Source organism: Tiliqua scincoides, chromosome 10, assembly GCF_035046505.1.
Source record: "Tiliqua scincoides isolate rTilSci1 chromosome 10, rTilSci1.hap2, whole genome shotgun sequence".
NCBI lineage: Eukaryota > Metazoa > Chordata > Lepidosauria > Squamata > Scincidae > Tiliqua > Tiliqua scincoides.
Genome location: NC_089830.1, coordinates 21,616,791 through 21,687,596, shown reverse-complemented (window position 1 = coordinate 21,687,596; position 70,806 = coordinate 21,616,791). Strand labels below are relative to the sequence as shown.

The following is a 70,806-nucleotide window of genomic DNA, read 5'->3' as shown; positions in this document are numbered from 1 at the left end:
TTGTGATTTCAGTGCACTTCAGGACACTGCCAGGAGGAGGAAGCAGCAGATGCTTGAACCATATATGTTCATATAGAGAGTAACTATATAAATGATGTTGTGGGTGTCCAGAAAGGAAGCCCGATCCTGTGCTGAATCTGGCATCCAAAACAGTACGGGTGGGCCAAACCACGGCTCACGAACCACCAGCAGTTCTTTGTCATATAATGTTTGGCTTGCTGAAATATATTGGCTGAGCTCCTTTTTGCATCACAATTAATATAAAAGCTAAATTAAAAATATTCAAGCTTTATAATGATTTATTGGATAGAAAATGAGAGTCCACTGGTTTAAAACATACGTTCATTGTTAATGATGAGTAAATTTATTTAAGAAATGCTTCTTAAAATATTGCTTCTCTCAAACATCTCCCCTATGGCTCTCAGACACCTAAAGTTTATTGCATGTGGCTCTCATGTTAAGAAAGTTTGACCACCCCTGCAATATAGGAGATTCCATGCAGGACAGATTGATTGATGGGAGCCACCTAGATGAGAATCCCAGGTAAGGCAAGATTTGAGGGGTTGGGCAAAGTAACCTGATAGGGTCCCCCCAGGAGCTCTTGATCAAGATGGTGTGCCACCACCAACTGGATCAACAAATCCACACATCCTCAAAGCTTCTTTTCATGCATGGCTGGGCTAGATGAATTCTGAATATTTGTTGATACTTACGCCTTGATCACCATAATAGGGCTGAAAGAAAAGAAAGTAGGGGTTAAGTATCCCCTCCAAATACTCACCCCTCTATCAGTTCAGCACAGACCTCCAAGATTAAAAAGAAGCAAAACCTTATCCCACAACAAAACTATTGAACTGTATGACGTGACCAGTTCACACCTCCATCCACAAATCCATACGACACTAATGGTCTCAGAAAGGCTCTTTCCTACTCAATGGCAACCACCGACTCCCACACGGGCTCCAAACCAGCAACTTGGGTAACTGGGCCAGCCCAAGACTTTCTGATGCCTGAGGTGGCATGCCAAAGATGCCCGCCCTTGCCAGATGATGTGCCATTCTCTGCTCCTCCCACTCTGAAGAAATATTTTTTCTTTATCCAGCACGAAATTAATCTGTGAAACTCCTTGTCACAGGATGTGTCGATGGCACCTGGTCTAGATTCCTTTACAATTGGATTGGGATTGGACAGATTTCTAGACAAAAAGTTCATCACAGGCTACAAGCCATGGTTTTAGACCCTCCTGGTTTTAGATGCCTGATCTTGTCTGATCTCGGAAGCTAAGCAGGGTCAGGCCTGGTTAGTACTTGGATGGGAGACCGCTTGGGAATGCCAGGTGCTGTTGGCTTATGCCATAGGCTTTCGAGACTGAAGGTTGCCAACCGCTTTGGTTTTAGAAGTAGTCTACCTCGGAATGCCAGGTGCAAGGGTATGGCTACAGGATGCAGGGACTTCTAATAAGAAGTATTTTAATGGCATGCTAGACTTGATGGATGTTTGCTGATACTTACTCTTTTGCCATACCAGGGGTACCGCTGCAATAAAGAAATAACAGTTCAGAATGCCCCTCAAATATACCTTCCTGATTTAAACAAAAAATCCCACCAATTATAGCTCCCATAGCAAAAACGTTTTTCTCTGTATCCATCCCATTTATGCAGATGGGGAAGACAACTGATAACAAGAATCAGTGATGGTACAGTCTTATCCTCTCCCTGCAGGCCCGCCAGCAGGGGCAGGGGAGGTTGGAGCAACCTCCCATGTGCTGGCAGACCCACAGAGACCCATCAGAGTAGGTAGTCCTGTGAGGACGGGTGGAGGAAGGCAGGATGGGGGTTGAATGGGGTGGGGTGGGCAGAATGGGGTTGTGATGGTGGTAGGGAGGAGAATGGATCAAACCCGGGAGGGGGGCTGGATCGGTGGCAGTGCACACCAAATCCTGGGCCTTCTTGCCCAAATCCCAAATCCTTTCGTCCTGGGCCTTATCTGCCTTTTTGGGTCAGCATGGACTTGCACCAGCTATTGAGCTGGTACAGGTCTCAGTTGACCCATAGTGGTTTGCTGGGGCTTACCCCAGGGCAAGGGGAAAAATGCCCCCTTACCTCAAGGAGACATCCAGCAGCCAAAAATCCCCTGCGGGATACAGTGGTAGCATCACTGCATGGGAATTTAGGTAGAAGTGGGCTATGAGGATCTCAAAACAACGTTGCCCTTTCTCAGTTGTTGCCCCCTCTGCCCAGAACATCTTTCTTGATCACCTTGATAGTGCCACCCATCTTAACTCCTTTGAATTCCTTCCCATCATGCACCTCTTCCATAAATCACATAACAACCATTTAATGACGAAATGTATGGGTTATGTTGCGCTTGTCAATACTTACCCCTCTGTACCCTCCATAAGTGTTCTGGAAAGAAAAGAAGTAGAAAAGAAGCATGGATTAAGAGATTCCCCAAATTCCTCTCCCATTTAAAAAATCCCATGTCATGCACTATAAAGCTGCCCTCATCCTATCCATTATCCAAAGTTGGGATCATGTGCTACACTAGAACTAGCATGAATAGAGACTTAAGGAGGAGGGGAAGGAATGTGGACTTTTACATCTAAACCAGGACTATAGTTCCCAAACTATGTATCATGGTACTCTCAAAAGGGGTGCTGTGGGATGCCCCTGGTGACCTCTTTTCCCATTCCCCTGGGTGCCACCATGTTGGCTCTTGCAAAATCTCACAAGATCCAAGATGGCAGCACCCAAATCTTATGAGATTTGGGTGTCACTTTCATGGATTTCATGAGACTTTGCAAGACTCAAGATGGCAGTGCCTGGCTGAGCCAAGAAGAAGAGGCTGCAGGGTAAGTTTGGAAACAACTGGTCTAGGAGGAAGAAGAAAAAGACAACAACCCAATCTGTGGGAGAGACAAAACTGATCAGCGAACCATCTATCGCCAAACACGGAGCAGGTACTTACTCCATTGTCATTGAAGCTGCCGGATCCTGCATTGTTGCCACTGAAGCTGCCAACATTCTAGAAAGAAGGGAAGAGAGCATCATTTAGGGGGATGACATTAGTGCTTAATCTGTTTCAGAGGATATAAGTTGCAGTCGCTGGGTCAGGGACTGGACTGTACCCCAGAGAAGAACCTGGATGGGGAAACCAATGTAGATAGGACACTAACCATGAGCAATCTAGGCAAGAGCTAGGGAAGTGGATAAAAAAATTCAGGGTATGGAGTGGGAATGTCATTGGTGATCCTTGGAATGGCTCCTGTGCCTTCCACAGCTGCCTGCAGGCAGAGTTTCAACAGGTGCAGTCTCACCCTTTCAAACCCTCAATCAACCTCAAGTTGGTCCCATGAAAGAAGTAAACTGGGGAATGTTCCAAGCTCACTGGGGACCTGAAATGAGTTCCAGATCTCAGATGTGTGTCAAATCTGACCTGTCTTCAGGCATCACACAACTGGGGAGCCTCCATGGTTTTGCAGCATCTAAAGAACGCCGGTAAAGCCACGCGCCTCAAACATACTCTTTGGCCTGCCCATCATGGTTAGAGCACTGGTCTGAATTGCTGAACACTTTCCTGAATAGAGAGCCTTGCCATGATTTGGGAGGCTGGATCACCAGATGTTTGTGAGGACGATTGCTGTAAACTACAGAATGGGTCAGCATCAGCTGTGGGTCTTAGCAACAAATTCCCAGTTGTTATGAAAAAATGCAGACTCCCTATAGTTTCAGAATGTCTGCAGACAATTTTATTTATTGTATTACTTTTTAAAAAAAAATTATTCTACCCTTCCTTGAAGGAGTTCAGGGTGGTGTACAGGTCCCTCCTTTTGTCATCACAACAACCCTTTGAGCTATGTGAGGCTGAGAGACAGTGACTGGCCCCAGGTCACCCAGGAAGCTTTGTTGTGGCTGCGTGGGAATTTGAACCTGGCTCTTCCAGGTCTAAGTCCAACTCCTGAATCACTACACTACTGGTTCCCAAAGATCCAGCAAAATATTTGAGTGGGTGGGGAGGGAGGCAGAGAGGAGGGCAGCAATGGTGCCACAGCATTCACAGTGTTGCCATTGCCAGGGGGCTTATTTGTTACCTTGGGGGCAGAACTGGCCTCCTACAGGGTCCTGGAGGCTTGCAGCCACCTCTGATGTCCTCCCAGGCTTCTGTAAACAATCCTTATCTCTGATCAGCAGCCACTTCTGTTTTTGCTGGAAAACCAGAAATGCCCTGCAGGAAATGCCCTGCTTCTGGTTCCCCTGGTGGGTCACGACCCACTAGTTTGGGAACCACCGCACTACACCATCCTGGCTCTCAACTTTTAGTTTTCATTAACACTTCTCAGCCCACGGACTCTTTCTTGGGTGCCTCCTGGGCCACCCCTTCCCAACATGCGGTGAGTCAGGGTCTTCCTTACCCTTGGAGCAGCTTTGGCACCCTGCCAGGAGATCAGGCAGACAACGAGGACCACAGCGAGAAGCTGGGCCTTCATCTTGGAGTAGCTTCTTTCCTCTTTTTTCTGTCTCAGGTTGTGTTTAGAAAAGATGGCAAGGCAGGTGGCTGTATTTATGTTGGGTGCTTTCTGGGTGGTGCCAGACTCTTTGGGCCAAGCCCAGTGACTCAGACTTTACCAAATCCTTGTTTCCCACGACAAAGGGTCCCCACCCTCTTCATTTTTCCTGGTGCATTATTTTTCTGACCCCATGCTAATTTATTTTTCTACATGTCCCTGTATTTGTTTTGCAGGGATTTCTTCTGCTTAAGTTCACGGACTGGTATGTCAGGCACAGTGATGTATTTCCTATTCCTCATTAGGAATGCTTAATTTCCCATTCTTTTTACCTTTCAGGAGGTCCATTTCCCATAAACGTACATGCCCCTGATAGACTTGTGGCACATTCTGTTTAATTGGAACGGGGAGAAGCAAACAAACTGGGCAGTTTGATCAAGCGATATCAGTTCCACCAAAGAGAAACATCACGCGCTGGAGGCTTGAATTGAGAATTTGAACTGGCGTAACCAAATGTTTGTGGACAGACCTGAGAACAATTCAGGGAAACAAATATGGAGGTGTAATGGGAGCCTGGCGGTTTTCGTACTGTGTGTTGAGCAGTCCTGGGGTTTTTTGGAAGCTTATGGAGGACACCCTTTGTTGGAGAAATCAGAGTGCCCTGAGATGACCCTGAAATGGGTATACAGGTGACTTTCTGTATCCGTGGGTTCAGTATCCATGAATTTCAATGCCTGCTGGTTCTGAATCCATGGGGTGGGCCACCTGCTGCCTCTGTTCAGATTCAAAGGCCCATCTGAGGGCCAAAAACCATAACTTCTGGTTTTCAACTGAAAACCAAATGGCCCTCTGAAGGAGGGCAGGAGGTCTGGTCTAGAGGGTTGAGCCTCCATCTGCCTGAAGATAACATCCGAAGGTCGCCGGTTCGAGGCCACCGGCACCATGAATGGCGAGACCTTGAAGCAGCTGACAAGCCGAGCTGAGTTATTCCACCTGCTCTTTGGAAGGAGCTGCTTGTCAGCCTGTGTTGGAGGAGGCCAGAAAGTAGATAACAGACCACAAAAGTTCCATCTGAAATGTTGTGTGATTCTTGAAAGATAGAACCTTTCTTTAATTGTAAAAATCCCTACAGGGATTTAAACAGCCTGCCTTGAATTAAAGTCTGAAGAGAAATCTGACGACCAAGAAAGGCAGTATATAAATACCTGTATAATAATAATAATAATAATAATAATAATAATTATTATTATTATTATTATTATTATTATTATTATTGTCTCAAAAGCGCCTCTGGACTCCACCGGAGCACAATCAGGTTTAGATGACTTAAAGGGGCCTGAAACCAGAAGATTCCAACGTCAGCCAATTTCAGTATTTGTGGGGGGTCCGGGAACAGAACACCTGCTGATAATGAGGGTTGCCCTGTATTCCTATGCAATAGGCCACTAGCTTCCTTATAGATTCATAATATCCAAATAGCCTCTGTGTAACCACTAGCTTATTACAAGGTGGAAAAAGGCACAGCTGTTAGCAGAAGATGTTTTTATTTAGATATGTGCCGTGGCCTGACCTTTTCCGTTTGGCAAACCGTTATGTATCTTGCTAATGAAGTTGCACCAGGCTCTATCAGTCTTTTCTTTTGTCTGTCATGTCTCCACTAAAGTTGAGTGTTGGGAGAGTTAGGACAGACAAAAGATAATATTTCTTCACCCAGCGTGTAATTAGTCTGTGGAACTCCTTGCCACAGGAAGTAGTAACAGCATCTTGCCTAGATGCCTTTAAGAGGGGATTGGACAAGTTTCTGGAGGAAAAGTTCATCACAGGTTAAAAGCCATGGTAGGTATGTGCAAGGTAGAGGCAGGCTGCCCCTGATTGCCAGATGCAGGGGAGGGCACCAGGATGCAGATTGTATCTGTTGTCTAGTGTGTTCCCTGAAGCATTGGTGGGCCACTGTGAGACACAGGAAGCTGGACTAGATGGGCCTTTGACCTGATCCAGCGGGGCTCTTCTTATGTTAATCAGGCAGAAATGATGTATTGAGGGGTGCTTATATTGCAATAACAAGTTTTGGGGACATGGTTTAGGGGAAATCATATGATTTTGAGGAAATGGAAAGTTAAAGACATGCCTTCTGTGCATGTCAAGGTTTTGGGAAAAACAAGTGCACTACTCACATTTAATTTTATATCACAGGTGAATTACTAAATAAGGTGGTGGTGGGCTAGGCTTATTTTATGAATATGTAATAGATATGTGCACAACTGATATTGTGCACCTTTGTAAGTGCGCACCCCAAAACAGCTGGCCTGAGTCAGATATGTTGGCCTGTGCACTAAGCAATTACTCTTAATAGCAAAGATAAGAAGCTGTCTCTAAAGTGGAAGCTGCTTGTGTCTTCAGTGTGCGATTTCTCCAGGTAGAACCCCAGGAGAGCAGCTGGTTCCCCAACACCTTACATGGGACTTGAATTTTTATGGCACACAACTGAACTCCAGTCCAGTCTGAGCAACAGCTCCAGGCAGGGCTGAGAATGGCCTATGTGGGAAACCTTGGAGAGAATGCTCACCATCTTGAAAGCTCGCCTTGCATGGTCTCCATCTTCTGAAGGTAGCGGCCATGCTTCTGGTCCATCTTGCAGCTTTGGAAAAAGAGAGACTGTGAGGAAGAAGGCCAAAGAGCATCCCAAGGCTGGTAAGGGAAGGGGAGACGGGAAGAATTGGCACTTCTGTGGGTGAAAACACGGAGCCTTGTTGGGACACGAAGAAAAGTCCTTGCCAAAAAGGAGGGCCCTTGAAGAAAAGGATGCAGTTGAATTTGCAAGCAGACTGGCCCACTCCCAGAGGTCAAGCAATATCTAAATCCTAGTTCTCTGGATCTGAAGGCTTTTGACTGAATCTTTTGAGGCACCACATCCTGCAAGTCAGAGCAGGTACTGGATGCCATAGGATAGAGGCCCTACAGAAGCAAGCAAGGCTGTCCCAGGTCATCTTCTCAGTGTGTTGTATTAGGCTCCTTAGGGGGTAGCCAAAAGCAGGTTCCATGACTGCATGACTGACTAGCATGTCAGCTGGGTCCTGCCTTCCCTGTTTGGCAAGGGGAAAAAAAAAACATTGTTTCCCTGAGTGCCAGTCTTGAAACCACAGAAGCCCACTGCTCTTCCCCATGTTCTACATCTAAGAACATAAGAACAGCCCCACTGGAACAAGCCATAGGCCCATCTAGTCCAGCTTCCTGTATCTCACAGCGGCCCACCAAATGCCCCAGGGAGCACACCAGACAACAAGAGACCTCATCCTGGTGCCCTCCCTTGCATCTACTGGGGCAGAGACCACTGAGCCTCAGTAAGTTAAAATCAATGCCTTTTTTGGAAAACAGGAAGCTTCCGGCAATGGGTACATCAGCTCCATGCTATCAACATTGTCCCAGCAGATGCTTTCACGGGTTTTAGACTGGGATCTATCATAGCCCTACCTGGAGATGCAGAAAATTGACATTTGAGACTATCGAGCATGTGCTCCTTGCATAGTGCATTGATCATGTGCATTGTTCATGTGCATTGTTTATGCGCATAGTTCTCCTGAGCTATGTTGCTTGTTCATGATCCTCTCTTGCCTGATACAAAAGAGGAGATATTGAAAGGCTAAATCTGCTGATGTGCTTTCCCTGCTTTTTAGGGGAACTTGAGTCCAAGGCTAAAGAAGAAGGGCAAGGAGCAGAGGGCAAGGAGCACAAGTAAACGAAAGGATCAGAGGTAAAGATTAAAGGAAGACCTGTTTTGTACGTGGTTTAATTGACAGGTATATTTCTTGACTTCTGTGGGCGAGGAATTGCAAACACAGGAGCAATCAGTCTCCACCTTGATCAAATATTTGGAGCAGATTAAGCGGATAATCCGAGTTTCAATTCTTTTTCTATCTGGTCATTTCCTGGTTTGGCTCCATTTCACTCAGCAGAGAGCAGAGAATTTTGCCTGGTGCCCCAGAAATCTATCAAAGCAAGCACCTGTGAGCATCGCTGGGGGTCTTTTCACTGCATTGCTGAACACGTATTGCCAAAAAAGACCAAAAGAAAACAAAATAAAAGCAAAACGTGACAATAAAGGCCCTTTCTTTGTGAGGAGGAGTGTGTAATAATGATAATAATAATAACTAGGTATTTATATACCGCCTTTCTGGTCATTGGATTACTCCTCTGACTTTATTCAAGGCGGTTTACATAGGCAGGAGTTTCTAAATCCCTCAAGGGGATTTTTACAATCATAGAGGTTCTCTCTTTCAAGAACCAACAACATTTCAGAATGGATCTTCCGAGTTTGGTCTCACTTCTGGTCTCCAGTTCTCTCACGCAGGCTGACAAGCAGCTCCATCTCTCACATGGAGGGCAGCCAAGACACTTCTTGCTCACACCAAGAGCAGGTGGAATCACTCAGCTGGGCTTGTCAGCTGCTTCAAGGTCTCGCCATTCTCAGCCGTTCAGGGAGCTGCCGGTGTCCTCAAACTGGCGACCTTCTGATGTTATCTTCGGGCTAACGGAGGTTCTACCCTCTAGACCAGACCTCCTGCCCTACATATATATACATGTACACATGTGTGTTGATGACAGAGTGTGTGTGCCTGTATGATATTCCCATGGCCGGCCCTATGAAGAGGCAAGGTGAACCTCTTGCTTCAGGCAAGAGGTTATTACGGCAGCTAAATCTGTTGCCGCATTAATGACCACAGCATCTCACCCAAGGTTCTTTCCTGTCCCCAGTCAGGTGCTCCTTCTCTCCTTGGGAATCGGTGACACAGTCCCACCTCTGTTGCTGAGCCCCGGAGCAGGAGATTGCAATTTTGCTTCACCTACCCCAAGGGCCCAATCCTATCCAGCATTCCAGCGCTGATGCAGCCTTGCCAACAGGGCATGCACAGCATCCTGCAGTGTGGAGGGGCAGTCATGGAGGCCTCCTCAAGGTAAGGTGATGCTTGTTCCCTTGCCTCAGAGCTGTTCTGCAGCTGCATCAGCACTGGGAAGTTGGGTCGGATTGGGCACCCAAGCCAGCTGATTGGCAGCAGTGTGGGACAGCAATCTCTCACTTCTTGCTTTTGAAATGTATTGCCATAGGCTTCCAGGGAGTCCTGGTCCAGCTTTTGGTGTGCAGTTCGTCACATGTCATATTCCATGTGGTCACAATCTACATACTGGATCAGACACAGTAGCATTGCTGAGGGCATGCAGGCCGCACTGGGTGACATGCATGGGGGGTGTCACCCAGGGACTTACCCTGGGCAGCGATCCACGGCGGGGATAAAGGAGGAATGGGGGGGCGAGCTGAAGCAGGGGGAGCCAAGCCCCAGGGAACCCTCAGGGGAATGCCCTGGGAAGACGAGGAGCCAGCCAGAGAGGGTAAGGCTCCTGGGTCATCACTACAACCAGCCTACTCACTCATTGGGCGGGGCCGGGGCCTCCTCAGAGACATGGCAGCCCAGGGGCAGCTACCGCTTTTAAAAGGAAGGGCGGGGCCCACAGAAAGAGGACTGGAAACCTCAGGAGATCTCAGACCCCGGGTGGGGCCAGGAAGAAGTGGGGCTAGAAGGGCTGCCCAAGAGGATAAGAGGGGAGGAGGCAGCCAAAGAGGGAGGAGGCATCTTCCTGAGCTCCAGGAGGAAGGAGCTAGGAACGGCAAAAGAAGGGAGGAAGGCCGTGCCTCTGAGAGCCGGGAGGCAGCCTGAGACCTGCCGAGGCCAGGGACTATGGCTCAGTGATGGGAGAGTTTCCCCAGGGCCTTGGGAGAACCCCAACAGCGGAGGACCCCAGGAGCACCTCAAGACTGACTCCACTTACCTGGGGGAGCGAGGAGAGGAAGACACAATCCCGACGCTGCTCATTCCAAGGAGACTGCCCTGGCGCATGAACCTTCCTGCAGGGAGTCCAGCGTATCCGGCACTATTCCTGGTGAGGATTACCGGAGAGGGGATCCGTGGGGTAATTGACCCCCCCTTTGTGGGGAGTGGTATGGACTATAACTAAAAACTGTATGGGGGATGTATGGGGGATGCCCCCGGGTTCCTGTGAGCACATTCCTCAGATGAATGTGAAAAACACGACCAAATTAAAAAAGGTCAACAAACCCCTTTTCATGGCTCCCTGTTCTTCGTGCCGGCCAGGGAGAAACTGAGCGGGCCTGGACTGTACAGCAGACACAGCACCCCTTGACTCCGCCCCCAAGATGGACATCACAGGGGGTGATACCACTACTGGCCAAAATTTGTAAAAGATCTCCAGCAGCTCATGGATCTCGGACACTCTTTCTCTCGATACCGAGCTAAACAAGCGCATTGGTAAAGCAGCTACCACATTTTCCAGACTCACAAAGAGAGTCTGGTCCAACAAGAAGCTGACGGAACATACCAAGATTCAGGTCTACAGAGCTTGCGTCCTGTGTACACTTCTGTACTGCAGTGAGTCATGGACTCTTCGCTCACAACAGGAGAGGAAACTGAACACTTTCCACATGCGCTGCCTCCGACGCATCCTTGGCATCACCTGGCAGGACAAAGTTCCAAACAACACAGTCCTGGAATGAGCTGGAATCCCTAGTATGTATGCACTGCTGAAACAGAGACGCCTGCATTGGCTTGGTTATGTTGTGAGAATGGATGATGGCTGGATCCCAAAGGATCTCCTCTATGGAGAACTCATGCAAGGAAAGCGCCCTACAGGTAGACCACAGCTGTGATATAAGGACATCTGCAAGAGGGATCTGAAGGCCTTAGGAGTGGACCTCAACAGGTGGGAAACCCTGGCCTCTGAGCGGCCCGCTTGGATGCAAGCTGTGCAGCATGGCCTTTCCCAGTTTGAAGAGAAGCTTGGCCAACAGACTGAGGCAAAGAGGCAAAGAAGGAAGGCCCATAGCCAGAGAGACAGACCAGGGACAGACTGCACTTGCTCCCGGTGTGGAAGGGACTGTCACTCCCGAATTGGCCTTTTCAGCCACACTAGACGCTGTCCCAGAACCACTTTTCAGAGCGCGATACCATAGTCTTTCGAGACTGAAGGTTGCCAACATGATAGTCCTGAATAATACAGTCTTGTTACATATCATTTGAAGCACAATTTCATGTGGAATGCAATGGAACAAAGTATGTTGAAATAGCTCTATTCTATCAAAAGTTATAGCCAAAAAACAAGTGGGGGCAGGGCAATGATGCATCACCATGGCCACTGCCTGGGGCATTGCCCCTCCCACTGCATGAGAGGAGGTCCACTGGATGAAGCAAACCCTAGTGACACCACTGATCCATCATCAAATGTACATGGATCATTTTTTTTGGGAGGGGAGGGAGAATAGTAGGGGATATGTTAGCATTTTATGGTTGCCCTCTTCCCTGAGCAGATGGAAGTTTGGGGGGCAGCCTTTCCTAGCCACTGTTTCCCATACATTTCAAGACTAATGGGTCATTTGAAGCACTTTCATAATCACTGTTTATTTTGAACAGGGGGAAGAAGATAAGCATGTCAACAAACAGTGGCCACTTATAAAACAGTATCAGTTTTCTCAAAGATAAACACTGCATACTGTTTAAAGAGGGAATTTGAGTTGGTGTAACCAAACACTTACAGCCTTTTCCTTTTCATAAGCTGTTCCTTGAGAGCCAGGATGGTGCAGTGGTTTGGGAGCTGGACTTAGACCTGGAAGGTGGAGGTTCAGATCCCCACTCATCCATGAAGCTTCCTGGATGCCCTTGGGCCAGTCACAGTCTCTCTCAGCCTCACGTACTCCACAGAGTTGTTGTGAGGACAAAAGCAGGAGAGGTACAATGTATGGCACCTTGCAGGAAGGGCGTTATACAAGTGTGAAAGAATGAAAAAAATAGATTTATGTGATGAATAAGCTCCTCTAGCTCCTTTCCTCTCCCCCCCATCTACTGTACTTCCTTTACTGAAAGCCTCAGCATAAAGTTCAACAGGAAAGAGAAGTCCTGGAGAAACTTTGACAACAATGTCATAGCTGAAGACCACATGGCCCAAGCAGACAGGTAGTTTGTGGATCGCTTGTCTTCATCATCTGAGGCCACCAATAACCCCCCAGATTGCCCCTGTGCTGGGAATGGCATGTGCCAGCTGACCAGGACTGCATGACAGAAAGCTTTGGGCTTCCTTGAAGGCTTATCAAAAACTCCTCAATAAGAAAGTTACGAGTGACTAAAAATCTGTCACATATAAATGTTGCTTGCCTTTCATTGCACCGTGATGGGAGTGTGTTGAGTCATGTCCTCTTCGTCCCATCAGGGCAGCAATGAGGCCAAGGCCCCCTTGAACAGAGGTTCCAATCCTATGCATGCTTTCCTGGGAGCAAACCCATTGAACTCAATGGGACTTCGTTCTGAGTAGACATACCTAGCATTGGGCTGTGAATGTACAGCCTGAAATGTGTAGTGAGATTTTTGTAGGGATGATCTGAAATTTATTTTGCCTGCATTTTTGCTTGTTGGGGAGGGCAGTAACCAAATTTCAAGGAAAACCCTGCATGGGACAACAAGTTTTGGATGGGGTCTAAAAGTTGGAGACACTTCCACCTGCTGTGTTCCTTTGTCCCCTCATCACCTACGCAATGTGCAATGCTGTTTTGATTCTGCCTTTCAAATATATATATTTTTTAATTTCCTTGCTAACATTATTCTCCAATGGGTATAGCCATTTGAGGGGAGGAATTTAAAATTTCTTTTTAATTTCCCCTTGGAATAAGACATCTTGGGAATACCAACATGGCTTCTGCAATTTCTTTGGGGCTTCAAGAGCTTCAGAGGCCATACCCCCACCACCAAAGCAAATTGCCCCCCTCAAAGAAAATTAATGTAGCCACTGTCCCTTGCACCCACTGAAATTTCTGAGTAGTCTTCAAAGGCAGCCCCTTGTACACGATATGGCAGTAGCCTAACCTGGAGATTACTAGGGCACAGACCACAACTGTGGTCAGCATCTCTTTGCTAGGTGTTGGACTGCCTTCTGGGGCAAGGCTTCAGAGAACTTTAGGAAGTACAGCTCTTCCATTTGAGTGATGACAAAAATAGTGCACTGAAAGGATCTCTTTGATGCAACTATTTAAGGCACTTTTGTCCTGTCCTGCTTATCTCCCACTGAATGTAGTAGCTCAAATTTCCTTGTTCAATGGAACTATTTTGCTGCCCTCTGATGGTGAGAATGTGAAAAACTCAGCTTGATTCATTGCAGGATCTGTTGAAATTGACACATGTCCTTGTACCCAACTTTATGTTTGATTATGATTGGCTATTAATGGAGGACTGATGGGACAAGAGAGTTCTCAGCTGGGAGGTGGACGTTTGCCTTACTTGCAACTCTTGGCCAGCGTGCAGGCTGTTTAAATTGCTTAGAGATACAAATGGGGTGGCACCATTCCGAAAGGTCTTGCAAAATGTCTAACGTCTCCACCTAGTTAGTACAGGACGACACAACAAAGACAACAACCGTGTTGATAAGTCAAGTCTGTATATTTGCAACGAAGTATCAAGTATCCATCTTTATAGAGATTTGCAGCACTGAAAGGTTAATCAAAACTGGAATCATTCAAGAGGCAAATGAATTATGGAAAGGCATTGAACGGCAGGGTAGAGGGCACCTGGGCAGCTACTGTGATGGCTTTCTGACTGTCTAATACTGTAAAAGAAGAATAGGAACATCAGTAAGAATTCAAACACAGGGGAAAGACCTTAGAGTTATTCTAAGAGTGACTACGTGTGGGGATCCTGGTGCCCGGTGGGGTGAGGGCATAGGGCGTCCCTCAAGGATCCCTGGGCCAGAAGGCCCAGCTGCCAGTCTCTCTCTAAGGTGTCCAGCAGTCTTGGTCGGGCTGGCCTCAGACTGCCATGGGGGGGGTTGACAGCACCCTGGTCCCCCGCTCAGGTTTGAGGCAGGCTTCTTGGGTCACTAGTAGGAAGGCTGCAGCTCCAGCCTCCTACCTCCCTTCAGCCTGCTCTCTCCAGACTGACTGTCATCACAGGCTGACCCAGGGCTCCTCCTCCTAACCCCGCCTCCTCCTAGCTTGGCAGGTCTAAAAGGGCCAGTGTCAGGCCCCAGGCTTGGGTTCTGGAAAGGGGTTTCCTGGTGCCCCTGAGATGATCAATCCCCCTGAAAGACCCTCCTCCGTCGGTGGCTTGCACCCCCTGCCAGGCCCCCCTTTTCCCACCCCTTTGGGTATCTGGGGCTGGCTGATGTCGCCCACTGATGTCATCAGGCGGGGAAACATGGGTTCGCCAGGCAGTCCGGCAGGCTGTCCTCCGCCGCCGGCCACCTGGTTGTCACTGTGGGGACGTGCCTCCGCCGTGGTTGGTTTGGGAGGGGTGGTGGCCCGCCTGCCCGCTGGCCCGAGCAGAGGGTCTCCCGTGTCCCATCTGCCAGGCAAGCCAGGCACAGGCTTGCCCGATCCTACCTCTTCCTGGGTGGTGGAACCAGTGCTGCAGAGGGTGGGACAGGATCCCCACTCATCCCAGGAGGAAAGGGGGATCTGTGACTGGGGGCTGCTCCCCTCTAGAGGTAAGTCAGGGGCCCTGGGGGAGGTCGCTCCCTGACACTACTACCAAAAAAAGGCAAGAGGTAGAACTTTTGATTTTTAGAAGGTTCAGGGTCAATCCCACTATCTCTAGGTACAGCAGAGTACACCTCCTACCTGGGGCGGGGGGCTAAAACCCTGGAGAGCCACCATCGTTCTGTATAAAATACTGACTTAGATAGACCAGTGGTCTGATTCCGTATCTCCGTCTACGCAGAAGCAGTAGGGCTAGCTACAGGCATCTTTGGATACATGCCCAGGACCCCAAGATGCCCAGGACAGGTCTAATGCTCCTTAAAAAGACCTCTGTGCCAAGAGACTTGTGGGGGCTGGTGGTGATTGGAGAGTCACCCTCTTGGGGTTAACCCTATCGGAGGAGGGCAGTCTGTCAAAGGCCCTCTGGAGCTAGCTCTGGCCATACCACTGATCTATCTCACCAACTGAGAAGTCCAGAGAATAAATTTGGTTTATTTCCCAGCATTTTTATCCCACCCTTCCTTCTAAGAAGCTCAAGACAGTGGACATGGCTCCTTCATTCTCCTTACAATGGCCCTGCAAAGTAAGATAGGCTGAGATAAAGTGGCTGGTGAGTTTCGTGACTGACTGGGGATTGAATAATACTCACGTAGACATTGGGACCATCGTAACTTACTCTGTAAGGCAACAACAAAAAGGAACTGTATCGTTTCTGCACCGATATGGCTGTGTGTGGACCTATATCTGTCATTTCTAAGCTGCATTGCAGACTTATGGGAGAAATGGCCAAGTATGCATTCAGAAGTCCTTGAGACAATCCTATAATGATATCTACCCACTCTCTGTGGTCAATGAGCTTGAGGGGTGAGGGAAGAGGTCTTCTTGTCCCCAAAGCTGTCCCGTAGCTTTCAGATCCAAGAAATAGTTTTAGAGTGTTTCTCAGAGGGCTTTCAGATACTTAAATCAGAAAGTGTGCTCCATAATCTATTGACAGATCCACTGAGTTGGTCAATAAACAAGATGACACAATTTGCAGATATCTGATACTTACCCCTTTGGCATCGAAGCCATTGTAGCCAAGTAGCTCTGCCACCATTCTAGGAATACAAACAAAAAACCAGAGAGGATATATTAGGAATTTGTGGGTCACTGAGAAGCAAGAGTTTTCAGGGACAAAAGTATAAAGGATCAGTTTTCTTGGAGACACCCCTGGATATTTTCACCCCTGTAGAAATAGATATACTTTTGTAATATTTATCTACAAATATACAAATGGAGCAGCACTCCAGGAACCCAGATAGACACTGCTAGGCTTGAAAACCAGGTCAGTTCCTGTCAGGACAGACTGCAATGCTCAGTGATTCTCTCCCTATGCGCTGTACCAAACTGAGATAAGGTACTACAAGAGAATGGGCGTGAATGGAGACCTACAGCAAATTCATCCTTTAGCTTCAAAAACAAAAAATCATCAGAAAAGTCATTAGCATGAGGGAAGTACAATATGCTGAAAAACATGCTACCAATTTAAAGAGGCACATTGTTGTATGCCAAAGAGATAGCAATATTGCAGCAATATAGCAATATTGAAGATCAAGTGGTTCACTGCAAAAGGAAGAGGAATTCTGGGGGCTTACTCCATTGTTGTTGAAGCTTCCAGCTCCTCCCTGGTTGCCATTGAAGCTGCCGATATTCTGAAAAACAAAAAGGGCCTCATTTAAAGGACGGTGTTGGTGTCATGGTTGGGGAGTCGAACTTAGACCTGGAGGATCCAGGTTCGGAAACCCACTTGGGCCGGTCGTTGGCCTCACCTACCCATAGCGTTTTTATGCTTATGATGTACGGCTGGGTGGGTGGGTGGACGGACGGACGGACGGACGGACGGACTTAGTCCCAAGATCATGGTTCCAGTGTCCTAAATAAGTAACTTGGTACTAAATGGCACTAATAAGAATCGTAATCTGTTTGACATTTCGTGACCAGTTTTGGAACCCAGTGGACTATTGAGTTGGACCATAGCTCTAGGACCCTGTCAAAGACTGGCAAGGGTTCTCTAAGGTACCAGGAAGGGATTTATCTCTGTCCTACCTGGAGACACCATGAATTGGTCCTGGCACTTACTGCGTGTGGATGCTTGATCTCTGAGCTACAGTACCCCACTCAAATAGAATGTCTCAAGGCAGTCTCTCTTCTACAGATACTCACATTCCCTTGAACCCTCTACATGGCATTTCGAGTGTGCCAATGACGTAGCAGTGATATGTCTAGTGCAAGCGTTCAAGGACGTCAGTGGTGGGGTTGCTGATACTTACGCCTCCTGAACGGTTATAGTGATACTGCAATAAAAAAGGAGGAAAAGGTCATCCTCCAAAGGACAAACCCCCTTCCCAAGACCACCCTGATAAAGAAAATCATGGGAAGGGAGATGTTTTCCCCTCCTCAACAGAGCTCTACTCTCTCCACCCCTCCCATTCCTGAAGAAGGGATAGCATGCTAAGCACTAAGGCAGGACTATAATTAATGAGGGTCTCCTTCTTCTTCAAGGGGACAGAAAGGATGGCTATACCCTGACAAGTCTCAGCAAGAAGGGATCACAGTCCACTGACAGTTTTGATACAGTTTCAAGAAGAGTCTGTTTTTTTTTTCAACTGAGAACAAGGAAAGATTGATCACCAAATGCTGTATCTCAAACTGCAAAGGGACTCTGGGTACTTACTCCATTGTTGTTGAAGCTCCCAGCTCCTCCTCGATTACCATTGAAGCTACCTATATTCTGAAAAGGAACAAAGAGAGCAATGCTTTATGGCAGGGGTGTCAAACTTGTTTCATAGAGGAAGGCCAAATAGTATTCATGGCACCTGGTGAGGGGCCAGAAGTGGTCATTGTTGATGATCAGAGATTAGCGCTTTTTTCTCTTTTTCCTCATGCCCCAATGATAATGAGATCTTGATCGCAGATCTTTTCAAGATCATATTTTCAAGATATGGGAGAGCCCAATTATCACAAGGGCCACCTTTTATCAGCGCTGCTTCTGCTAAGGCATCACTTTGCAGCTCAGCAGTTGGTGATGGTGCTGGGAGAACCCAAACATCACGTGGGCCAGATAAAGAGCTTCTGTGGGCCACATCTGGCCCAAGGGTCTTATGTTTGACACCCCTGTTTCAGTGGGGGACTGGGAAAAGCAACTTTTTAAACTCCCTATGCAAAACCCAGAGAAGTTCTAGGAACTTACTCCCTTATTGTTGAAGAAGCTGCCGTCTCTGACAGTACTGCCATGAAAACTGCCAACATTCTGGAAAAGAGCAGCAAGAGACTCAGTGAGGTGGATGGCTGAAATCAAAAGCAACTCATCTGAAAATTTAGTCTGTGTTGAGGATGTGAGCAGAAGTTAGTTGGACCAAGGTCTGGGGTGCACTTGAACTGGGAAACCAACATAGAAAAGTTAGTCAAAAGATGAACTCTCAGTTGAAGAGAGGAAAACAAGTGGAAAACTAGGGCACAGGATCCCAGCAAGGTCTTTCATTTGGACAGAGCTACTGTGGCCCAAATCCTAACCAATTTTCCAATACCAGCATAACTGTGCCAGTGGGACATGTGCTGTATCCTGCAGTTGGGTGGTGCTCATGGAGGACTCCTCAAAGTAAGGGAATGTTTGTTCCCTTACCTCAGAGCTGCATTACCCTTAGGTTGGTGCAGGAAAGTAGGTTAGGATTGTGCCCTGTGTCTTTAAAAGCTCATGGTCAAGACTTGATTATTTCAGGATTTCCAAACTGCCTTTCTATCTCCAAACAGATGCCCGATGCAAGTTCCTTTCCATTCCTATTGGGTAGGTCTGAACATAAGAACTTAAGAACAGCCCCACTGGATCAGGCCATAGGCCCATCTAGTCCAGCTTCCTGTATCTCACAGCGGCCCACCAAATGCCCCAGGGAGCACACCAGATAACAAGAGACCTGATCCTGGTGCCCTCCCTTGCATCTGGCATTCTGACATAGCCCATTTCTAAAACCAGGAGGTTGCGCATACACATCATGGCTTGTAACCCGTAATGGATTTTTCCACCAGAAACTTGTCCAATCCCCTTTTAAAGGCACCCAGCCAGGTGCCATCACCACATCCTGTGGCAAAGAGTTCCACAGACCAATCACACACTGAGTAAAGAAATATTTTATTTTGTCTGTCCTAACTCTCCCAACACTCAATTTTAGTGGATGTCCCCTGGTTCTGGTGTTATGTGAGAGTGTAAAGAGCATCTCTCTATCCTCTCTGTGCATCCCCTGCATAATTTTGTATGTCTCAATCATGTCCCCCCTCAGGCGCCTCTCTTCTAGGCTGAAGAGGCCCAAACGCCGTAGCCTTTCCTCATAAGGAAGGTGCCCCAGCCCAGTAATCATCTTAGTCGCTCTCTTTTGCACCTTTTCCATTTCCACTATGTCTTTTTTGAGATGTGGCAACCAGAACTGGACACAATACTCCAGGTGTGGCCTTACCATCGATTTGTACAACGGCATTGTCTGGCGTGAAGAGTCTCTTCGGGTTGATGAGAGTTATTCAAAACCCAAGTTTCTAATATTCCAATACAGTGTCAGAATCGATGGGTTATGTTTGCTTGATACTTACACTTCTACCACCACCACTGGCAGTCTATGCAAAAAGAAAAAGAAAAATTTCCAAAATATTTTCTTTTTATTATTATATAATATTATATTATGTTTCATTACAGCCTCAGCTGGGCTGGTTATATCCTGCAATTTGAGATCTTGCCCAGATCCTGGGAATCACAGAGATACAGTCATTGAATCATCGTGGTTACTGCTACTGTTATTTATGTACTTCCTGTGTCCTATTTATAAATGTAAATCCAAAGTAAACCCATTGTGTTTAGTAACTTACAACCCAATCCTATCCACATTTTCCTGGGAGTAAGCCCCATTGACTTTAATGAGACTTACTTCTGAGTAGACATGCATAGGATTGGGCTGCCAGGCTGCAAAGCTATCTTACCAGAAACAAGCACCTCTACTTACTTATAATCACAGGGATATACCTCCCCCATTTAATTGTGTTTTTTTTTTCTTTCTTTCTGAACTGCAAAGTTGTTCTCTCCATATCCATTAAACAAATTTAGGAATATGTCTTACTGCAGGTCTAGAATGACTGGAAATCTACAATAAGGAAAACAAAAAACAAAAAACCTGCATAGCCTTGAACATCAAAACCAAAAATCAACTAGAAAATCCCAATAAGAAGGAAGCTCAATCTGCTGAAAAGGTTTGCTGCAGTTTTAAGGAGAGCACTTTTTTTTTCTTCCAAAGAAAAAAGCCAGATTGATCAGCCAATCTCAAAACAGAGAAGAATTTTGGGTACATACTCCATTGATATTGCTGAAGCTGCCAGGTCCTCCACGCTGGTCATTGAAGCTGTTTCTGTTCTGGAAAAGGGAGAGAGACAGAGATAGATTTCTAAAGAGAAGAGAGCAATACAGTGGGCCCTCGATATCTGCGGGGGATCCGTTTCAGGACCCTCTGCAGATACCAATTTCTGCAGATAGCCCTCAAAGGATCTCTCAGACATGACTGGAAGGACTGGAGTCCCTCCGGCATGGGTCAGCACCCGCATTGACTCAAATTCATGGGTGTGAAACATGCACTGTACAATCAACTAAGGATCCCTTTCAAAACCAAGAAGAATGCCTAGGGACTCACCCCATGGTTGTTTCTGAAGCTGCCAGATCTTCCTCTGTTGCCATTGAAGCTGCCAATATTCTGGAAAGGAGCACATTGTTTGGGTGGATGACCACCGGAAAAACCAACACAGTTCTTTGGGGTTTGTCAAGAGTGTTTCTGAGGATGCCAACAGAAATAGCTGGATCACAATCTGGGATGTGCATGTAGGGAGAACTATGGAAGGGGATTCATCAGATCTCTGTGGAGGAGGAGGATGGAGTTCTGGCAAATAGACATGGTCCATAAATGCAACTTCTCCTGTTTTGTCCTTCCTGGTCTTCCCCAGTAAGGTTGGAATCCTAACCACACTTTCCTGAGAGTAAGCCCTATTGAACAAAATAGGACTTACTTCTGAGTAGACCTAGTTAGAATTGTTCCCTAAGGTTCTGAGCTTGGAGCAGGGAAAAAGAGAGTGCCACCAGTTTGGCAATCAAACACAACTCTGATTGTTTTAGTTGCAGCAGGGTGCAACCAGAAGTGTAATCTCTCGATTCTCCATACCAACATCTGAGCAAAGTGGTTTGGTGATATTGGAGCCCATTTCCACAAGACTGTGATAACTCTAATCTTTGTCCCTCAGTGTCTGCTACACCTGAGATGCCTCCCTGAATACACATATCATACAGGCTCAGTGTCATCTTTCAAATCTACTGCTTACCTCTGACATATCTCTTTACTACTAATTTCCTACAGCAACAAAGGCCAGTTCAAATGAATGCACATTCTTTCTGTTTCCTCAATCACCAGCACTCAATCACCAGCATTTTGAGTTTTTGATAGTATGCTCTTTGGGGCAGAGACTTGCCTTCTTGTTCAGCATCATGCCCTTTGATGAAGCTACCTAACTTTCCAACCATGCAAGCTTATGCACGTTGACTCAGAAGTAATTTCATTATGTTCAACGAGGCTTACTCCCAAGAATGTGTGTATAGGATCGCAGACAAAGAAAAAGAAGCCAAAAAAATGTGTTTCTTTAAAATGTCAGCAAACCATTCAGATGCAGAGGCTGCCAGAGCACTCTGACTCCTGAGTTTGGGAACCACTGGGCTAAGAATTTGTCTTAAAATGAAGAAGAATTCTGGGCACTTACTCCATGGTTATAGCTGAAGCTTCCAGCTCCTCCTCTGTTGCCATTAAAACTGCCTACATTCTGGAAAAGAAGCAGGATACCAAAAATAAAAAATAAAAAAAAATGCTTAATTTAGATGGAGCTGGAATAATTAACTGCTGAAATTATCAGTGCAGTCCTAGGTATGACCACTCAGAACTATATTTGATTTCAATGGGATCTACTCTAGGTATGTTTAGGATTGCAGTCTTTGTGCTACAAAGTAAGTAGTGTGTGAAAAATCAGAGAGCGACCCTGGTCTAGATGCATCATGTGTATCTGCTGATACTTACTCCTCCGGAATTATAATAGGGGTACTACAAAGAAAAAAAAATGGAATGAATGAGTTCCACAAATAACCAACTTTTTCTCAGCAAAACCTCCATGATTAAGAAATGCAACAGACACCAGTGGGATATTCTCCCCCCCCCCATCACCCAGCAGAGCTTCCTTTAGATCTCATTCATAGGATGCCCTGCTGTTGCCACTAAAACTACCCTCAATGAGAGTCTGAGATGGCTCTACCCTCACAAGAAAGATGATTGCATCACAATGAACGCTAATGAGAAAGAAGCTTTGTTCTGAGTAAAGAGCAAAACTGGTCAGCTGATGGCTCATCTAACATAGAGGAATTCCCCCGGTACTTACTCCATTGTTGCTGAAGCTGTTGGCCCCTACAGTGTTGCCATTGAAGCTGGCTATATTCTGGAAAGGAACAGAAAGATCACTAAGTGGGAGAATAGGAGTAAACAGCAATTTAAGATACTACTCTTATAATAGAAGTTATCACACAAATCTTGGCATGGAGCTGAATTCTGGGGGTTGGGTTACTTGCATTCTCTTGCAATAATAATTCTTGGGAGGCCTGTTGTATCTGCCCCATGTCATCCCAGCCTCATTGCTACAACCTGAAGTTAGCCTTCTTTCTATCACTGAGCATGCAAAATATTGCTTTTGTATTCATTAAAATCAAATCAGAATACTCAAATCAAAATATACGTCCCTTGGATCAATTCAGCCCAATTGGTTGGGAAAGAAAATGAGAAGTGTTGTTTATACAGTTCAATCTGTTGTTTAGAACTTGAAGCAATGCTAAGCCTGAAGTCCAAAAGTTAGTTGAAGATGGGAGTACTTGGTAAGAAGTTCCAATAGGATCTAGAAAACCTATTCAGCACTCCCCAAATGCTGTTGGCAACCTTCAGTCTCGAAAGACTGTGGTATCGCGCTCTGAAAGGTGGTTCTGGAACAGCGTCTAGTGTGGCTGAAAAGGCCAATTCGGGAGTGACAAACCCTTCCACACTGGGAGCAAGTGCAAGTGCAGTCTGCACTCCCCAAATAGTCCATCTCAAAACAGAGCTGAATTCTGAGCACTTACGCCATAGTTCTTGTTGAATCGACCTGGTCTTCCACTGTTGTTGTTAAAACTGCCTATATTCTGGAATGAAACAGAAGGAGCATCATTTGGGCAGACGACAGGGATTAAAGAAAAAAAACCAAAAACTCCCCAAACTTTATCTCTCCGGTGCTCAGTATGCGTCAAAAGATGTGACCATCCTAGGAAGTAGCTGGATCAAGTTCTATGATCAGTGACTTCACATTTAATATTTCCAAACATAAATCCCACCAAAACTGAATTGTTGAATGCAAAGGTGAAAAAATCTCAAGTTCAAAGAGCTAAATATCATATACACCAGGGGTGCTCACACTTTTTTGGCTCGAGAGCTACTCTGAAACCCAGCAAGGCCCGGAGACCTACCAGAGTTTTTTTTTACAATGTTCGCGCCATCATAACATATAACATTTATGTTTACAATGTATGTTGGTGTACCTTGAGCCCCACTGAGTATAACAGGACTTACTCCTGAGTAGACATGCCTAGGATTAGGCTGTGAGGCTGCAATCCTAGCCACACTTACCTGGGAGTAAGCCCCATTGAGTACAATGGGCCTTACTCCCGGCATTTCCTCCCAGCGGCACCTGAAGGGGGGGGTCGGCACTCCGCGATCTACTCATTTTGCCTCGCGATCTACCGGTAGATCGCAATCCACCTATTGAGCACCCCTGATATACACTGATGCCCAAATACAGATTTGTACAAAATATAGTTTTGATTCTGCATGTGCTTCTACTGGCCTTGCCCTGGGAACCTCATGCCCACCTCACATCATTACAAGGAAGAGGAGAAGGTGGATTGTGATTTTTGACTTTGGGCCAGGGTAGCCAGATGTCCTCTTTTTCCAGGTCATGTCCTCTTTTTTAGCCATGTGTCCTGGAAAAGAACTTAAATGCCCTCCTTTTCCCTGTGTGCAGGCAACGCATAGCCTTCTTGTAATTAATAAATTATATGTAATAAATCATATGCAGTATAGTTTTAAAATTTAATAATAAGAAATATGGTGTTTAAATTAACCACATGCAATCCATATAGGAGTGTTTTTAGCTTTTATTTTGTCATGTCCTACATTTTTCTTGGATGTCCTACATTTTGGGGTGCCATGTCCTCTCTTGCCGTTATGATATCTGGTCACCCAGCTTTGGGCTGCCTTGGAAATAGGATCTAAGAAGTTAGCTTTGTTTTTTGGGGAACATCTAGGACTATTTTTGAGTGTATTTGATGAAACTTTGGAAGAGCAAGCTCCAGGCTGATGAAGATGTGGTATAACACCTACTACCACTAGTTTGGGACTAACATAAAAGAGGGTTCTCTGCTCTTTTAAATGACTCCACATACACTCTTTTGGTACCTCAGTGCATGAAGTTTGTCTCCCAGAACAGAGCTCCCTTCATTTCAAATTGCCGACATATTCCCCAAAGCCAATGTCATGCGCTACATGAACTGTGACTTAAAGTGGAGGAAAAATTCTTTCCTCTACTTTAAAACAGAGTTTCTATGAAAAAATCTCCAGGAGGATGCGCTGAAAGGTGTGCTGAAAGGTTGGCTATGATGTTAAAGGGAGATCTCATTTCTTGGGGAAAATGTTCTGCTCAGTATCCATCTCCAGAGTTTCTGGACTCTTACCCCATTGTTGTTGAAGCTTCCGGCTCCCCCAATGTTGCCGTTAAAGCTGCCGACATTCTGGAAAAGAGCCAAAAGACCATCATTCAGGTGGGTGCCTGGGAAACCTCCCGAAAAGCTTTTCATCCTGATACGTACTCTTCTACCAGTTGCACTAGTTTTCTGGGGGGAAAAAAAGCAGAGGCTAAGAATATTCCTATTAAATATTAAGTAATTATTATACATGCTATTAATATTTGCCTCTCTTCTCTAAGTCCAGTTTTTAAGTATTCCATCTCAAAACTTACTCCATTGTTCTGGAAGCTGTTAGGTCCTATAGCACGGGCAGTGATACTGCCTACTCTCTAGAAAGGAGAAGAAAGAACAGAATTTCAGTGGGTTTTTTGGCAAAAATAGCTGACGTGTCACAGGAGGGGAGCTGCAACAGGGAGGTGAACTGTACTATGTATTTATTTAAAAGATTTATATCCCTCCTTTCCCATGCCAAAACAAATGCCCAAGGTGACTGGATCCGGGTCTGTATTGTACATCTGAGAATAACTTAGAAAGGGGAACCGATATCATAGAATATTGGTTTCCAATAATGATAACCAATCTCATAGAATCATAGAGTTGGAAGGAACACATGAGGTCATCTAGTCCAACCCCCTGCCCATAGTAAGAGTTCCTCCTAGAGCACTTCCAGCAGGTACCAGTCGAGGCTCTGCTTGATGATCTCCAGTGAGAGAAAATTCACCACCACCCTTGGCAATCTGTTCTACGGCTGAACCTCCTAGATCATCAATAATCTCTTCCTGATGTCCAAGCAGAATCTCCTCTTGCACTTTGTACCCATTTGAACTAGTTCTACTCTCAGAAAGGATATAGATATCTCAGGGTAGACAAGCATTGATTGCTAAGGACACTGACCAAAAAAGGTGTATAATTGCCAGCTTTGATCCTGGCAAGCTTCTTTAATATTTGCCTCTGGGTGTGTTGGCAACCTTCAGTCTCGAAAGACTATGGTATCGCGCTCTGAATGGTGGTTCTGGAACAGCGTCTAGTGTGGCTGAAAAGGCCAATTCGGGAGTGACAATCCCTTCCAAACCGGGAGCAAGTGCAGTCTGTCCCTGGTCTGTCTCCTTGGCTATGGGCCTTCCTTCTTTGCTGTTGGCCAAGTGTCTCTTCAAACTGGGAAAGGCCATGCTGCACAGCCTGCCTCCAAGCGGGCCGCTCAGAGGCCAGGGTTTCCCACCTGTTGAGGTCCATCCCTAAGGCCTTCAGATCCCTCTTGCAGATGTCCTTGTATCGCAGCTGTGGTCTACCTGTAGGGCGCTTTCCTTGCACGAGTTCTCCATAGAGGAGATCCTTTGGAATCCGGCCATCATCCATTCTCACGACATGACCGAGCCAACGCAGGCGTCTCTGTTTCAGCAGTGCATACATGCTAGGGATTCCAGCTTGTTCCAGGACTGTGTTGTTTGGAACTTTGTCCTGCCAGGTGATGCCGAGGATGCATTGGAGGCAGCGCATGTGGAAAGTGTTCAGTTTCCTCTCCTGTTGTGAGCGAAGAGTCCATGACTCGCTGCAGTACAGAAGTGTACTCAGGACGCAAGCTCTGTAGACCTGGATCTTGGTATGTTCCGTCAGCTTCTTGTTGGACCAGACTCTAACTTCAATAAGAGCAGTACTCCCCCTTGGAATAAATTTTAACAATTCTTCTAATTAACTTCAATTCAAAATGAGTGAAATGCAGAGTAAAGTGAAACAGAGGGATGAATAAAGGTGGGAAATGTCCTAACCCAAACATAGTTTAAGCTTGATTGATTGTTTGTTTGATTGATTGATTTTGAAGATATCCCCCATCCAGCTCAGTAGTACAAAGCAAATTAGAATGTTTAAAAAATCATTTTAAACTTGAGATGTTGCCAGATCTCAGACACTTGAACATTCATTCCAGTTCACATACATTTCAGATTCCTGTGATATTTAATTCCCGTTTCAATTAGGTTGGAACACTCACACTGACCCCACTCCTGGCCACCCTCCACCATACAATGTCAGGACCTTTGTTACTGCAGGTGCAGCTCCGGCATCAGGTAGGGACAGCAGAGAGATGAGGAGGCAAACAGCCACAACCTGGACCGTCATCCTTGGGCTTCTTTCTCCTTTTCTCTCTTGAGTTGGGGATGAGAATGATGGCTAAACAAAGGGTTCTATTTATGTCCAGTGCCGTGCTGACCTCTGGGCACCAAACCCAATGACTCAGCCCTGTGTCCGGTTAGGAGCAGCTATCTTATCTGCTGCCGTCAGCGGAATGTGGAATGCGGAATGTGGCTTCAAAGACGTAGCCCACACAAAGAGTATTTCAGGCTTGAAGTGTTTCAGTAATGCAGTCTATATTTACAAGGTAACATAAAATAATAGCAGTATAACAAAGCAACATAAAGACGGCATAGCTTGCCAAAACATACGACTTATCAACCTTCCTTGCTTTTACCAGCCTTCCGGCCTTCCCTGCCGTTCCCCTCGTCCTGCCTGCCCACCCATGAAGACTCTTGCAGGCCTTTTAAAGCACTGTGCGGGAATTAGCAAGGGCAGTGTCTCCACCTCCTGATGCTGACTCAGCATCTGTTGTAATCAGCGTGTTCTCTGTTCACCTGATGCTTAGGTGATCCAGCATTTTACATGGCTGAGGATCTACCTTATCCAGGCCAAATTCCTTGGGTTGTGTTTTTCATACCCTGACACCCTGGAAGGAACCAACCCTTGCTTCTCCCAGTCTTCTTTCTTTGTAAGCATTACAACTCCTTTCCCTGCCAACCTTATGCCCTGTGACTGACCTTTTATTTCATTTCCCTTTTCTTCTTCCTCTGTCTGAGTCCTGTAGTTGCATTTCTGCTTTTGATGCATGCCAGGTGAAGACCCCGATGGACGGCCATACATCACTCAAATGGGGGGGGGAAGATAGTTAGGAGCTGCTGTATAGGGCAGGAGGTGTGGTCTGGAGGTTGAGCTGTCACCTTGCCTGAAAGGTGAAGCAGGATCAGCTCAAGTCCTGCCTTGGATGGATGAACAGGAACCAGTGGCTAGAGATGCAGGAATGTGGAGGTGTGTGGAGGAATCAGATGGCAAGAAATGGATAACATCCTGAGAACCGGCCTGAGTCTTGCTTTGCAGCTGCATGAAAGAGCTTAGAAAGTGCAACAGCTGTGCAGCCAGGGTGATGCTTGCCCTATGAAGGGAAACAGCTGGGAAAATGGAAGGTTCTATGAGTTTGTCTCATAGAATACCATTGTAAAAAACTCAATTTGAAAAATGGGTGAAGCTCTTCTCCTGACCTGACTGTCAAAAATGGCATCCCTGGACACTGGTGATGACTTCATGGGTCTGAACTTTCAGGTTTACTGAGCTCAGCTTGGAACTGCACAGCCGTAGGGCTGACTGACTTCTGCAAGTTAGCAGCCTGCACTAAAGGGGAATGATGACTGTAAGGAGTTAGGACCTGTGGCATGATATGTTTTGAAATTGGCTCTATGTAATTTTAATAAATCGTGGCTCTATTCTGTTCTATTTATTTATTTTTCACATTTTAATACCGCATTTTCTCCAAGGAGCTCAGGGTGATATATGTGATTCTTGTCCCCCTTTAGTCCTCACAACAATCCTGTGAGGTAGGTGAAACCTAGAGAGACTGGTTCACGGTCACCCAAGAAACTTTGTGACTGAGGGGGATTCGAACATGAATTCTTCCAAGTCCAAAACCAGAACCATTACACCATCTTGACTTAATGCAAAGACTTTGTCTCCTGTGTTTTGCTGTGGGCATGCTTGCAATTTGTCTCTGCTGCTGTTCTGATGTGGATCGCCCCCCCCCCCCAGCAACAAGGATGCCATATCTACAGTGTTCTTTCCAAGGAAACTGACTCCTTGTTGCTATGAAAGGCTTCCCCTGAAATTTCCTGAGACTCAGGAAGTTGCAGAACTCCCACACATCCTCTTCTGCTTTATTTGTCAACGAGGGGAAGCTTGGATGGCCACAAACAGTTTCTACGATAGTTTGCGTGAGCTCCTTCCTGCATCAGTTCAGCAGACTGTCACGTTAGTAGGTGGGAAGCTGGTTGTGAGCAAAACTTGTTGACTAATTAGAATTTGGGGGGGGGGGAGCCACCCTGGTGACTACTTTAGACTGGAGTTACTGCTGTAGATCCAGAGATGGGCCTTGGAGTCCCTTTGAAAAATTCAGTTGACCTCAGAGAGCACATCTTCTTGTCTATTTCAACTCTCTTCATCACACTTAACTTACCAGTTGTGAACAGATTAACTACAGTGGGCCCTTGGTATCCACAAGGGATGAGTTTCAGGAGCCTCCATGGATACCAAATTTTATGGATAATGAAATCTGGGTGGGAGGGCCATGCAGTGCCACAATTGCTTACCTGGGGGCCATGTCCAACCCTCCAAAGGTCACACACACCACCTTCCAGATTCCGCCAAAGCCCCCCAGGCATGACTGGAAGGCATTTCCGGTTTGCTCCAGTGAATCAGAAGTGCCTTGTGCTTGCTTCCAGGATGCCTTCTGAGGTGCAGGGAGACTGCGCATGGCCTCCCCATGCATCTGAACACCTCCCAGACACAAGCGGAAGTCACTTCTGGTTGGGTGCAGGAGATCCTCTGAGGACTTTCAGCCATGGGTTCGGCATTGCAGATATCCAGAGATGGATAAGGAGGGCCCACAGTTATGCACCACATCCATTTTATAGTTCAAAGTGGACAAGAAAAACTCTTGACCAAGGTCAATAAGGTGAGGAGCAAAAAAAAAAAAAATTCTACTTGGCCTTCTAAGGAGATCAAGTAATCTCATATCATTTTTCTGGGTAGGAAGGTGAAGTTCTTCATCCCCAGAAACTGACTGAGTCTCAAGGAAGGGGAGCAGCCTTTATGGTTGCCTGAGTACCCCCCCCCCTTGCACCCCAGGCTAATTGGCAAGCCTAGCTATCCTGCTTTGCCTTGCATATAAGGGATGGGGAAAATCTGCCACCTCTGCAGTAATTTCTTGAGGCATGGGTGAGAAACCTGCCCTGTCCGGGAAGGTGGCCAAAAATCTCCAGAGTATGGAGGTATGGAACACTGCTGGAATTTGGCACCTGCGTGGTTAAACAGCTGAAGAAATGAGGCAAGAGAAGGTTGTGTAACTTGTGGTTAAAATGGGGAAGCGAACAACAGCTAAGCATAGAACAATAACAAATACAAAAACCAGAACTGCATAAAGGAAGCCATTTGGAACTTTTAGATAGCCTCAGTGATGGCTGGGCAGAGGGTAAACAAATGTGTTGCCCCATACAGTGTCCTACTGCTTGTCGAAGGAGTTCATCTCCTGTGCAGACCTGCATCCACAACACGGTTGTGGCCAAAAGTGGCTCAGCCCAGGGCAGGAGGAATTGCTTCCCCTTACCCTGGGTAAAAACGCAGCAGCCCCAATGGATCTACTTGGATCTGCACCACATCAAGAGGTGGCGCAGATCCGAGCAGGTCGGAGCTGTCCTGGGCTACCTGGGACTGGTGTTAGGATCCGACACAAGTGCTGAATCCTGGCCCCCACCTCCGCTCACCCACCACCCACCCAATTTAAGTCCCACTAATTTCAATGGCATGTAAGCCTCTCTACCTTTTTTATTTTTTGGAATACAAGTCTTTGTATGCAGTCTTAAAACTAAAATATGAACCAGCACATTTGGTTGGCAACCTTCAGTCTTGAAAGACTATGGTATAAGCCTACAGCACCTGGTATTCCCAGGCGGTCTCCCATCTAAGTACTAACCAGGCCTGATCCTGCTTAGCTTCCAAGATCAGGCACGTGCAGGGTAACACTTGCTAGTTAGGAACCAATATGCTCAGGGCTATCCCCAGGAATGGCAGGGCACAATCCAAAGCATTTTTATGGGGAGACTGCCCCATGAACATAAGAACATAAGAACAGCCCCACTGGATCAGGCCATAGGCCCATCTAGTCCAGCTTCCCGTATCTCACAGTGGCCCACCAAATGCCCCGGGGAGAACACCAGATAACAAGAGACCTGCAAGGCTTCCTGGGAATTGTAGTTAAGAACATAAGAACAGCCCCACTGGATCAGGCCATAGGCCCATCTAGTCCAGCTTCCCGTATCTCACAGTGGCCCACCAAATGCCCCAGGGAGCACACCTGATAACAAGAGACCTCATCCTTGTGTCCTCCCTTGCATCTGGCCTTCTGACATAGCACATTTCTAAAATCAGGAGGTTGCGCATACACATCATGGCCTGTAACCCGTAATGGATTTTTCCTCCAGAAACTTGTCCAATCCCCTTTTAAAGGCATCCAGGCCAGACGCCATCACCACATCCTGTGGCAAGGAGTTCCACAGACCGACCACACGCTGAGTAAAGAAATATTTTCTTTTGTCTGTTCTAACTCTCCCAACACTCAATTTTAGTGGATGTCCCCTGGTTCTGGTGTTATGTGAGAGTGTAAAGGGCATCTCTCTATCCACTCTGTCCATCCCCTGCATAATTTTGTATGTCTCAATCATGTCCCCCCTCAGGCGTCTCTCTTCTAGGCTGAAGAGGCCCAAACGCCGTAGCCTTTCCTCATAAGGAAGGTGCCCCAGCCCCAGTCCCAGCCCCAGCCTCATAAGGAAGGTGCCCCATGACTCCCCACTCATCAAGCAGCCATGAGGCAGAGGAGATTCTAGGGCTGATTATGCTGTGCGCGAAGTCAGTCCCTGGAAATAGTGGTGGTGTGATGATGTCACCACCAACAGCTTCTAGGAAGCCCATTTCAGGCCATACAAAGGCAGAGGTGGGTAGGAACTCCACTATCCATGCCTCGGCATGCACAATTCTATGCCACAGCATCAGCTATGGAGCTGAGACCCCTTCTAAGCATGGGGACCAATTTGGTTGAATTGGCCGAATCACCCCAAGGTGGACATACGTGTGAAAAAAATGTGGCTGTGTTCTTTATTGGAAGCAAGAAAATTATACTATTGAAGAAACTGGAGAAGGAACCTCCCTGCCAACACTGAAATGACCCACTCAACTTCCCATAGGGAAACCAGGATCAGGATTTTGGTTCACTAGATTCTGCACTTAAAAGCCCTCTAGTGGGGTACAAGCAGAGAGCAAAAATGTGAATAGGGTGCAAAGAGAGGAAGAAGAAGAAAGGGGAACTGGGCCAAAGAGTTGCACAATGGCTTCGGTGGAAAGGAGAGAGGGTGTGGACCCCTAAATATGAGGAAAGAGGACTGGTCAAAGCAGGTATTGGCTCATTCAAAGGTTGAGTCATTGGGCACAGAGATTAGTATTGCCCAAGTGGGCATCCAAATAAAGAGAGCCCATCATCTTATCCAAGCAGAAAGAGATAAAGGGAGAGAGAGGCAAGTCAAGGATGAAGGACCAGTTGGTAGTGGCTTTCTCCCTCGTCTGCCTGCTGGCTCTGGAAGGCACCAGAGCTGCTCCCTTGGTAAGAAGGAAATGCCTTATTCTTTAGTGGGTAGCCTGGAGGCCACAGCCCAAACCTATCTAGTGCTGGCTCAGCAGGGCAACACGGCCAATGCTGTATCCAGCTCTGGGTTTGAGCAGGCCGGAGGTCTCCTTGGGAACATTTGTTTCCTTACCCTATGTAGAGTCCTCCCAGCCTACTCAATGGGGCTACTCAGATCTGCGCCAGCAAAATTGCTGGTGCAAGTCCAAGAAGACCTGCGCTGGGCTTCCAAGTTCAGGAAGGGAAATAGGATATGGAGGAGGCCTCTTCCTTCTCCATCCCTGTCCTCCTTCCAGACCTGAACCTCCCCCTCTCCAAAACACCCCCTTCTGTAACTCCGTTCTGCCCTCCCCAACCCCTGCGCCTGTACTCACCAGCGCTGTTGGCTATCACTGTGGATTCAGGGCTGGTGGGACAGCCTAGGCCTTCCTACTGGAGCTCCTTACTCCAAAGTCACTGCAAAGCACTTTTGCGATGTCTACTAGACTCAGCGGCTACTACGCTATGCTAGGAGGGAACAGGATTGGGCTGCGCTTGTGAGCTAATTCCAATGGACATGAGATCTCTTACAACTCTGAAAGTTGGCAACATTTCAGATCTGAAGTGCTTTTTGGTAGTGTGTGAACCCTTTTGAGACAGAGAATCGTTTATTTCTTTGGCTCTCCAGATTGCTTTGTGAACTTTTTTTTCTTGAAAAGCAGTATATAAATGTTTTTAATAATAATAATTTTATATTGATGTGATGATGATGATGATGATGATGATGATGATGATAAATGTGACTCTTTGAACATTTGTAAGATTTCAATCCAGTAGGGGATGAAAAGTCGGTCATGTTTGCCAAACTGATGCCAAACCAAAAGGTAGGAATGTCTGTTAGGGGGATGTTGCCTCTTCCAACGTCATCTGTAAGATGACGAGCTGAACCTGCTGAAATTCCCTCTTCTATACAATTGTTAAAGGTTCAGATCCCTAAAGTTGAAAGTTTGCTCACCCCTGACATATCAATTAGCTTTTAAAGGGGGACAGCATCTTAGGACAGCTAATACCCACTGCAGGGTCTCTATGATCATAGTACAGTTGTGCTCTCCTAGAACCTATAGCATCTTCTCTAATGTGTAATTGGGACAAATGAGCCGTCATCAAGGTGGAGAGGACAGTGATAAGTCAGGCATCTAGATAATGAAAGGAATAAGGGTGGTTCCAGTGGGTGATATAAAGTGGTCACATAGATATGCCAAGGAGAGCCTGATGAGATGAACTTCAGTGGTTGTGTGATGGAGGGGTGGGTGGGCCGGAACTGAAACTAGCATGATTTGCAGAGAAGTTAAGCACGTTTCAGCAGATTTTGCTTCCTTCTTGCTGGGATTTTCCTGATTTTACTCATCAAATTATCTATAACATGACATTATTATTCAAAAATACCAAGATTAAAAAAAAAATTGGCCAGTAGTGGTGTCACCCCCTGTGTGTGTCACCCCCACACCCACCTAGCGACGTCACTGCTCCCCATGTCTGTGTGGGTTTCTCTGGCCCCTAAAGCTCACATTTATTTCAAAGTTTAATACTAGAAGGGACTTTCTTTAGAAGTTTGGTGATGTTTTTGTGACCAGAAGTAGGCTGTAGGAACTGGGAACTCTTGTTTACATATGTCAGGGGTTGGCAAAACCTTCAACTTCAGGGATCCTGGACCTTCAACAATTGTGTAGGAGAGAGAATTTCAGTAGGTGCAGCTTGCCATCTGTAAGATGACGAGCTGAACCTGCTGAAATTCCCTCTTCTATACAATTGTTAAAGGTTCAGGATCCCTAAAGTTGAAAGTTTGCTCACCCCTGACTTATCAATTAGCTTACAGTAAAATTGATTTTGTTTGAAAGTCATTTCACTTGAAGTTGCAGTTTCCAGGAACCTACCAACCACTTTAAATGGGGACTTGCTGTACATCTCAGACCGTGATCCAGTTATTGCCTTTCATGCTGTCCAACGCAGACTAAACATGAGAGATAGATTCCCCCCCTACTACCAAGAAGTTCACCCATGATTATCTTTCTGCTTCTTTTCAGCCTTCCCACTTATCGGAGGAGATTGGCAGCATGAGCAGAAATGACGTAAGTTATAGAATCCCTCTGTGTTCTGAGTTAGATGGTTAGCTGATCCATGCCATTCCTCTCTCCATGGAGAAAATAAATGAACTCCTCTCAATATCTTAGCCTTAATCAAGTTTCTCAGGGTAAAGAGAAGTTGCCATTGTAAGTAAGAGCACACCTAGTGGCTACAATGTCCTGAGTCTTTAGCAGACGCAAACGTTTTTCCTTTCTCAATTCAGCGCTGCAGAGGATAGAAAAAAAAATTGCGATTTTTGTCTGCTTATTTTTGTAATTTTGTATAGAGATAAAGGTTCTTCCTCTCTTCTCTTTCACTCTGCCCTGCACTCTGGTTCTCTGAATTCCAGTTTCAGTGGGGGGGGGGGGGGGAATGTCCAACATTCATTTCACTATTACAGCATGCATGATCGATGGAGCAGACAGGCATTCAACGGGTGATGCTGTTCTTGACATGGAGATGGTACAACTGCACCTGATGGAATTCTGCACCTGATGAAATAGTGCAATACTGAGAGAAAAGAGATGGATTACTGAGAGGAAGGGCTGCTAGCGTGCCTGTGTGGCGCGCTAGCAAAGATTGCCATGCCTGCCTCCCTATCAGCCAGCAGCAGGGCTTGCTGCCAGCTGATTGGCTGGCTCGCCTGGGGGGGTGGGACAACTACTGCACCTGATGAAATTCTGCCTCCAAGCAGCTGTTAAAGGCACCTGGAACCATGTCAGGGTCAATGCTGGCGCCAAGCTACCCTTGCGTAAGACCTTGCCCTAAGTTATTTTGACTCAAATCCTATATACACTTACCTGGGAGTAAGCCTCATTGACTACAATGGAACTTCTGAGTAGATTTGCATAGGATTGGGCTCTTTGTCTCATTCCAAACTATACCACCACTTCTACCTTATCTATGGTGGTTTTTCAACCAAGTTTTACTAAATGATGATCTTTCTGCTTCCTTTCAGTCATCCATCAACACAGGGGGAATAGGCATTATCAGCTACAGAGGAGTAAGTGTGTAGAATTCTTCTGGGTTTGGAGATAGATCACTAGCTGCTCAAAGATTTTTGACTTTGCATAGTGGATAGGGAGTTAATAGCTTTGCATTTGGGGTATACAGTTTCTAGCTAGAAGTGTGTGTGTGTGTGTGTGTGTGTGTGTGCGCGCGCATGCGCGTGCGTGAGAGAGAGAGATGTATTGATGACGACGACAATGATGACATCATACAACAGGGCTGACACATCCATGAGACAAGATTATATGGAAAAAAACAAGAGATGCTTTTCCTGAATTGGAGGTGATATCAAGAACCTACTGAAATTTGGACTGGAGACGGCTGCTAAATTTCTCTCCCATAACCAAAGTTGTTCATCCCAACTTTCTGTAAGCCTTAACCCTGAGCCATTTTGCTCTTACTGGTTCCTTCCTAGGGTGCTGGTTCTCTGCTTAACTGATCTAGCTTGGTTTTGACCTTCATGTTCTTTTCCAGATGTACATTCCAAACCTCGTCTCCCTGATACTGTCTGAGCATAGGAAATTTCACATTCCATTCATCCCCTAAAATAATTGTCTTTCTTATCTTTTCAGAATATTGGGGTCAATAATGGCAATATTGGAGCACCTGGAAGCTACATCAGATATGATGTAAGTCCCCATTGAATTCCTAATTGTTTTCAAGAAGGGTTAAATATGTAACCTGTTTGATCTCTATTGCTGCCCCCATCCATGTTCTTTCTACATGGCCTTTCCAGACAGACTGCTCAGAACCACTAAAACTGACTAAACATGATATGTTGACTTTTTAAGTCATTTCTCTAAATGATTCTCTTTCTGCTTCTTTCCAGTACCCCAACACTGGAGGAACTAGCAGTAGTGACCAACAAGGGGTAAATATGTAACCTGTTTGATCCATATTTCTGCCCCCAGTCATGTTCTTTCCAGATGGACATCCCAGACAGGCTATTCAGATCCGCTGAAACAGACTAATCATGAGAAATGAATTTTTAAGCTCATGCCCCTAAATGATTCTCTTTCTGAAAGAGAAGAGAAGCCCAGCCCTGGGCTAGCACTGGCAGTGAGCTGGCATGCTCTGCGTAGGATTGGGCCCTAAGTGCCTGGAATTTCTCTCTGATTTGAGCTGGATGACTAGCCGACCAATCTGTACTCCTTGCCATTAAAATAAAAAAGATTAATTTATAGCAAAGCTTTCAGCAGACTCTGCTTTATTGTCCTTGGGACTTTCTGGAGAATGTTTCTGTTTTGAAATCACCACAGTCTATACCACCCAGAAAGCCTAGGATTGTTACAAATTTTCCTGCTTGATGATGTCACTTCCAGTCATGACACCACTTCTGGTGGGTCCTAACAGATTCTCATTCTAAAAAGTGGGTCCTGGTGCTAAATGAGTGAAAACCACTGTTGTAGAGAGAGATGAGCTTTGCAATAGGGGAGGGAGTTACATATATTGCTACATATATTGCTGTACATCAGCCAGGCATTCCAGGTCCTTGAGAAGAATTTGATGTCTAGATAAAACCATTCAGTCAGTAACACCTGTCTGACCTGTTTGAAATCTCATTTCTTCTTTTCAGGCATTTGTCAACACAGGAGGAATGGGTGTTATCAGAACCAGTGGAGTAAGTGCCTGAATTCCTCTGGGTTTTGCTGCTAATCATTTGCTCTCTTGCCCACATAAAGATAATCTCAGTGTCAAACTACAGCAAACCATTCCGCAGACTGGGCTTCCCTCCCGGTGAGACTTCCCAAATCCTTTTCCAGATGACTTTCATTTTGAAGGGAAAATGAAACTTCCACCCCATCCCCAACTTAGATCTCCATTCATGCCAGTCCTGTTGCAATGCTTTCTCCCAACTACATGTAAGGGTTAGGAAGAGAATAGCATTTGGGGCTATGTAATTTTTAATTGGGGGAAGACTTTGAATGTACGTATGTATGACACCCCTTATAAATGGTTTGGTATTAAAACTTAGATAAACAGAGATCATGGATATGCTATAAATATAAGAAATAGTGGTGTGATTTTTTGGGTGATAATGATATAAAAACACATAGCATCGTTTTCTGAACTTCTCATTTTTGTAAAAAAAAAAAAAAATCTATCCCCCCCTCTCCAAAAAAAATCTCACCTCTATTTATAAACACCAGAAACTGGATGATCCATTCATCCACTTAAACAATCTCTTTCTGCTCATTTCCAGAACATAGGGAATAATAATGGCAACATTGGGGGAGTGAATGGCAAAATCATGGATCAGCAAATACTTGGGCAACATACCTGTCACCCCCACGCTACCTTGAAGTGTGGTACCTGGGGAAGTCCACCCTAGTGGGCTCCCTACCAATGCTCCATACTAGACCTGCTTTACCACAGGATGCCAACTTTGTGCAATGGATATGGAGAGAGTAGCTTATAGTGTGGGAAAATATACTTTGTAATGTGTGCGCAAGTGATTATCCATTGGACGAATTTACAACTGGGATATACAATCAGTGGGCTTGTAGTAGTAGACGTAGTCGTTGTAGTCGTTGTAGTAATTGCTAAGTAACTTCAAAATTCAATCACTCAGTGATTGAGCAGGTGATGCTTTTTCTAGATGTGGTAATGGAATAAAGAAGGACAACTGCACCTAATGAAATTCTGCCTGTGGGCAACTATAGGGGGCCATGCAAACCTACCATTCTGTAAGACTTTGCCCTAATGCAGTGGTCCCAAAACTCTGAGAAGTGGTTCCCTCAGGAGCCGTGGAAGCCAGGGGAAACACGGAAAAAAACCCAACACCCTATATAATGAGTAGGATTGTAGCCCTAATGGGGAGTTTTGAGTGTAATCTCCTTTCCTACCTCCTTCCTAGATGGCTAGTTATTTTTTTACGCTGACTTATTTACTGGGGGCACACCACCCATATTTTCTCGGATGTTCACCCTAGTCTTTGATCCAGCTACTGTATCATAGCCACCACACAGGCTCATTACTCAGGAGTTAGATTTTCCCCCTGAGTCATCCACCTAAATGAGACTCTTTCTGCTCTTTTTACAGTTCTACAACAGTGGAGAAATGGGTATTATCAACGCCAATGGAGTAAGTCCAGCATTCCTCTGTGCTCAGTTATGGACTTGCCCTTGAGGCACCCTGGGGCAAAGATCTCCTATGCCTCCCCCCCCCACTTAAACAATCTCTTTCTGCTCATTTCCAGAACATAGGGAAAAATAATGGCAATATTGGGGGACTGAATGGCAAAATCATATACACAGTAAGTGTCCCACACTTGTCTGTCTTTTGAGATTGATCATTTGCTGATCTATCTTGTATTCTTCTGCATAGAAAAATGACCTATGTGGAAAATTGTAGCAAAGTTTTCAGTGGACTGTGTGTGGGACAGGAGTGTTGGATAGGCTTTCTGTGAACCATTGGGATCTTTGTATGTATGTATGACACTCCTTATAAATGGATTGGTCTTAAAACTTAGATATATGGAGATCATGGATATGCTATAAATATAAGAAATAGAGGTGTGATTTTTTGGGTGATAATGATATAAAAACACTTAGCATTGTTTTCTGCACTTCTCATTTTTGTAAAAAAAAAACTATCCCCCCCACCTCCAAAAACAATCTCACCTCTATTTATAAACACCAGAAACTGGATGATCCACTCATCCACTTAGACAATCTCTTTCTACTCTTTTCCAGAACATAGGGAATAATAATGGCAACACTGGGGGAGTGAATGGCAAAATCATATACACATTAAGTGTCCCACACTTGTCTGTCTTTTGAGATTGATCATTTGCTGATCTATCTTGTATTCTTCTGCATAGAAAAATGACCTATGTGGAAAATTGTAGCACCCTATATGGTGCTATATATAGCACCACCTATATGGTGGTATAGCAGTCTATACCACCCAGAAAGCCTAATTCATCAATTTTGAAATATGAAGGAGTTAAGTTGATTTTTCAAGTCATCTACCTAAACCGGGCGGGGGGGGGGAACCTGCAGCATGCCATGTGCCACTTTTACTATACGTGCCACACCAACTTACTTTGGTCCTCTCTGGACCTGCTCAGGTGATTTTGCTGGCCCATGTGATTTGCCGAGCCTCTGTTCGACTATCTTCACCCCAGCCCAGTCCTTGTCACTCCCTCTGAGGGCATTGTGTAAGAAGAAGCGCCATGTGCTTGGGACGGTGGAGCTCTGCAATGGCTGGCATGGCCACGACAGGAGACTTTGCATGTGCCACTTAGGAAGTGTCCGCATGTCGCCAGTGGCATGCAAGCCACAGGTTGGCCACCCTGACCTAAAAGATACTCTTTCTGCTCTTTTTCAGAACCCCAACACTGGAAGAACCAGCGGTGTCATCCCAGGAGTGGTAAGCACCTAGAACTCTCCTATGCTTAGACTACATCATGAGCAGTTCAAGCTTTTTCAACTTGCTTGAAAAACACAGTGTTTCTCAAACTGTGGGTTGGGACCCACTAGGTGGGTCATGAACCAATTTCAGCCAATTTCATTTCACTCTTTTATTTTTGATATATTTGACTAGACTGCCCTGGTAAGTGACTGCATTTGGGGAAATGTTATAGACCTGTATTTTTAACAAGCTACTATGTATATTGTTCTAACAATGATAGTCAAGGGGACTTACTCCTGGGTAAGTGTGGGTAGGATTGCAGCCTAGGATTGTTACAAATTTTCCTGCTTGATGATGTCACTTCCAGTCATGACACCACTTCTGGTGGGTCCTATCAGATTCTCATTCTAAAAAGTGGGTCCTGGTGCTAAATGAGTGAAAACTACTGTTGTAGAGAGAGATGAGCTTTGCAGTAGGGGAGGGAGTTACATATATTGCTACATATATTGCTGTACATCAGCCAGGCATCCCAGGTCCTTGGGAAGAATTTGATGTCTAGATAAAACCATTCAGTCAGTAACACCTGCCTGACCTGTTTGAAATCTCATTTCTTCTTTTCAGGCATTTGTCAACACAGAAGGAATGGGTGTTATCAGCACCAAAGAAGTAAGTGCCTGAATTCCTCTGGGTTTTACTGCTAATCATTTGCTCTCTTTCCCACAAAAAGATAATCTCAGTTTCAAATTACAGCAAACCATTCCACAGACTGGTCTCCCCTCCCGGTGAGATTTCCCAAATCCTTTTCCAGATGACTTTCATTTTGAAGGGAAAATGAAACTTCCACCCCATCCCCAACTTAGATCTCCATTCATGCCAGTCCTGTTGCAATGATTTCTCCCAAATACATGTAAGGGTTAGGAAGAGAACAGCATCGCATTTGGGGCTATGTAATTTTTAATTAGGGGAAAACTTTGAATGTACGTATGTATGACACTCCTTATAATTGGTTTGGTATTAAAACTTAGATATACGGAGATCATGGATATGCTATAAATATAAGAAATAGAGGTGTGTTTTTTTGGGTGATAATGATATAAAAACACATAGCATCGTTTTCTGAACTTCTCATTTTTGTAAAAAAAATATCTCATGGTTCTCATGAATAAACCTTTATTAGGCATAGATAGAGAAATCATAAAAGCAAACATAATTAGTCCTAATCCCGTTTATCAAAAATGGAGTTAAGATACTAAATTACTAATAAAACATTTACAGTTCAACATAAAATATCAACATTTTTGACAAATTACATTAAGAAGGCTTGGAAATCACCAAAAGTAAAAAATTTCTATCCCACCCTCTCCAAAAAAAATCTCACTTCTATTTATAAACACCAGAAACTGGATGATCCATTCATCCACTTAAATAACCTCTTTCTGCTCATTTCCAGAACATAGGGAATAATAATGGAAACATTGGGGGACTGAATGGCAAAATCATATACACAGTAAGTGTCCCACACTTGTCTGTCTTTTGAGATTGATCATTTGCTGATCTATCTTGTATTCTTCTGCATAGAAAAATGACCTATGCGGAAAATTGTAGCAAAGTTTTCAGTGGACTGTGTGTGGGAGAGGAGTGTTGGATAGGCTTTCTGTGCACCATTGGGATCCTTCATTGGGACAGTACCAAAATTCTGAGCTGATGGTGTCTCCTCTTTCCTTCCTTCCTTCTTATTGGCTGTAATCCTCCACACACTTACAAAGTTGCATTGTACGCAGGCATAGGATTGCACAGTTTGAGACATATATACATACATACATACATACATAAGACCTTTATTGACATAGATAAAGGAAATGCACAACAACAAACAATCAACCAGAACAAACAAACAGAGAACAATAAAACAAAACAGTCCTAATCATTCATTACCCCCTCCCCCCATTCACCATAATGCAACAGAAGACCCAGAATTGCGTCCCGCCAGTACCCCAGGAACAAAGTTAGCAACCTTGTTGAGAGAATCCGTTTCCAATATGGAAAGAAGAGGTTGTAACTTAATCAAATCCTCCCAACCCTGCATTTTACTCAGCAGTGGAGCCAGATAGTTCTTACGAAGGATCTCATGAAGTGGGCAGTAAAAAAAATATATGTTGTAGTGTCAGTTTGAGACATTAGATCAGTGATTTTCAACCTTTTTCATCTCCCAGAGCACTGGCAAGGCACTAAAATTGTCAAGGCCCACCATTCATTTTTTGAGATAATTGACAAGGTACACCATTCTGCTGGGCAGGGGGCTCGCATCCCCCAATGGCTCTACTAGTAAATGACCCTCTCCCCAACTCTCGTGGTACACCTGCGGACCATTCATGGCACACCAATGTACCATGGCACAGTGGTTGAAAATTGCTACATTAGATAGTTGATCCATACGCGTAGTTACTTATAGCGTACCAGCAAGAAGACAAATTCCTGCCCTAAGTTTACTACGAAACTCAACACAGGAAGTGCAGAATAAATCTCTCCAATGTATAGCAAATAAGCTGGTGTTTTTGATAGTTATTTGTTTCCTTTCTGGTTAACCAAGATCTTCAAGGTAAACCTGGGGGGAGGGGGCATTAAACAAGAAACAGAAACCATGAGAGAGAGCACAGATTTCAGCCATAATATGCTGATATTCTAATTTTTTAGTAGAAGCTAAATTTTTATGTTTTGCGATTCAACTAGAATTTTCTTGACGGGCAGATGAAATGAATGAGGGAAACCTCACCTGATGGAATGCTGCCTGAGGGCAGATGTTAAGGGATCAGAAGCAATGCTAGGGTCAATTCTATCCAACGTACCCTGATATAAACCCTTGCGCTACAGTTTTGTTTTTTTTTTAATCTCCTTCCAAGCCGCCTTTCTCAAGTGCTAACTATTTACCTATATTGATTTTCCCATCCACTATCTGAAAACAGCCTCTCCAGGCTGTGATCCTGTTGGTGCTGTTCACATCCACTGATACAACTTTAATAGCAGGGAGTCTTTTGCAACTCATCCACTTCGTCTGCTTCTTTCCAGGGCCCCAACAACAAAGGAACTCTTGGTGCTACTGGAGTAAGTGCCCAGAATTTCTTGGTGTTTTGAACATTAGCTGTTCAAACTTGCTGCGTTTCCTGGAGGGGAAAAAAAAAAAAAAATTTCTGTTAAAATTGTAGTAAAGGTTTCAGTAGATTGTGGGCTCAATCCTAACCCACTTTCCAGCACTGACCTAAGGGCAGTGCAGTTCCGAGTTAAGGGAACAAAAATTCCCTGACTTTGAGGAAGCCTCCGTGAGTGCCACCCAACTGCAGGATGCAGCATACGTCCCATTGGCACAGCCATGTCAGTGCTGGAAAATTGGTGAGGATTTGGGCCTGTGTTTCAGACAAGAGTCATCTGATGGACTCAGAAATAATCTGAAATCTTCTGAAGACATGAGGGAGGTTTTGGGTCACAAGTCCAAGTAGCCTGACTCCCCAGGCAATGACCTGCCTGCCCAGGAGGTGATCATGAGCAGCTGTAGTGAGAAGATTGTGAGCAGATATCAGTGGTGCCCCCCCTCTCAGGCAGGTGCAGGTGTCACTGCCCCCACCGCATGACATCCCCCTCACTCTGGGTGCCAAACAGCTGGTGCTGCTGGCAGTGACGGGCCTGGGCCAGCTGGTGCTTGGTACGCAAGTGTGAAGCATGGCACCCGAATGTGGTTTGGCAATAATGTGATGACATCGGTGTGTGATTCTGCCACTGCCAATTGTGGGAGTGGGCACAATTTGTGGCCAATTAGATGCAAGAGCAGGAGGGCCCTTCTGCTGCCAAACTAAGCATGGATCAGCGAATACTCGGGCAACATACATGTCACCCCCACGCTGCCCTGAAGTGTGGCACCCGGGGCAGTCCATCCCAGTGGGTTCCCTACCAATGCCACTAGTTAATGTGCAATACTCAAGGGGCATCTTCGAAGCAGTGGGTTGCACCCTAGGAGTGACTAATGTGTGCACATCTACTTAAATTGATTATGCATCTCGTTGACCTTGATCAAACTATTGCTGCTCTCATTTTCTGGCACAAACTCAACACCGAAAGGGACTTTTTCCTGTCAATCACTGAATGTTGCTCTTTCTGCTCCTTTCCAGAATGGAGGCAGCTTATCAGGCAATATTGGATCAGGCAAACCAATAGTAAGTGTGTGTAGCGATCCTCTGTTTGAGATGAATTATTGGCTGGTGTGAGTATTGCTCCATGCTAGACCTGCTTTACCACAGGATGCCAACTTTGTGCAATGAATATGGAGAGAGTAGCTTATAGTGTGGGAAAATATACTTTGTAATGTGTGCGCAAGTGATTATCCATTGGACGAATTTACAACTGGGATAAACAATCAGTGGGCTTGTAGTAGACGTAGTAGTTGTAATAACTGCTAAGTAACTTCAAAATTCAATCACACAGTGATTGAGCAAGTGATACTTTTTCTAGATGTAGTAATGGAATGGAACACAGCAACTGTTACCCTGCACATGCCCGATCTCTTCTGATCTCGGAAGCTAACCAGGGTCAGGCCTGGTTAGTACTTGGATGGGAGACCGCCTGGGAATACTGGGTGCTGTAGGCTTATACCATAGTCTTTCGAGACTGAAGGTTGCCTACCATTTTTTAATGGAATAACAATTCTGTTATTCTGTTATTCTGTTATTCTACCATTCTGTAAGACTTTGCCCTAATGCAGTGGTCCCCAAACTCTGAAATGTGGCTCCCCCAGGCTCTGTGGAAGCCAGGGGATCCACGGAGAAAAAGAAAACACCCTATATATTGAGTAGGACTGTAGCCCTAATGGGGAGTTTTGAGTGTAATCTCCTTTCCTACCTCCTTCCTAGATGGCGAGTTATTTTCTTACGCTGACTTATTTACTGGGGGCACACCACCCATGTTTTCTCGATGTTCACTGTAGTCTTTGATCCAGCTACTGTATCGTATCCACCACACAGGCTCACTACTCAGGAGTTAGATTTTTTCCCTGAGACATCCACCTAAATGAGACTCTTTCTGCTCCTTTTACAGTTCTACAACAGTGGAGGAATGGGTATTATCAACGCCGATGGAGTAAGTCCAGCATTCCTCTGTGTTCAGTTATGGACTTGCCCTTGAGGCAACCCGGGGCAAAGATCTCCTATGCCTCCCCCCCCGCACCACACTGCACCCCATGCTTACCAACAAAATCAAGTTTCGCACAACTCCAAGACTGACTGGGGAGGTGTTCTGAGGCTTCCCTGCTGTCTTACACCATGTCTTATGTCTTATAAGAACATAAGAACAGCCCCACTGGATCAGGCCATAGGCCCATCTAGTCCAGCTTCCTGTATCTTACAACGGCCCACCAAATGCCCCAAGGAGCACACCAGATAACAAGAGACCTCATCCTGGTGCCCTCCCTTGCATCTGGCATTCTGACATAGTCCTTCTGGAAAACCAGAAGTACGGTTACTGATCACATTGGGAGCCTCAGTAAGGCTTTCCACACGGTCCTGGAGGAGCGCAGTTTCAGTGCCCAGGGAATTTTGCTCCTTTTGTCCAGCGCTAGGTCTGCCACTATCTGTTTGCCTTGAGATTCAGTGTTTGCTGGTCGATATCGCTCACTGTTCTGCAGAAGAAATGCTCTCTGCCCAGATCATAGCATAATACTCAGGAGATGGTGCTTCCTTCTGTTCTGCAGAGGACGTTTGTTTTGAAGGAAAGGGACTCATCTTCCCTTCCAATTATATCTTCCCTAATGCTTGTTCAACCCATTGCCCCAACTTGCGTATAAGAGATCTTTGAATTTGAGAGTATATGATTTGTTTTACTCTTGGAAAAGTAGGTGTCTCTCTATGTGTGGGAGTGAGAAACTGTGTGCATGTCTCTGAGACATCATCTGTTTCACCGCTTCCCCTTTGCAAAGGGGCCCAAAAGAAACTTTGTATCCCTTGATAAAATTCCTCTTAGAGGCCCTGCTCCAGAAGGAGGATAAGGAGTTACCAGGCTTATCTATTTTGCTTTTTCCCTCCATGATCCTTCCAGATGTACATCCTGGCCCCGATTCAGCTACTGCTCCTCAAATCTACTCACACAAACCATATAAGAAATTTTTTCCCCATTTGCCAAATGGTTCTCTTGTCTTTTCCAGGATCTTGGAAACAATAAAGGCAACATCGGAGCAGATCCGGGCAGCTATATCAAGATTACGGTATGTGCCTTCACATTTTTCTGTGCCTTGAATGAACTGTGTTGGTCTTCCCATCCAAGTATCTCTAGTGTCTGCCCCAGACTCTAAGGCAGGTCCTGCTGCTAACATTCACTGACAGGAGCTGAACAGCAGGGAATTCAGCTGGTTTTTCAAGTCCTCCTCCTGTATGTCCTTTCTGCTTCTTTTCAGGGCACCAGTCATGGAGGAGCAGGTACAAACCTCACCAGTGAAGTAAGTGCCAGAATTTGAAATGGATCCATTAGCTGATCAATCTCACTGTCTTCTCTATAGAAGAATGGTCTCAGATTTATTAAAGAATTCAGCAGACATTGTGACTGAGTTGGGGGGGTTTTATCATCTGACCTGTATTGGTTTCCCCACTGAAGATAACACAGGCCAACACACATTTTGCTTCCTTAAATGTTACTCCAATTCCTGGGTATATTTGGGTAGCTGATTCTAAAAATGGCATCCGTTTTGCCCCATCACGTCTAGTTTTGGAGACAAGGCATAGCCTCTTTAGTGAATGGTTCAAGCAGCTTCCTCATGAAGAAGCCTACAAATGGCTTCCTCATCAGGAAGCTGCTTGAACCATTCACTAAAGAGGCTATGCCGTGTCTCCAAAACGAAATGTGATAGGGCAAAACGGTTGCCATTTTTGGAATCGGCACCCCAAATTCATATCAAACCACGCTAAAGTTTGGGGAAAACCTTTCTGACCCTCAATTTTGTAGGCCTGTGTAATCAAATATATACCTCCTTGACCCTAACTGATGGCCCAATCCTATCCTGGGTGAGCACAAGTGTACCGTAAAACACTTTTTGACACCCCACAAGTAAGCAGCACCAGCAGGAAGGCCTACACCATCCTGCCATCATGGAATCCTGAAGAACAGCTATGGTGCTAAGGAGTACAGCTCTAATGCTGCAGAGCTACCGTTCTGTAAGCCCCTGCCCCAAGGGCAGTGGTCCCCCAAACTGTGAGCTGTGGCTCCCCAGCGGGCCATGGAAATCAGCCAGAGGAGCCATGGGATCCTAAATCCACCACCCTGTACAATGAATAGGATTGTAGCCCTAATGAGGAGCTTTGAGTGCAAGCTCCTGTCCTACCTCCTTCCTTGATGACTAGTTACTTGCATACAATGATTTATTTATTTATTTATTTATTTATTTATTTATTTATTTATTTATTTATTTTTGGTATACCACCCAAGTTTTTTCAGAGCTCCACCCTAGTCTCTGACCCATCTGCCAAATCGCATCCACTGACACAGGCTCTGTGCTCAGGAGTTAGGTTTTTGGTTTCCCCCAAGTCATCCACCTAAATGAGACTATTTCTGCTCCCTTTTCAGTTGCTCAGATGCACTGAACTTGATTATTAAGTCATGTCCCTCAATGACTCTCTTTCTGATTATTCTCGGTACCCCAACGCTTGAGGATCTAGCAGTAGCAACCAAGAAGGGTTAAATATGTAAACTGTTTGATTTATATTGCTGCCCCCATCCCTGTTCTTTCTACATGGCCTTTCCAGACAGACTGCTCAGAACCACTAAAACTGACTAAACATGATATGTTGACTTTTTAAGTCATTTCTCTAAATGATTCTCTTTCTGCTTCTTTCCAGTACCCCAACAATGGAGGAACTAGCAGTAGTGAACAACAAGAGGTAAATATGTAACCTGTTTGATCTATGTTTCTGCCCCCAGTCATGTTCTTTCCAGATGGACATCCCAGTCAGGCTACTCAGATCCACAGGAACAGACTAATCATGAGAAATGAATTTTTAAGCTCATGCCCCTAAATGATTCTCTTTCTGAAAGAGAAGAGAAGCCCAGCCCTGGGCTAGCACTGGCAGTGAGCTGGCACACTCTGCGTAGGATTGGGCCCTAAGTGCCTGGAATTTCTCTCTGATTTGAGCTGGATGACAAGCCTACCAATCTGTACTCCTTGCCATTAAAATAAAAAAAAGATTAATTTATAGCAAAGCTTTCAGCAGACTCTGCTTTATTGTCCTTGGGACTTTCTGGAGAATGTTTCTGTTTTGAAATCACCACAGTCTATACCAGGGGTGTCCAAATCCCGGCCTGGGGGCCACTTGTGGCCCTTGAGGACTCCCAATCTGGCCCGTGGGGAGCCCTCAATCTCCAATGAGCTTCTGGCCCTCTGGAGACTTGCTGGAGCCTGTGCTGGCCAAATGCAATGTGAGGGCAACTGCTCAACGTCTTTCGTGAGCTGTGGGGCAAGGGCCCCCTCCACTGCTTGCTGTTTCACGTCTGTGATGCAGCAGCAGTAGCAAAGGAAAGGCCGGCCTTGCTTTGTGCAAGGTCTTTTATAGGCCTTGAGCTATTGCAAGACTTTCCTTCATTCATATAAGTTCCATCTCTAATACATTCATTTATGCAAAATTATTCAAATTTGAAATGTAAATTATTTTTTTATTTCCCCAGCCCCTGACACAGTGTCAGAGAGATGATGTGGCCCTCCAGCCAAAAAGTTTGGACACCCCTGGTCTATACCACCCAGAAAGCCTAATACATCAATTTTGAATTATGAAGGGGTTAAGTTGATTTTTCAAGTCATCTACCTAAACCGGAGGGGGGACCTGCATCATGCCACATGCCACTTTACTATACGTGCCACTCCAACTTACTTTGGTCCTCTCTGGGCCTGCTCAGGCGATTTTGCTGGCCCATGTGATTTGCTGAGCCTCTGTTCGACTATCTTCACCCCAGCCCAGTCCTTGTCACTCCCTCTGAGGGCATTGTGTAAGAAGAAGCACCATGTGCTTGGGACGGTGCAGTCCTACAATGGCTGGCATGGCCACGACAGGAGACTTTGCGTGTGCCACTTAGGAAGTGTCCGCATGTCGCCAGTGGCATGCAAGCCACAGGTTGGCCACCCTGACCTAAACAATACTCTTTCTGCTCTTTTTCAGAACCCCAACACTGGAAGAACCAGCAGTGTCATCCCAGGAGGGGTAAGCACCCAGAAGTCTCCTGTGCTTTAGACTACATCATGAGCAGTTCAAGCTTTATCAACTTGCTTGAAAAACACAGTGTTTCTCAAACTGTGGGTTGGGACTCACTAGGTGGGTCATGAACCAATTTCAGCCAATTTCATTTCACTCTTTTATTTTTGATATATTAGACTAGACTACCCTGGTAGGTGACTGTATTTGGGGAAATGTTATAGACCTGTATTTTTAACAAGCTACTATGTATATTGTTTTCACAATGATAATCAATGGGACTTACTCCTGGGTAAGTGTGGGTAGGATTGCAGCCTAGGATTGTTACAAATTTTCCTGCTTGATTATGTCACTTCCAGTCATGACACCACTTCTGGTGGGTACTATCAGATTCTCATTCTAAAAAGTGAGTCCTGGTGCTAAATGAGTGAAAACCACTGTTGTAGAGAGAGATAAGCTTTGCAGTAAGGGAGGGAGTTACATATATTGCTACATATATTGCTGTATATTAGCCAGGCATCCCAGGTCCTTGGGAAGAATTTGATGTCTAGATAAAACAAGTCAGTCAGTAACACCTGTCTGATCAGTTTGAAATCTCATTTCTTCTTTTCAGGCATTCATCAACACAGGAGGAATAGGTGTTATCAGCACCAAAGGAGTAAGTGCCTAAATGCCTCTTTTTGCTGGGTTTTGCTGCTAATCATTTGCTCTCTTACCCACATAAAGATAATCTCAGTTTGAAAATACAGCAAACCATTCCGCAGACTGGGCTTCCCTCCCGGTGAGATTTCCCAAATCCTTTTGAAGGGAAAATGAAACTTCCACCCCATCCCCAACTTAGATCTCCATTCATGCCAGTCCTGTTGCAATGCTTTCTCCCAACTACATGTAAGGGTTAGGAAGAGAACAGCATCTTTGTATGTATGTATGACACTCCTTATAATTGGTTTGGTATTAAAACTTAGATATACGGAGATCATGGATATGCTATAAATATAAGAAATAGAGGTGTGATTTTTTTGGGTGATAATGATATAAAAACAGATAGCATCGTTTTCTGAACTTCTCATTTTTGTAAAAAAAAAAATCTATCCCTCCCCTCTCCAAAAAAAATCTCACCTCCAGTTATAAACACCAGAAACTGGATGATCCATTCATCCACTTAAACAATCTCTTTCTGCTCATTTCCAGAACATAGGAAAAAATAATGGCAACATTGGGGGAGTGAATGGCAAAATCATATACATAGTAAGTGTCCCACACTTGTCTGTCTTTTGAGATTGATCATTTGCTGATCTATCTTGTATTCTTCTCCATAGAAAAATGACCTATGCGGAAAATTGTAGCAAAGTTTTCGGTGGACTGTGTGTTGGAGTGGAGTGTTGGATAGGCTTTCTGTGAACCATTGGAATCTTTCACTGGGACCTTAACAAAATTCTGAGCTCATAGTGTATCCTTCTCTTTTCCTTCCTTCCTTCTCATTGGCTATAATCCTCCACACACTTACAAAGTTGCATTGTATGCAGTGAGGCTTCTAAACAAATAGGCATAGGATTGCACAGTTTGAGACATATATACATACATACATAAGACCTTTATTGGCATAGATAAAGGAAATACACAACAACAAACAATCAACCAGAACAAACAAACAGAGAACAATAAAACAAAACAATCCTAATCTTTCATTACCCCCTCCCCCCATTCACCGTAATGCAACAGAAGACCCAGAATTGCGTCCCGCCAGTACCCCAGGAACAAAGTTAGCAACCTTGTTGAGAGAATTCGTTTCCAATATGGAAAGAAGAGGTTGTAACTTAATCAAATCCTCCCAACCCTGCATTTTACTCAGCAGTGGAGCCAGATAGTTCTTACGAAGGATCTCATGAAGTGGGCAGTAAAAAAAATATATGTTGCAGTGTCAGTTTGAGACATTAGATCAGTGATTTTCAACCTTTTTCATCTCACAGAACACTGGCAAGGCACTAAAATTGTCAAGGCCCACCATTCATTTTTTGAGATAATTGACAAGGTACACCATTCTGCTGGGCAGGGGGCTCGCATCCCCCAATGGCTCTACTAGTAAATGACCCTCCCCCAACTCTCGTGGTACACCTGCGGACCATTCACGGCACACCAATGTACCATGGCACAGTGGTTGAAAATTGCTACATTAGATAGTTGATCCATACGCGTAGTTACTTATAGCGTACCAGCAAGAAGACAAATTCCTGCCCTAAGTTTACTACGAAACTCAACACAGGAAGTGCAGAATAAATCTCTCCAATGTATAGCAAATAAGCTGGTGTTTTTGATAGTTATTTGTTTCCTTTCTGGTTAACCAAGATCTTCAAGGTAAACCTGGGGGGGGGGGCATTAAACAAGAAACAGAAACCATGAGAGAGAGCACAGATTTCAGCCATAATATGCTGATATACTGATTTTTTAGTAGAAGCTAAATTTTTATCTTATGCGATTCAACTAGAATTTTCTTGACGGGCAGATGAAATGAATGAGGGAAACCTCACCTGATGGAATGCTGCCTGAGGGCAGATGTTAAGGGATCAGAAGCAATGCTAGGGTCAATTCTATCCAACGTACCCTGATATAAACCCTTGCGCTACAGTTTTGTTTTTTTTTTAATCTCCTTCCAAGCCGCCTTTCTCAAGTGCTAACTATTTACCTATATTGATTTTCCCATCCACTATCTGAAAACAGCCTCTCCAGGCTGTGATCCTGTTGGTGCTGTTCACATCCACTGATACAACTTTAATAGCAGGGAGTCTTTTGCAACTCATCCACTTCGTCTGCTTCTTTCCAGGGCCCCAACAACAAAGGAACTCTTGGTGCTACTGGAGTAAGTGCCCAGAATTTCTTGGTGTTTTGAACATTAGCTGTTCAAACTTGCTGCATTTCCTGGAAGGGGAAAAAAAAAAAAAAAATTTCTGTTAAAATTGTAGTAAAGGTTTCAGTAGATTGTGGGCTCAATCCTAACCCACTTTCCAGCACTGACCTAAGGGCAGTGCAGTTCCGAGTTAAGGGAACAAAAATTCCCTGACTTTGAGGAAGCCTCCGTGAGTGCCACCCAACTGCAGGATGCAGCATACGTCCCATTGGCACAGCCATGTCAGTGCTGGAAAATTGGTGAGGATTTGGGCCTGTGTTTCAGACGAGAGTCATCTGATGGACTCAGAAATAATCTGAAATCTTCTGAAGACATGAGGGAGGTTTTGGGTCACAATTCCAAGTAGCCTGACTCCCCAGGCAATGACCTGCCTGCCCAGGAGGTGATCATGAGCAGCTGTAGTGAGAAGATTGTGAGCAGATATCAGTGGTGTTGCCAAAGTGCCCCCCCTCTCAGGCAGGTGCAGGTGTCACTGCCCCCACCGCATGACATCCCCCTCACTCTCAGTGCCAAACAGCTGGTGCTGCTGGCAGTGACGGGCCTGGGCCAGCTGGTGCTTGGTAAGCAAGTGTGAAGCATGGCACCCGAATTTGGTTTGACAATAATGTGATGACATCGGTGTGTGATTCTGCCACTGCCAATTGTGGGGGTGGGCACAATTTGTGGCCAATAAGATGCAAGAGCAGGAGGGCCCTTCTGCTGCCAAACTAAGCATGGATCAGCGAATACTCGGGCAACATACCTGTCACCCCCACGCTGCCCTGAAGTGTGGCACCCGGGGCAGTCCATCCCAGTGGGCTCCCTACCAATGCCACTAGTTAATGTGCAATACTCAAGGGGCATCTAATGTGCACACATCTACTTAGATTGAGTATGCATCTCGTTGAACTTGATCAAACTATTGCTACTCTTATTTTCTGGCACAAACTCAACACCAAAAGGGACTTTTTCCTGTCATTCACCGAACGTTGCTCTTTCTGCTCCTTTCCAGAATGGAGGCAGTTTAACAGGCAATATTGGATCAGGCAAACCAATAGTAAGTGTATGTAGCATTCTTCTGTTTGAGATGAATTGTTGGCTGGTGTGAGTATTGCTCCATGCTAGACCTGCTTTACCACAGGATGCCAACTTTTTGCAATGAATATGGAGAGAGTAGCTTATAGTGTGGGAAATATACTTTGTAATGTGTGCGCAAGTGATTATCCATTGGACGAATTTACAACTGGGATATACAATCAGTGGGCTTGTAGTAGTAGATGTAGTAGTTGTAGTAGTTGTAGTAATTGCTAGGTAACTTCAAAATTCAATCACACCTTGATTGAGCAAGTGATGCTTTTTCTAGATGTAGTAATGGAATAACAAAGGACAATTGCACCTGATGAAATTCTGCGTGCGGGCAACTATAGGGGGCCATGCAAACCTACCATTCTGTAAGACTTTGCCCTAATGCAGTGGTCCCAAAACTCTGAGATGTGGTTCCCTCAGGAGCCGTGGAAGCCAGGGGAGCCACGGAGAAATACCCATCACCCTATATGATGAGTAGGACTGTAGCCCTAATGGGGAGTTTTGAGTGCAATCTCCTTTCCTACCTCCTTCCTAGATGGCTAGTTATTTTCTTACGCTGACTTATTTACTGGGGGCACACCACCCACGTGTTCTCGGATGTTCACCCTAGTCTTTAATCCAGCTATTATATCATATCCACTGACACAGGCTCATTACTCAGGAGTTAGATTTTTCCCCTGAGTCATCCACCTAAATGAGACTCTTTCTGCTCCTTTTACAGTTCTACAACAGTGGAGGAATGGGTATTATCAACGCCAATGGAGTAAGTCCAGCATTCCTCTGTGCTCAGTTATACACTTGCCCTTGAGGCACCCCGGGGCAAAGATCTCCTATGCCTCCCCCCCCCCCCCCCGCACCACACTGCACCCCATGCTTACCAACAAAGTCAAGTCTCGCACAACTCCAAGACCAACTGGGGAGGTATTCCGAGGCTTCCCTGCTGTCTTAAACTATATAAGAACATAAGAACAGCCCCACTGGATCAGGTCATAAGCCCATCTAGTCCAGCTTCCTGTATCTTACAACGGCCCACCAAATGCCCCAGGGAGCACACCAGATAACAAGAGACCTCATCCTGGTGCCCTCCCTTGCATCTGGCATTCTGACATAGTCCTTCTGGAAAACCAGAAGTACGGTTACTGATCACATTGGGAGCCTCAGTAAGGCTTTCCACACGGTCCTGGAGGAGCGCAGTTTCAGTGCCCAGGGAATTTTGCCCCTTTTGTCCAGTGCTTGCTCTGCCACTATCTGTTTGCCTTGAGATTCAGTGTTTGCTGTTCGATATCGCTCTCTTTTCTGCAGAAAAAATGATCTCTATTCAAATCATAGCATAACACTCAGGAGATGGTGCTTCCTTCTGTTCTGCAGAGGACGTTTGTTTTGAAGGAAAGTGACTCATCTTCCCCTCCAATTATATCTTCCCTAATACTTGTTGCAACCCGTTGTCCCAACTTGCGTATAAGAGGAGAGCTTTGAATTTGAGAGTTTATGATTTGTTTTACTCTTGGAAAAGTAGGTGTCTCTCTATGTGTGGGAGTGAGAAACTGTGTGCATGTCTCTGAGAGAGCATCTGTTTCACTGCTTTCCCTTTGCAAAGGGGCCCAAAAGAAACGTTGTACCTACTGATAAAATTCCTCTTAGAGGCCCTGCTCGAGGAGGAGGATAATAATAATAATAAATAATAATAAACTTTATTTGTATCCTGCCCTTCTGCCTAAAAGGGACCCAAGGCGGCTCACAACATATAAAAACAGTTTTAAAATCATGATTTAACAAGATAAAAACATATTAAAAACACATTAACATAGGCTATAAAAACAGTAAGGAGTTACCAGGCTTATCTATTTTGGTTTTTCCCTCCATGATCCTTCCAGATGTACATCCTGGCCCCGATTCAGCTACTGCTCCTCAAATCTACTCACACAAACCATATAAGAAATTTTTTTCCCCATTTGCCAAATGGTTCTCTTGTCTTTTCCAGAATCTTGGAAACAATAAAGGCAACATCGGAGCAGATCCGGGCAGCTATGTCAAGATTACGGTCTGTGCCTTCACATTTTTCTGTGCCTTGAATGAACTGTGTTGGTCTTCCCATCCAAGTATCTCTAGTGTCTGCCCCAGACTCTAAGGCAGGTCCTGCTGCTCACATTCACTGACAGGAGCTGAACAGCAGGGAATTCAGCTGGTTTTTCAAGTCCTCCTCCTGTATGTCCTTTCTGCTTCTTTTCAGGGCACCAGTCATGGAGGAGCAGGTACAAACCTCACCAATGAAGTAAGTGCCAGAATTTGAAATGGATCCATTAGCTGATCAATCTCACTGTCTTCTCCATAGAAGAATGACCTCAGATTTATTGAAGATTTCAGCAGACATTGCGACTGCGTTGGGGGGGGGGGGGTAGGGGAGGAATATGAACCAGTGGGGCACTGATTCTTTGTTTTTATCATCTGACCTGTATTGGTTTCCCACTGAAGATAACACAGGCCAACACACATTTTGCTTCCTTAAATGTTACTCCAATTCCTGGGTATATTTGGGGTGCCAATTCTAAAAATGGCATCCATTTTGCCCCATCACATCTAGTTCTGGAGACACGACATAGCCTCTTTAGTGAATGGTTCAAGCAGCTTCCTCATGAGGAAGCCTACACATGGGAAGCCTATACCTCCCAAACTAGATGTGATAGGGCAAAACAGATGCCATTTTTGGAATTGGCACCCCAAATTCATATCAAACCACCATAAAGTTTGGGGAAAACTTTTCTGACCCTCAATTTTGTAGGCCTGTGTAATCAAATATATACCTCCTTGACCCTAACTGATGGCCCAATCCTATCCTGGGTGAGCACAAGTGTACCGTAAAACACTTTTTGACACCCCACATGTAAGCAACGCCAGCAGGAACGCCTACACCATCCTGCCATCATGGAATCCTGAAGAACATCTATGGTGCTAATGAGTACAGCTCTAATGCTGCAGATCTACCCTCAGGGCAGTGGTCCCCCAAACTGTGAGCTGTGGCTCCCCAGGGGGCCATATAAATCAGCCAGAGGAGCCACGGGATTCTAGAGAAAAACCCACCCCCTGTACAATGAATAGGATTGTAGCCCTAATGGGGAGCTTTGAGTGCAAGCTCCTTTCCTACCTCCTTCCTTGATGACTAGTTACTTGCATACCCTGATTTATTTATTTATTTTGGGAACACCACCCAAGGTTTTTCAGAGCTCCACCCTCTTCTCTGATCCATCTGCCAAATCACATCCACACCACTCTGTGCTCAGGAGTTAGGTTTTTGGTTTCCCCCAAGTCATCTACCTAAATGAGACTATTTCTGCTCCCTTTTCAGTTGCTCAGATGCACTGAGCTTGATTATTAAGTCATGTCCCTCAATGACTCTCTTTCTGATTATTCTCGGTACCCCAACGCTTGAGGATCTAGCAGTAGCAACCAAGAAGGGTTAAATATGTAAACTGTTTGATCTATATTGCTGCCCCCATCTGTGTTCTTTCTACATGGCTTTTCCAGACAGACTGCTCAGAATCACTAAAACTGACTAAACATGATATATTGACTTTTTAAGTCATGTCTCTAAATGATTCTCTTTCTGCTTCTTTCCAGTACCCCAACACTGGAGGAACTAGTATTAGTGACAAACAAGAGGTAAATATGTAAACTGTTTGATCTATATTTCTGCCCCCAGTCATGTTCTTTCCAGATGGACATCCCAGACAGGCTACTCAGATCCGCTGGAACAGACTAAGCATGAGAAATGAATTTTTAAGCTCATGCCCCTAAATGATTCTCTTTCCGAAAGAGAAAGAGCTAGCACTGGCAGTGAGCTGGCACGCTCTGTGTAGGATAGGGCCCTAAGTACTCGGAATTTCTCTCTGATTTGAGCTGGATGACTAGCTGACCAATCTGTACTCCTTGCCATTAAAATAAAAAAAAGATTAATTTATAGCAAAGCTTTCAGCAGACTCTGCTTTATTGTCCTTGGGACTTTCTGGAGAATGTTTCTGTTTTGAAATCACCACAGTCTATACCACCCAGAAAGCCCAATTCATCAATTTTGAAATATGAAGGGGTTAAGTTGATTTTTCAAGTCATCTACCTAAACCGGGCCGGGGGGGGGGAACCTGCAGTATGCCACGTGCCACTTTTACTATACGTGCCACACCAACTTACTTTGGTCCTCTCTGGACCTGCTCAGGTGATTTTGCTGGCCCATGTGATTTGCCGAGCCTCTGTTTGACTATCTTCACCCCAGCCCAGTCCTTGTCACTCCCTCTGAGGGCATTGTGTAAGAAGAAGCGCCATGTGCTTGGGACGGTGGAGCTCTGCAATGGCTGGCATGGCCACGACAGGAGACTTTGCGTGTGCCACTTAGGAAGTGTCCGCATGTCGCCAGTGGCATGCAAGCCACAGGTTGGCCACCCTGACCTAAACAATACTCTTTCTGCTCTTTTTCAGAACCCCAACACTGGAAGAACCAGCAGTGTCATCCCAGGAGGGGTAAGCACCCAGAAGTCTCCTGTGCTTTAGACTACATCATGAGCAGTTCAAGCTTTTTCAACTTGCTTGAAAAACACAGTGTTTCTCAAACTGTGGGTTGGGACTCACTAGGTGGGTCATGAACCAATTTCAGCCAATTTCATTTCACTCTTTTATTTTTGATATATTAGACTAGACTACCCTGGTAGGTGACTGTATTTGGGGAAATGTTATAGACCTGTATTTTTAACAAGCTACTATGTATATTGTTTTCACAATGATAATCAATGGGACTTACTCCTGGGTAAGTGTGGGTAGGATTGCAGCCTAGGATTGTTACAAATTTTCCTGCTTGATGATGTCACTTCCAGTCATGACACCACTTCTGGTGGGTCCTATCAGATTCTCATTCTAAAAAGTGAGTCCTGGTGCTAAATGAGTGAAAACCGCTGTTGTAGAGAGAGATAAGCTTTGCAATAGGGGAGGGAGTTACATATATTGCTACATATATTGCTGTACATCAGCCAGGCATCCCAGGTCCTTGGGAAGAATTTGATGTCTAGATAAAACAAGTCAGTCAGTAACACCTGTCTGACCTGTTTGAAATCTCATTTCTTCTTTTCAGGCATTCGTCAACACAGGAGGAATGGGCGTTATCAGCACCAAAGGAGTAAGTGCCTAAATGCCTCTTTTTGCTGGGTTTTGCTGCTAATCATTTGCTCTCTTGCTCACATAAAGATAATCTCAGTTTGAAATTACAGCAAACCATTCTGCAGACTGGGCTTCCCTCCCGGTGAGATTTCCCAAATCCTTTTGAAGGGAAAATGAAACTTCCACCCCATCCCCAACTTAGATCTCCATTCATGCCAGTCCTGTTGCAATGCTTTCTCCCAACTACATGTAAGGGTTAGGAAGAGAACAGCATCTTTGTATGTATGTATGACACTCCTTATAATTGGTTTGGTATTAAAACTTAGATATATGGAGATCATGGATATGCTATAAATATAAGAAATAGAGGTGTGATTTTTTTGGGTGATAATGATATAAAAACACATAGCATCGTTTTCTGAACTTCTCATTTTTGTATAAAAAAAAATCTATCCCCCTCTCTCCAAAAAAAAATCTCACCTCTATTTATAAACACCAGAAACTGGACGATCCATTCATCCACTTAAACAATCTCTTTCTGCTCATTTCCAGAACATAGGAAAAAATAATGGCAATATTGGGGGACTGAATGGCAAAATCATATACATAGTAAGTGTCCCACACTTGTCTGTCTTTTGAGATTGATCATTTGCTGATCTATCTTGTATTCTTCTCCATAGAAAAATGACCTATGCGGAAAATTGTAGCAAAGTTTTCGGTGGACTGTGTGTTGGAGTGGAGTGTTGGATAGGCTTTCTGTGAACCATTGGGATCTTTCACTGGGACCTTAACAAAATTCTGAGCTCATAGTGTATCCTTCTCTTTTCCTTCCTTCCTTCTCATTGGCTGTAATCCTCCACACACTTACAAAGTTGCATTGTATGCAGTGAGGCTTCTAAACAAACAGGCATAGGATTGCACAGTTTGAGACATATATACATACATACATAAGACCTTTATTGGCATAGATAAAGGAAATACACAACAACAAACAATCAACCAGAACAAACAAACAGAGAACAATAAAACAAAACAATCCTAATCTTTCATTACCCCCTCCCCCCATTCACCGTAATGCAACAGAAGACCCAGAATTGCGTCCCGCCAGTACCCCAGGAACAAAGTTAGCAACCTTGTTGAGAGAATCCGTTTCCAATATGGAAAGAAGAGGTTGTAACTCAATCGAATCCTCCCAACCCTGCATTTTACTCAGCAGTGGAGCCAGATAGTTCTTACGAAGGATCTCATGAAGTGGGCAGTAAAAAAAATATATGTTGTAGTGTCAGTTTGAGACATTAGATCAGTGATTTTCAACCTTTTTCATCTCCCAGAGCACTGGCAAGGCACTAAAATTGTCAAGGCACACCATTAATTTTTTGTGATAATTGACAAGGTACACCATTCTGCTGGGCAGGGGGCTCGCATCCCCCAATGGCTCTACTAGTAAATGACCCTCCCCCAACTCCTATGGTACACCTGCGGACCATTCACGGCACACCAATGTACCATGGCACAATGGTTGAAAATTGCTACATTAGATAGTTGATCCATGCGCGTAGTTACTTATAGCGTACCAGCAAGAAGACAATTTCCTGGCCTAAGCTTACTACGAAACTCAACACAGGAAGTGCAGAATAAATCTCTCCAATGTATAGCAAATAAGCTGGTGTTTTTGATAGTTATTTATTTCCTTTCTGGTTGACCAAGATCTTCAAGGTAAACCTGGGGGGGGGGCATTAAACAAGAAACAGAAACCATGAGAGGGAGCACAGATTTCAGCCACAATATGCTGATATACTGATTTTTTAGTAGAAGCTAAATTTTTATCTTATGCGATTCAACTAGAATTTTCTTGACGGGCAGATGAAATGAATGAGGGAAACCTCACCTGATGGAATGCTGCCTGAAGGCAGATGTTAAAGGATCAGAAGCAATGCTAGGATCAATTCTATCCAACGTACCCTGATATAAACCCTTGCAATACGGTGTTGTTGTTTTTTAAATCTCCTTCCAAGGCGCCTTTCTCAAGTGCTAACTAATTACCTATATTGATTTTCCCATCCACTATCCAAAAACAGCCTCTCCAGGCTGTGATCCTGTTGGTGCTGTTCACATTCACTGATACAACTTTAATAGCAGGGAGTCTTTTGCAACTCATCCACTTCGTCTGCTTCTTTCCAGGGCCCCAACAACAAAGGAACTCTTGGTGCTACTGGAGTAAGTGCCCAGAATTTCTTGGTGTTTTGAACATTAGCTGTTCAACCTTGCTGCATTTCCTGGAGAGGAAAAAAAAATAAATAAAATTTCTGCTAAAATTGTAGTAAAGGTTTCAGTAGATTGTGGGCTTAATCCTAACCCACTTTCCAGCACTGACCTAAGGGCAGTGCAGTTCCGAGTTAAGGGAACAAAAATTCCCTGACTTTGAGGAAGCCTCCGTGAGTGCCACCCAACTGCAGGATGCAGCATACGTCCCATTGGCACAGCCATGTCAGTGCTGGAAAACTGGTGAGGATTTGGGCCTGTGTTTCAGACGAGAGTCATCTGATGGACTCAGAAATAATCTGAAATCTTCTGAAGACATGAGGGAGGTTTTGGGTCACAATTCCAAGTAGCCTGACTCCCCAGGCAATGACCTGCCTGCCCAGGAGGTGATCATGAGCAGCTGTAGTGAGAAGATTGTGAGCAGATATCAGTGGTGTTACCACTGCCCCCACCGCATGACACCCCCCTCACTCTCGGTGCCAAACAGCTGGTGCTGCTGGCAGTGACGGGCCTGGGCCAGCTGGTGCTTGGTACGCAAGTGTGAAGCATGGCACCCAAATGTGGTTTGGCAATAATGTGATGACATCGGTGTGTGACAATTGTGGGGGTGGACACAATTTGTGGCCAATTAGAAGCAAGAGCAGGAGGGCCCTTCTGCTGCCAAACTAAGCATGGATCAGCGAATACTCGGGCAACATACCTGTCACCCCCACACTGCCCTGAAGTGTGGCACCCGGGGCAGTCCATCCCAGTGGGCTCCCTACCAATGCCACTAGTTAATGTGCAATACTCAAGGGGCATCTTTGAAGCAGAGTGTTGCACCCTAGGAGTGACTAATGTGCGCACATCTACTTAAATTGAGTATGCATCTAGTTGACCTTGATCAAACTATTGCTGCTTTCATTTTCTGGCACAAACTCAACACCGAAAGGGACTTTTTCCTGTCATTCACTGAATGTTGCTCTTTCTGCTCCTTTCCAGAATGGAGGCAGCTTACCAGGCAATATTGGATCAGGCAAACCAATAGTAAGTGTGTGTAGCGTTCCTCTGTTTGAGATAAATTGTTGGCTGGTGTGAGTATTGCTCCATGCTAGACCTGCTTTACCACAGGATGCCAACTTTGTGCAATGGATATGGAGAGAGTAGCTTATAGTGTGGGAAAATATACTTTGTAATGTGTGCACAAGTGATTATCCATTGGATGAATATACAACTGGGATATACAATCTGTGGGCTTGTAGCAGTAGACGTAGTAGTTGTAGTAGTTGTAGTAATTGCTAAGTAACTTCAGAATTCAATCACACAGTGATTGAGCAAGTGATGCTTTTTCTAGATGTAGTAATGGAATAACAAAGGACAACTGCACCTGATGAAATTCTGCGTGCGGGCAATTATAGGGGGCCATGCAAACCTACCATTCTGTAAGACTTTGCCCTAATGCAGTGGTCCCCAAACTCTGAAATGTGGCTCCCCCAAGAGCTGCAGAAGCCAGGGGATCCACGGAGAAAAACGAAACACCCTATATAATGAGTAGGACTGTAGCCCTAATTGGGAGTTTTGAGTGTAATCTCCTTTCCTACCTCCTTCCTAGATGGCGAGTTATTTTCTTATGCTGACATTTACTGTGGGCACACCACCCATATTTTCTTGGATGTTCACCCTAGTCTTTGATCCAGCTACTCTATCATATCCACCACAAAGGCTCACTACTCAGGAGTTAGATTTTTTCCCTGAGACATCCACCTAAATGAGACTCTTTCTGCTCCTTTTACAGTTCTACAACAGTGGAGGAATGGGTATTGTCAACGCCAATGGAGTAAGTCCAGCATTCCTCCATGCTCAGTTATGGACTTGCCCTTGAGGCACCCCGGGGCAAAGATCTCCTATGCCTCCTCCCCCCTCTACACCACACCGCACGCCATGCTTACCAACAAAATCAAGTCTCGCACAACTCCAAGATCGACTGGGGAGGTGTTCTGAGGCTTCCCCGCTGTCTTAAATCATACTTCTGGAAAACCAGAAATACAGTTACTGATCACATTGGGAGCCTCAGTAAGGCTTTTCACACGGTCCTGGAGGAGCGCAGGTTCAGCACCCGGGGAATTTTGCCCCTTTTGTCTAGTGCTTGGTCTGCCACTATCTGTTTGCCTTGAGATTCAGTGTCTGCTGTTCAATATCGCTCTCTTTTCTGCAGAAAAAAAATGCTCTCTGTTCAAATCATAGCATAACACTCAGGAGATGGTGCTTCCTTCTGTTCTCCAGAGGACATTTGTTTTGAAGGAAAGGGACTCATCTTGCCCTCAAGTTATATCTTCACTAATGCTTGTTGCAACCCATTGCCCCAACTTGCGTATAAGAGGAGAGCTTTGAATTTGAGGGTTTATGATTTGTTTTTCTCTTGGAAAAGTAGGTGTCTCTCTATGTGTGGGAGTGAGAAACTGTGCATGTCTCTAAGACAGCAGTTCTCAAACTTTGCACTACTGCAACACACCTTGTCCTTGTCCTCAACCCAATGCTCCCTGTTGCGCTGTAAAGCATTCCTGGGAACCCATTCTTTGTTTGCACTGGGCCTGCAATCCCCCATTAGCCTCCATGTGCACTGGAATGCCCTGTGGGAGCAATCCTGAAGTTGCAGAAGCAAATCAGAAGTCACTTCTAGTCGCATTCTGGAACCCATGGAGGCCAATGGGGTGGGTTGCGGGCCCAGCACAACCCAGAAGCGGCCTCTGGTGGCTCCCACTAATGCTCTGCAGCTCAACGGCAAGCATCAGGTCGCGACCTGCTGCACGTTGGTTTGTGACCCTCCAGTGGGTCACAACCCACAGTTTGAGAAACGCTGGTCTAAGAACTTATAAACAGGTTTGTATTATAAACTGGATAAAGACATATTTATATTGCTAGTAATAATAAAACATTAAGCAAAAATCACAAAATTAAACACAGGGGGACAGCCCATTCATGAGGCTTGGTGGAGAGCAATAAATTAGGCGACATCCTTAATTTGGAGACAAATTAAGGAGGGAATACTGAACACACTGAAATTTTGCCTGGAGATAGTGGCTAAATTTTCCTTATAGAATCAAATCTGGTTGTATTACCCTAGAATTTGGCCCTGCCTTGTAGTTTTGTCTGTTTTGCTGGCTCTCTGCATATCAATGTATCTTGACTTCCTTACCCATGTTCCTTCCAGATGTACATTCCAAACTCTGATTCAGTTACTGCTGCCCCCTTCTGTTGACACAGACAGAACACAATAAATTGGATTTTTCATTTATCCCCTAAAGGATTCACTTTCTGCTTTCCTCCCACCAGAATATAGGGAACAATAACGGCAACATTGGAGGAGGATTCGGCAGCCACATCGTCTACAATGTAAGTGCCCAGAATTCCTCTGTCTTTAAGAGACAGATCATTAGCGATTTATATCAAATGAATTATAGAACTGAGGTTCAGTGTGTCTGATGGACGGAGATCTAGCAGGTGCCTGATTTCCTAATACAGTGATGAAATATAGGGAACAACCTGCACCTGTTGAAATTCTGTCTGCAGGTACCTTTTTAAGTACACTTGCCACCCCAGGATCAAACCTGACCATCCTATCTGTCAGGAATGATGCCTTCAAGCCATGGAAAAATCCGGGGGGGGGGGGGGAACCTAATACAATTCAGGCAAAAAACACCATCGCTACAGGTTTCAAAAGACAGAGCAGATCTGCACTTAACTCAGTATGAAATGAAAATGAATGAAAAATGTGTGCATTATATTATGCTTATATAATGTTTATAAAATGTGTACATGCTTACATTGCTTATAAAGTGGGTTCTTTTTGTGCAATCTCTCTGAGTTGGTGTCTATTGAAATCCATGTGAAATGAAAACAAATTACCCATCTCTGCCCAACGTTGCATATACGCAACAGAGATCAAATGTGTCCACCTGTGGGCTGGGCAGAAATGGGTTTTGAGCAAGTGCAAAGCAAATGAAAAGGAAGACCACATAGCTCTGAATTATAGAGAGAGATTGACTATGTACAAATGCATTTATTACAGGAATAATTGTTTTCCCCGTTTTTCCTCTCTGTTGCAGGCTGGAAAATGACAGAGTAATCTGGGTGAGTATTAGGAATACCTCGGTGCCTGCCATGAAGCAGACTGGGTTACTCTAACTAGTTCTTGTCGTTCAGCCTAACCTGCTTTACAGGGTTGTTGTGAGAATAAAAGAGAGGGAAGAAAAATGTGCTCTGCCCTGAGCTTTGATGGATTGATATCCAACCCTTCTTCCAATCAATCAATCAATCAATCAATCAATCAATCAATCAATCAATACAACCTCAAAAGAACAATCACATAAATATTCCACTGCTTGTCTCTCAGGTACTTGTGAAAATAATGTAATGCAAAGGGGGGGAGTGCACCCCTTTTTTTACAGAGGTTATTTTGCCCAGTGAGATAATCATTGATTATGCCCCTGAGCATGTACAAAGTGTCCTTCCTGCAGCACTGATGACTAGTTCATACTTTTCAGCACAAGCATAGCAAACACAGACATTTACTGTGTGATTTTACCCTCCAATGTGTTTCAAGCTAGACATAAAATTTAGCCTCTTCTTGGGGCCAGACTGTCTGAGGATGGCTGGAAGACACATGTCTTTTTTTTACAGACTCAGAAACCAACTGAAGCACCTGTTGTGATGCCTTCAACTCTGTGCTCCTGAGTACCAACCTTCTGCCATGCTTGCTACAATGCTGTTGGGGGGAGAGGAACTTTTTCCTGCTCCTGATTCCCTCCCCAAGTCCCCTTTCCTGATCAATAAACTCAGCCTGGAACACCAACTTCTCACTCTCCCTCATTCTCTGGTCTAATAGCTTTTTTAGCAAGACCATTTGGAATGGAGTGAACGGTCAAATGCCTACTGAAAATCTTGTCCTATTCCAGGTTCTAGATGTTACCATCCCTTTCCCTAAGTTGAAATATGGGAAAAGAGGGAGATACTGCTGGGGGTGGGGAATTATTACCTGTGGTGTCACTAGGCTTGTGTCACCTGATGTGGGAGGCCAATGTGTCACCCCCTATGCTGGACCTCCTTCCATGTTGTGGCCAGGGCAATACCTTGTCCAGTGGGTCTGGTGATGTACTATCATCCTGTCCCCATGGATTTTTATGCAGAATTCCAAGGCTCGTCAACTGCTGATAACCCGTAATGAGGGTGCCACCAATAAACTAATGTCCCTCCTTAGAACAGATAATTTCCTTTCTAGGCGATCAGATTTACAGTTTTCTGCATCAGTAAGCGATTCGGTCTGTAACCATGAACTGTTAATAGACGAGCTATTAACTTCCTTAAGGCGCACAGTGAGCAAGAACACTAACTCAAGCCAGGCTGGTTCAAAATCTTTAAACAACACAATATACCCCTTGAAAACAGAGGTTCATAGAGCTTATCAGGAATTCAGGGAAACAGGAGATAAGGATTTATTAGCTAAGTATTTTGAGTTACAGCGTCAGCTACGCATAATGGTTGGCCAAGCCCAGCAAAAATTAAATCTTACTGGGTGGGATGCCATGCATAGAGCTATTGTCAGTCATAACAACAAAAAATTTTGGGAAGTAGTAGGAGGTTTTTTCCATTTACCCCAAGCTCATCTCCCATTCCACCTTACTCCCAGTCTGGCCCTCTGAGAGTCCCCAGTCTCCAATGAGCTCTGGCCCTCCGGAGACTTGCTGGAGCCTGTGCTGGCCTGACGCAATTGCTCTCAGTGTGAGGGCAACTGTTTGACCTCTCGTGTGAGCTGTGGGACAAGGGTTCCCTCCACTGCTTGCTGTTTCACATCTGTGATGCAGCAGTGGCAGCAAAGGAAAGGCCGGCCTTGCTTTGTGCAAGGACTTGAGCTATTGGAAGATAGTCATACATTCATATAAGTTCCATCTCTAATATATTCATTAATGTAAATTTATTCAAATTTAAAATGTAAATCAACTCTTTTTTTCCTGGCCCCCGACACAGTGTCAGAGAGATGATATGGCCCTCTTGCCAAAAAGTTTGGACACCCCTGCTATAGGTCATTATATTTTGAAGAGCAGCAAGTCTCATGGTACAGAATTCAGAATACTCTAACTCAGTGGTTCTCACACATTTAGCACTGGGACCCACTTTTTATCTGTCAGGACCTACCGGAAGTGACATCATCAAACAGGAAAATTTTTAGCAATCCTAGGCTGCAATCCTTCTCACACTTACCCAGGAGTAAGTCCCATTTAGTATCATTGTTAAAATTATACCCTCGGTTTCTCCTGCTGAAATTCTCAAATTAATAGCCCGACTCAAGACCAAGAAGGCTGCGGGCCCTGACTCTATCGCACCTGAATTTATAAGGGCTGACCAAGATTTGTGGCTTCAGCTCTTGCCAATCTTTTTACTGCAGTTGACAGCTCTGGTAAAATACCTGACGCCTGGAAGAAATCAATAAGAGTTCCTATTTTTTAAAATGGGGATAAATATAGTTACCGGAGGATCAGTTTACTCTCAATTACAGGGAAACTGTACGCCATGCATCTGCATCAAAAATTGCTTTTCTGGCTGCATGAGAATGATATATTGGGGCCTGAACAATCAGGTTTTAGGTCTGGGCGGTCTATGTCAGACAACTGTACTGTTCTCTCACACTTGTTAGCGAAATACGTATATAGCTAATTGTAAGTCTGCACTATACTCTGCCTTTTTGGATCTAAAGGGGGCATTTGACTTGATCAGCAGGGATCTTCTGTGGTCCAAATTGGTAACCTTGGGTACAAATACAAGATTACTCTTCATAATTAGGAATCTTTATACTGACACCTCCTGTCAAATTAGGTTATCTCCCAATGGGGCCTTGACAGATGTAGTGATGATGATGATGATGATGACGACAACAACAACAACAACAACAACAACAACAACAACAACAACAACAACAACTTGGTATTTATATACCGCCTTTCTGGTCATCGGATTACTCCTCTGACTTTATTCAAGGCAGTTTACACAGGCAGGCATTTCTAAATCCCTCAAGGGGATTTTTACAATCATAGAGGTTCTCTCTTTCAAGAACCAACAACATTTCAGATGGATCTTCCTGGTTTGGTCTCACCTCTGGCCTCCAGTTCTCCCATGTAGGCTGACAAGCAGCTCCATCTCTCACATGGAGGGCAGCCAAGACACTTCTTGCTCACACCAAGAGCAGGCAGAATCACTCAGCTCGGCTTGTCAGCTGCTTCAAGGTCTCGCCATTCTCAGCCGTTCAGGGAGCTGCCGGTGTCCTCGAACTGGCAACCTTCTGATGTTATCTTTGGGCTAACGGAGGCTCTACCCTCTAGACCAGACCTCCTGCCTCTTGATGACAAATAAAGGTGTTAAACAAGGTTGTATGTTGGCCCCCACCCTTTTAAACTCGTTTTTAAACAATTTAGCTCCCTTATTACGAACAATAGACACCCATCCACCCAAAATTGGTCAATTAGCTCTTCCTCTGCTACTATACGTGGATGATATGCTTTTATTAGCATGTACAAAAATTGGTTTAAAACGACTAATAATGAAGTGTTTAAAATATTTTAAACAAAACAAGTTGATACTTAATTTTGACAAATCGAAAATAGTAGTTTTTGGCTGCTCTTGAAAACCAACAACATGGACCTTTGAAGGTCATGTTATCCAACAAGTAAAAACATTTAAATATCTAGGAGTCTTGTTTCATTAGAGGCATTCATGGACGACACACCGGCAATTGGTTGGTTGGCAACCTTCAGTCTCGAAAGACTATGGAATAAGCTTACAGCACCTGGTATTCCCAGGTGGTCTCCCATCCAAGTACTAACCAGGCCTGACCCTGCTTAGCTTCCAGCAATCCAAAAAAGTAATATTACAGCCCAAGCTATTAGTCGATTCTTTTATGCTTGGGGGAATTCCTTCATTCCAGCAGCGCTCCAGACATTCAACACTAAGGTAGTGGTACAGCTTTTATATGGAATCCCCACTTGGATTTTTGTCTTCTGCATTACAGTCGAGAGGATTCAGTCTCTCTTCCTTTATAAAAACTTTGCAGTACCATGATGTGTACCATATGCTGTCTTATGCCTGGAAGCCAGGCAACATAAAGTGGAGTCTTTAGCCTGCCTGCGCCTTTTCAAACATTGGCTCAGAATTGGCTCTGCTGCTCCAAAGGACCCTTTATTGAAAAACATATTAGAAGATTCCCTTTCTTCTCCAGGACTGATCTTAGTAAGAAAGTCCAATCTTTGGGGCTTTCCTTGGATTTGCTGGGCATGATGCCATGAAAACTAGCATTTAAGACTCTTCGCACCCGGATATGGGACATTGAAAAACAAGAGCTCCTAGCTGATGCCCAAAAAACCTGTTCCCCACTTCATTTTGGATTACTCTGGGCGGCTGATTTCAGCAGTAATTATTTAATTTCCTTAACGAATCTGCATGAACCCAGAGTGTTCTCCCTAGCTAGATTTAATGCCCCTCCCTCACATGAGATGAAAGCTAGGTTTAATGCGAAACAATCTAAAACATGTCATTGTGGCGCAGTTTCCTTGGAGACAGTCCCCCATACTCTACTAAGTTGTATCCGCTATTCAGATCTAAGGAGCCGTTATTTACTCCCTCTTCTAGTGTCGCTTAATGGATCTGAAATGGACATTGTTAGACAATCACTGACTGGGAGGAATGAGGCTGTATCAATTAATATGGCTAAATTTCTTTACCATGTTTATATAAGAATTGTCTCCAGAAGCTGAGCTTAATCAATGTATGATGTGGATAATTTTCTTGCACCAGTCTTTGGGTTTCTTTGTACATATGCCAATAAAGGTTTTGAAAATTGAAAACTGAAATTGATTTTTGGGCTATAACTTTTGACAGAATAGAGACATTTCAATGTAGTTAGTTTAATTGCATTCTGCATGAAATTACGCATTGATTGATATATGAAATGATATCACTATTCAAAAATAACAAGATTTTAAAAATTTTGGTGACACCCTCCCTGTGTGCATCACCCAGTACCACCTGGACCCCCTGGCATCTCCACTGGTTATGGTACTAATAGATTGCTGTTTTCAAAAGTGGGCCTGTTTCCGTAAGAACATTGCTTTCCTTCTAACGGTCAATGGAGTTTCTTCTCAGAAAGACACTGAGGAACAGAACTGAAGCAATAGGACCCCTGAAATCTTGGAGAGGGCGTTGGGCCCCCAAATCTGAAATGGCGGTTGTAAATATAACGGCCACTTCACAGGAATTGTGCGGTGGAACGTTACTGAGTCACAATTTGGCCCATGTGCTGGAGATAAGAATGAGGCAAGGGGAGATTTACTAATCTGTGGTGAAAATGAGGACAGTTTAGAGTCATTCTTTTTATCTTGATGAACTTAACTAGACTAGCCCTACAGGCCTCTACGCACTTATGTGGGAGCAAATCCAATTGAAAGGAGGGGAGTTTACTTACTAGTGCACCTTCCAATAAACATGCAAGATAGAGATTTGGGTTAATGGGCCACTTTATTGAAAAACTGAACAAACACCTGCAGCAGGGACGCCTAACTCCCACCCCAAGTGTGTGGGCCACTACATCAGAGAATAGTGGTACCCACCTGGTTATAGTAACATGTATTTGACAACAGTACAGATATAAAAAATAATCAGAGGAAAAAAATGATGACTGAATAATGAAAAAGAAATACTCTTTGCATTCGTATATGCCTGGATCGCAATTCAGTTGGATCAGTTGACACTGAGACACTTTGACAGGTAATCCCATAATAATAATGACAGAGGAAGAAAAAGAATACAAAGACTGAGAATGTGGTATGTGCTCAGTCTGATACTGAAGGAGTGGCAACATTACGGGGAGAGGTCTTGAAGGATGGAATCCATTTGCTGACCCATTCCAGCTGCTGAATTCCACCAGTGCTGCTGATGTTGGGGACTTCCCAGGTAGCTTCTCATGTAGCTCATCTGATAAGCATGGACCCTCAGCCAGTGCCCAGCCTGGCTGATTCCTGATACCACTTCTGGATGCCACCAACAAAATGGCCCTGGCTCAGGCACCCTCCAAATAGACTTCTCCAATGAGGTGGGCCTCTGAAGCCAATTTCAGAGCTCTGACAAAATTTGCCTCGCTGTTTCCTTCAGATCAAGCTGAATGCCCTTCATTCTCTCAAGATCTGGACCGGAACTAGAATGATAATAAATGCAGACTTCAATGGGCAAATACTACACAGCAGTTCTCTTTGGAAGGCACCTCCTCTGCCTGAAATTCAAGTTGGCCATTTGATTTCCAAGGACAAAATGCCAGTCATTAAGTTTTCTCTCTTTGCTCTCAAGCACTCAGGCGTACC

The 70,806-nt window shown here is 44.9% G+C and overlaps 2 protein-coding genes, 1 long non-coding RNA gene and 1 pseudogene across 7 annotated transcripts in view; 2 read left to right on the top strand and 2 right to left on the bottom strand.

Moving 5' to 3' along the window:
• LOC136661157 (uncharacterized) overlaps window positions 1-3,029 on the bottom strand; it is a 7,706-nt gene extending 4,677 nt beyond the window's left edge. Inside the window, exons 1-4 of the long non-coding RNA XR_010794922.1 lie at window positions 2,968-3,029; window positions 2,382-2,405; window positions 1,512-1,535; window positions 714-734 (exon numbers count right to left, since the gene is read on the bottom strand). This is a non-coding gene — a long non-coding RNA (uncharacterized lncRNA). The remainder of the gene's footprint in view (window positions 1-713; window positions 735-1,511; window positions 1,536-2,381; window positions 2,406-2,967) is intronic.
• A 10,947-nt stretch (window positions 3,030-13,976) lies between these two features.
• LOC136661419 (uncharacterized PPE family protein PPE40-like) lies at window positions 13,977-27,108 on the bottom strand. 5 transcript variants are annotated; one of them, XM_066638666.1, is made up of 18 exons: window positions 26,923-27,107; window positions 25,164-25,220; window positions 25,015-25,038; window positions 24,880-24,936; window positions 23,236-23,295; window positions 22,509-22,565; window positions 22,154-22,177; window positions 21,843-21,902; window positions 20,732-20,791; window positions 20,398-20,457; window positions 19,647-19,670; window positions 18,259-18,318; window positions 17,743-17,799; window positions 17,339-17,362; window positions 16,664-16,720; window positions 16,081-16,126; window positions 15,679-15,706; window positions 13,977-14,161 (listed from the first exon to the last, which is right to left on the bottom strand). In XM_066638666.1, the coding sequence occupies exons 1-17, from the start codon at window positions 27,004-27,006 to the stop codon at window positions 15,702-15,704; spliced, it is 816 nt and encodes a 271-aa protein (XP_066494763.1). In that variant the 5' UTR covers window positions 27,007-27,107; the 3' UTR covers window positions 13,977-14,161; window positions 15,679-15,701. The 5 variants fall into 5 exon arrangements, with proteins under 5 accessions (XP_066494763.1, XP_066494768.1, XP_066494767.1 ...); XM_066638671.1 differs by lacking the exon at window positions 21,843-21,902 and having other exon boundaries at window positions 26,923-27,108; XM_066638670.1 differs by lacking the exon at window positions 22,154-22,177 and having other exon boundaries at window positions 26,923-27,108.
• A 5,119-nt stretch (window positions 27,109-32,227) lies between these two features.
• On the top strand, window positions 32,228-65,243 carry LOC136661547 (uncharacterized transmembrane protein DDB_G0289901-like). Its single transcript, XM_066638837.1, has 34 exons — window positions 32,228-32,356; window positions 34,441-34,485; window positions 36,061-36,117; window positions 36,318-36,359; window positions 37,065-37,109; window positions 38,531-38,572; window positions 38,688-38,744; window positions 39,821-39,862; window positions 40,466-40,510; window positions 41,295-41,351; window positions 42,911-42,946; window positions 44,005-44,049; window positions 44,927-44,968; window positions 46,029-46,088; window positions 46,278-46,319; window positions 47,713-47,754; window positions 49,024-49,065; window positions 49,670-49,714; window positions 50,248-50,304; window positions 51,878-51,913; window positions 52,953-52,997; window positions 53,748-53,789; window positions 55,008-55,067; window positions 55,257-55,298; window positions 56,642-56,683; window positions 57,494-57,535; window positions 58,140-58,184; window positions 58,718-58,774; window positions 60,347-60,382; window positions 61,409-61,453; window positions 62,202-62,243; window positions 63,740-63,799; window positions 64,513-64,537; window positions 65,087-65,243. The coding sequence occupies exons 1-33, from the start codon at window positions 32,282-32,284 to the stop codon at window positions 64,522-64,524; spliced, it is 1,524 nt and encodes a 507-aa protein (XP_066494934.1). The 5' UTR covers window positions 32,228-32,281; the 3' UTR covers window positions 64,525-64,537; window positions 65,087-65,243.
• On the top strand, window positions 44,361-44,480 carry LOC136661896 (5S ribosomal RNA; annotated as a pseudogene).
• Window positions 65,244-70,806: the final 5,563 nt, after the last annotated feature.

Excerpts from the sequence above, each read along its gene's own strand:
- LOC136661419 (XM_066638666.1), bottom strand. The coding sequence starts at position 27,006 with ATGACGGTCCAGGTTGTGGCTGTTTGCCTCCTCATCTCTCTGCTGTCC. Across the intron at positions 20,792-21,842 it reads GCTTCAGCTATAACCATGGA|AATATTGGCAGCTTCAATGG; the intron begins GTAAGTGCCCAG and ends GCTCCTTTCCAG. Across the intron at positions 17,363-17,742 it reads GGAGCTTCAACAACAATGGA|TATCACTATAACCGTTCAGG; the intron begins GTAAGTACCCAG and ends TTTTTATTGCAG.
- LOC136661547 (XM_066638837.1), top strand. The coding sequence starts at position 32,282 with ATGAAGGACCAGTTGGTAGTGGCTTTCTCCCTCGTCTGCCTGCTGGCT. Across the intron at positions 47,755-49,023 it reads GCAGTAGTGAACAACAAGAG|AACCCCAACACTGGAAGAAC; the intron begins GTAAATATGTAA and ends GCTCTTTTTCAG. Across the intron at positions 57,536-58,139 it reads GCAGTGTCATCCCAGGAGGG|GCATTCGTCAACACAGGAGG; the intron begins GTAAGCACCCAG and ends TCTTCTTTTCAG.